General features: G+C 45.1%; 3 protein-coding genes across 10 annotated transcripts in view; all 3 read right to left on the bottom strand.

The window, feature by feature from the left end:
• Window positions 1-2511: 2511 nt before the first annotated feature.
• Window positions 2512-13593, bottom strand: gpr63 (G protein-coupled receptor 63). Its single transcript, XM_061704850.1, has 2 exons — window positions 13314-13593; window positions 2512-9190 (listed from the first exon to the last, which is right to left on the bottom strand). The coding sequence occupies exon 2, from the start codon at window positions 9033-9035 to the stop codon at window positions 7899-7901; it is 1137 nt and encodes a 378-aa protein (XP_061560834.1). The 5' UTR covers window positions 9036-9190; window positions 13314-13593; the 3' UTR covers window positions 2512-7898.
• Window positions 13594-18838: 5245 nt separating this feature from the next.
• Window positions 18839-65555, bottom strand: LOC133416901 (dermatan-sulfate epimerase-like). Of its 8 annotated transcripts, none has more exons than XM_061704221.1 (9): window positions 65535-65555; window positions 63121-63577; window positions 45140-45393; window positions 37440-37679; window positions 28625-28832; window positions 24993-26508; window positions 20299-20515; window positions 20106-20224; window positions 18839-19347 (listed from the first exon to the last, which is right to left on the bottom strand). In XM_061704221.1, the coding sequence occupies exons 2-9, from the start codon at window positions 63531-63533 to the stop codon at window positions 19033-19035; spliced, it is 3282 nt and encodes a 1093-aa protein (XP_061560205.1). In that variant the 5' UTR covers window positions 63534-63577; window positions 65535-65555; the 3' UTR covers window positions 18839-19032. The 8 variants fall into 8 exon arrangements, with proteins under 8 accessions (XP_061560205.1, XP_061560204.1, XP_061560206.1 ...); XM_061704220.1 differs by lacking the exon at window positions 65535-65555 and adding an exon at window positions 64547-64705; XM_061704222.1 differs by lacking the exon at window positions 65535-65555 and adding an exon at window positions 64547-64705 and having other exon boundaries at window positions 20106-20206.
• Window positions 65556-68412: 2857 nt separating this feature from the next.
• The window catches only part of nt5dc1 (5'-nucleotidase domain containing 1), a 33441-nt gene continuing 29764 nt past the window's right edge, over window positions 68413-72089 (bottom strand). The window contains exon 12 of the mRNA XM_061704090.1: window positions 68413-70051. Coding sequence (XP_061560074.1) covers window positions 69939-70051 — 113 coding nt within the window. The 3' untranslated portion in view covers window positions 68413-69938. The remainder of the gene's footprint in view (window positions 70052-72089) is intronic.

Here is a 72089-nt window from a genome sequence, read left to right as displayed (position 1 = left end):
CTCAAAAGGCTGCTTCTACTAAATACCGAGCAAAGGGTCTGAATACTTAGGGCTGTGTGATGTTTTCTTTTTTCTTTTTTAATAAGTCTGCAAAAATTTCAACAATTCCGTTTTTTGTTTTTTTTCCAGTCAATATGGGGTGCGGTGTGTACATTAAAGAGGAGGGGGGGAAAAGAACTGAAATGATTTTAGCAAATGGCTGCAATATAACAAACAGTGAAACATTTAAGGGGTCTGAATACTTTCCGTACCCACTGCATGTCTGGATTGCTATGGCCAGTGTTTGTATTCCTGGTTTGAGTCAAATTTGGGAAACATTTTATAAAAGTTACAATTTCCCCAAGACAAGTTTGTTCCAACTGTCCCTGAGTGCTTTTGCGATGAGCTTGCTTGGCTTACAATGAAAATATTACCACAATCCGAATAAAATATAGCTCAACACGATATAGGATGAGTTCAACTACAAAACAGTCTATGTAATCTCCAAAATAATTTGGGGCCGCCGCCCCCCCCCCCAAAAAAAGCTACTTTATCTCTAAAGTGTTTTCCCTCACATGTTTTTTGCTGTGGCTGCTTTAGGACACGTCGTCTTCACATGTGAACTAAGGACTAAACTCGGCGGACTCAGGTGATTCCTAACGGTTCCCGGTCTCCCTGCATTTGTTCTCGACGTTCACTTCTGGCTCTTGAGCTTGTTGCCGATGTCACTTGCGTCTTTAAGGCTTTTGGTTTTCCGAATGTTTCTGTCGTCAAAGGCTGTTGTTGGTCTTGGTCTATCCAGTAAGGTGACATTGCTCAGTCCACGAGTGATTGACTTGTTCTTCAGGACACTGAAAACGGTTTTAAAAACGGTATGGCCAACGTTTGTCATTCACTTTTTCACCCACAGAGAAGTCTCTGGTTTTCCCATTGGTGATGCCTGTAACTCGTAGAAATGTAGTACTCCCAAACAAAACCCAAACCTGAAAGAAGGGGTCGATGTCCACTGCTTTGGACGGACCTGTCATGTCACAGTTTCATTCCATTAGTTTTGCTCACATGCAAAATGGGTGGATCATGATACATTCAGCTACAGCTCCTTGTCAGATGTGTCAGTAACCGCGTGTGGGTCATTTTCATGTAATTAATGTCGAATTCAGTGATTCTTTTATGCCGCCTTGGTCGTATGGAGTTAAAGGTTTCCCATGCTGAAACAGCCACACTTCAAAGTCCGACTTTCAAAACATTGTTGATGACTTCACAGGAAAGGCAATCCTGACACACAGCAAACGGCGGCGGCCTACTGAAATACACTTCTCTTTATAACGGCAAAGACATGATCAAATAAATCGTCTGAGTCGCACAATTTACGTGCCGCCCTCCGAACTCTGCGCATACAAGTGCATAAACGATCCGAACCGCTCGTGAAACCCTTGAAACTCATCCTGATACAATCATAATAACGATATAGACACGCCAAAGGTCCGACACTCACATATTCATTCAAATCTCAGAAATAATACTCTTGATTTTGCCGTCTGCTAGTGTGCGAATGCAAGCTGGCTGCTTCGGCTTGCAGATCCTTGTGGTGTATTGTAAGAACATATTGAAGCGCTCCCCAGTGCCCCTCAAATACTCATTTCAGTCAAATGAATTGATTTTCAAAAGGAAATTCAGTGGGCCATGCCTTTCCAGTTCGGAATCAAATGATATGGAAATGACCCTTGATTTTTTGGGGGGTAGTTTGATTCTTTCCTCCTCCTGGTTCCTGTAATCCACCAGTTAACAGCCAACAAGCTGCTCTTGAACGGTACGGAACACTTTGGCAGGATTTATTTGCAGTATACTGATTTATCGACTCCTGATTCGTCACAATAGCAAAACACAAACCATTAGTGAAGCGACGGGCAGATTTCCGGCACCTTCGCGCACAATTCTGCTTCCGAAGCCTACTACTCCCCTTTCCGAACCCGGTACAGTTATTAATGCCAATATCCACATCTGAACACGTATTTATGCGTGTATCAACATCATCAGTGTGTTAAACCTCCTTTGTTTTTCTTTTTGAAACTGCAAACAAAAAAAAACAAAAAAATGATAATGAGCATCTTCAGATGCACTAAAAGACAGTTTGCCATTAAAAGTGAAAAACATTTCACAAACAACAACCTCATTTAGGATTCAGACTTTCATCAGCAAGGAGCGTGGTCCGACATTGCTTCAAATGGATCGAGCCTTGAGGATATTGTTACTGGGATTTGTATGAAGAAAACTGAACTTCTGGGAAACTATTGCGGCCTTGTATAATTGGCAAACACAACAGCACAGCTGCACTTTCACTTGGCCTGTTACCTTCTTTTTCTGCCTTTGTAGATGGTATTGATAGAAATGTTTACTCAACTATTGTAGTAACACTATCAATCGTTTAATTTAACATTTAACTACAAGTTAATATTGAATACCTTGAAATGTCGACATCTGAGCTCACAGAAGTGAACAAAAGATCCTTTCAAGACAACTTACCAAGGTAAGAAATGTCAATTTCTTTATTACATTCAAGAGTACACTAATGTACAGTACAGGATAATTGCACAGTCTCACCATGAGATACAGCGGCTGAAGTAAGTATTTACGTCACCATTTTTGTCTCATTCAAAATACTTCCCAAGGTGCTATTGACCTGAAAATTTCACCAGATGTTGGGAACAACCCGAGTAAATACAAATACATACAAAGAAAGTAGAACAAGTAAGATCAGAAATTAAGTTGTGTGTAATAGTGTGAAATGACACAGGGAAAAAGTCTTGAACACGCCAACTGGTGTTCATTTAACACTTTGAACAAAAGCCTTTGACAGCTTCGAGACGCCTCCTGTATGGAGAAACTAGTCGCGTGCATTGCTCTGGCCCATTCCTCCACACAAGCAGTCTTCCAATCTTGAAGGTTCCGTGGGCTTCTTTTTTTAGACTATATTCTCCTACTATTTAACTGGCTTGTCCAAATGTTGTTCAGCAAACTTTAAACGAGCCTTTTTTTAGCAATGGGGTCCGGCGTGGTGAGCGTGCCTACAGGCCATGGCGGCAGAGTGCATTACTCACCGCTTTCCTTGTGACAACAGTACCTGCTAATTCCAGGTCTTTTTGAAAGCTCTCCACAGGTGGTCCCTGGCTCTCGGACAACTCTTATGATTATTCTTTGCACTCCTCTGTCTGAAATCTTGCGAGGAGCACCTGCTCGAGGCACATTTACGGTGCTATGTTTGGCTTTCCACTTGCGCGTTATGGCCCCAACCGTGCTCACTGGAACATTTTAGATCTGCGCCTGTAACCAATGCCACCATTATGTTTTGCAACAATTTGTTTGCGATGGGCTCTTTGCGCTTCCCCATCGTGAGATGTGTCTTGACTCACACATTGGCAACGAGACCCTTTTGTAGGCCATCAATTAGTGCGGAACCAGCTGACATTCCTTTGCACTGACAAGGGGCTGGATCGCTGTTTGATTCTAGATGGATTTTAGGTGTTGTCTTAGCTTTCCATGCCTTTTGGCACCTCCCTTTCTTCATGTGTTCAATACTTTTCCCTGTCATTTCACATTCTTACACACAACTTAATTTCTGAGTTTATTTGTTCTACTTTCTTTTTATGTGTGGATTACTTGGGTTGTTCCCAGCATCCGGTGAGATTTTCAGGTCAACAGCACCCTTGGAAGTATATTTGGTGAGAAAAAGGGTGACGTGATAAATACTTATTTCAGCCGCTGTATAGCAGCATTCTGACTAAACACGCACATCTAAAGACAGTTAAAAAAAACAACACACACGCTTCAAATGTGTTCTGGCCACATTAGGGGGAAAAAAAGACAATATTCACTCTGATCTATGCAGTTAAACACATTGCCATTTTTCTTATGAGACCTAACTTCAAAAAATGAGGTCAGTTTAAACCTAATACCTGGCTTCATGACACAATATCAAAACAAAATAAAACACTCATTCAGTGCGTCCCAGAATTAGTCTCAGTATTTTATGTTATCGTCAGTAAAAAAACTGTTGAACTTGTTGCACTAGTGATCCACCTGTTCATCTTCTAGTTTTTCAAAAAGCAAAAGATGATGACTGAGTTATGCACTACCTTCTTAGGATAAGGGTTATTGGATAACCGTAATGAGGATAAAAACTTGGCATCCTCCTGTTAGTGGTCATTCAAAAACAAGCCAAAATGTTATTGTTCAAGGGATACTCATTGGAACAGTCAAGTAGAGCGATGGCCATCAAAAAGCTCAGCCTTGATTTCACGATAATTTTGCGAAGGCATCTGTGTGTAAATTACAAAGAATCATTTCGAATCCTAAAAGATCATCTAATTTCAGCACAATAGTCACATGTTGTTTTGGCACTGCAGTAGGCTGATTTCACAACTTTAACATTGTCACACTGCATTTTAAAGTAGCACTAAGAAAGTTTTCTCATGAGCTAGAAAATTGTTGGACGTGTAGAAATTGTACATGTAAACCACTGCAGTTATTTCACTTTAATAACTCCTGTCTCATTTTTCATCCGTTGCACATTTTGTACAAATATTTCACAGGACTGAAGAGATACCACAGACAGCCACCCTTCTACAATAAAAGGGTGGGTGAATCCTCAATGGCCACGACAGTGTTCGCTGTGAGTTTAAGGTAATAGGAGTATATCTCATTGCTTTAAGGGCAATGTTGAATTGATGATGCATATATTAATTCCATAGCAATCTAAAATACAGTGGCTGAAATAAGTATTTAACACGTCACCATTTTTCTCATTAAATATATTTCCAAAGGTGCTATTGACATGAAAATTTCACCAGATGTTGGGAACAACCCAAGTAAATACAAATACATACAAAGTAAGTAGAACAAATAAGCTCAGAAATTAAGTTGTGTGTAATAATGTGAAATGACACGGGGGGGGGGCGACTACTGAACACGCCAATTGGTATTTAATACATTGTACAAAAGCTTTTGTTTACAATGACGGGTTCAAGGCACCTCGTGTAAGGAGAAACTCGTCCCATGCATTGCTCTGGTGTGATTTTGGCCCATTCCTCCACACAAGCAGTCTTCAAATCTTGAAGGTTCTGTGGGCTTCTTTTATGGACCTTGAGTTTCAGTTCTATCCACAGATTTTCAGTTGGATTCAAGTCAAGTGATTGGCTGGGCCATTCTAGCAGCTTTATTTTTCTCTCTTTGAAACCAATTGAGAGTTTCCTTGGCAGTATGTTTTGGATCATTTTCCTGCTGAAATGTCCACCCTTGTTTCATTATCCTCATAGATGGCAGCAGATTTTTGTCAAAAATGTCTCCGTACATTTGCCCATTAATCCTTCCTTCAATAATGTGGTTTACCAGTACCATTTGCTGAAAAGCACCCCCACACGCTCCTGTTCCCACCGCTGAACTTGACTCTTGCTATGGTGTTTTTAGGGTGATGTGCAGTGCGATTTCTCCTCCAAGCGTGGTGTTCATTTTGGCATCCAAACAGTTCAAATTTGCTCTCATCAGCCCAGACGATATTCTCTCAGTATTTGACTGGCTTGTCCAAATGTTGTTCAGCAAACTTTAAACGAGTTTTGACATGCTTTTTTTTTTTTTTTTTCTCCAATAATGGGGTCTTGCGTGGTGAGCGTGCATACAGGCCATGGCGGCAGAGTACATTACTTACTGTTTTCCTTGTGAAAACAGTACCTGCTAATTCCAGGTCTTTTTGAAGTTCTCCACAAGTGATAATCTTCTGATTATTCTTTGCACTCCTCTGTCAGAAATCTTGTGAGGACCACCTGATGGAGAAACAATTATGGTGGTATGATTGGCTTTCCACTTATTTACGTATTATGGTCCCAACCGTGCTCACTGGAACATTCAGAAGCTTAAATGTGCGCCTGTAACCAATGCCATCGTTATGTTCGGCAACAATTAGTTTGCGATGGTCTTGAAACAGCTCTCTGCTCTTACCCGTCGTGAGATGTGTCTTGGCTCACACATCGGCAATGAGACCTTTTTGTAGGCCATCCATTTGGACTAACCAGCTGATATTCATTTGCACGGACAAGGGGCTGGATCGCCGTTTGATTATTGATAGATTTTAGGTGTTGTCTTGGCTTTCCGAACCTTTCTGCACCTCCCTTTCTTCGTGTGTTCAAAACTTTTCCCCTGTGTCATTTCACATTACTACACACGACATAATTTCTGATCTTAGTTGTTCTACTTTCTTGGACCAACATCTGGTGACGTTTTCAGGTCAATAGCACCCTCGGAAGTATATTTCGTGAGAAAAATGGTGAAGTGTTAAATACTTATTTCAGCCGCTGTATATCAGCCACAGCATGACAGAAAACACAATACACTGATGGCTTGGATCACATGTGGAAATGTGATTTCCAGATAAAGGAACTGACCTGCGCTGAGGACAGCTTTACATGACATTCAATTTTAGAGAATTATTTCAATTTGACAAAACTTACCGCCAGCCCTGGAAAAAAAAACATTCCAACTGATAGTACAGCAAAATGATAAATTGATACACAGTAACCCACACAATAAATGAAATCCACAAAGTATGACCAATTACTACATTATCATATCAATTTCATACATGCTATTTAATGCCAACATGTGATACTTTAAAGAGGCGCACGTATTTTATTTGTCCACTTGACGTCAGCATCCAGACACTGCACAAGTACATGCCTGTTAAACGCGCCGCTTGAGCAAAGCGAACAACAGCCTATGTGGACATGGTTTGAACAGGCGATTTCCTGCCTTACGCATTGGTACTGTTCCTCACACTGATGGTGCTGGAAATGTAGTCAGCGGAAAACATGGGAACCTAGAATTCATCGCGGTGATGTTTTTAACTCCAGTATTGTAGCTGTATAAAATCAAGCTAAACGTTGCTCTTCACTTGCATTTGTTCCTGTCATTGTTATAAGTGTGTGCATTAGCTATTTGTCAGGCTAAGGTTGGTATTTGTGAATTTATTGCGGCTTGTGTTTTAAACAGTGGGTTTCATAAATTTGACTGTCGTGTTGTTTGTATCCTCAAGCAATTTGGTGACTTATCAAATCAATGAGTTCAGATTACTCGGTAAGCTTTCTTTTTCTGCTAAGAATAAGACCCCATTTAACCTTTTGTGAGTCATCGCTGCCACATTAAAATCATAGAGCTACGTGTATCAGATATGTGCAGGTGAATAACTGCACGACACTGACCTTCAAAAAATTCTGCAATGTACTGAATCCGCAATAAATGAACCGCGATATCGTGAGAATCACTGTATTGGCATTTGGTGCAAACTGTTGCTCAGCCCTGAAAGGTGTTGTTTCAATAAAATGACAAATTGTGTGTCAGAATACTGGAATGAATGAAATCAAATCCAAATGAACAGATTTTGGTGTATAGCTCACCTTCCCCTATTTGTCCAGCAAATATCTTGAGTTAAAGTATGGGGGACCGTTATCACAGTTATCTGTGAACAGTCTCACCTGTCCTCTAATAGCCAGCAAATAACTGCCAGAACTTTAACTTACAAGGAAACATGCATATCTATTGCAAATGTAAAGGTACCACTGCATTCTACTGTACTTTGTACTGTTTTGTACAATTTCTGTTGGTACAGTATCTAAATGGAGACAACACTTTGATGGGCTCCACTGTTTTTGTTTTTCTTATGCAGTGTTGAATTCATTTGCGGGTTACCCTGTGTTGGAATGATACAATGCACCCTATTTCCAGGAAGCAGCTACCGCCATCCATGTGGCATAACAACCTCGATCAGGATTTGCTGTCTAAATCAGAAAGCGGCGAGCTGGACTGGAGAGTGCCGTTTGGTGCAGATGTGGCTCAAATAAGATCGATCGAATTTTGCGCAGCGGAATTCTTCCTTAAACCACAGACCGATGCCCTTCGCAAACATAAACAGCGCTTGGTTGTATGCGTCTTTTTGTGTTGCCTGGCAGCTGAGGAAGAAACTTAAAGTACTTTGGTTTCAGATCAAGACAAGCGTCACGGAACTTTTTGATGCGCCAGTAGTAAATGATAGGGTTGAGGGCTGACTTTAGGTAGCATAACCACAACACCCACGTGCTGACTTGAAAAAAACTGTCTTTGCAGTAGAAGTCATCATTGAACGTTGTTACGAGACTGTAGGCAGTGAAGGGTGCCCAGCACACTGTAAACACACAGAAGAGGATGAGGATGGTGGCAAAGGCACGCGTCTTAAAACTCACGTCGACGTGCATCTGGAAGGGCTTCCGGGGGCTTAACAAGCCGAGTTTGCTGGCTTGGCTCGGGTGGCTGTGGATGCGGGCTGTGTTGTGGCGGATGGTGTTTAGAATTCCCATGAATATGTACAACATGACCATGAAGGGTATAAAGAAGAAGACCAACATTAATATCAATACATAAGCGTGGTAATCAGGTTCAGCGCTATAGCCAAAAACGCACTGAGGGGCCCTGGGGGGGATCTGCAGGCGAGGGGAACCGACAGCTAATGGAAAGGAGAAAAAGAATGCAAGTCCCCATGTGAGCAGTATGAGCACTTTAGCCCTCTGTGGACTTAGCTTATCTTGCTTCTGGACGATAATAAGAAAGCGATCGATGCTTATTATAAGCAGAACAGCCACTCCCGCAATCACAAAGAACCAAAACAGCATGGCCGAAACCCGACAGAAAACCTCCCCGAAAATCCAGTCGGTGGTCATGACAGTAACTAGCGTAAATGGCATGTTGACAATGGCGAGCATCATATCGGCAAACGCAAGACTCGATAAAAGGAGGTTGATAGCCGAGCGCATGGCTGACCTCTGGTAGACCATCAGGCACACCACCATGTTCCCGAGCAGGGCAAACAGCAGAATGCCGACCATAACGAAGCACAAGAACACCAGCAGCGATAGGCTAATGCCGTTAAGGATCTCTGGGGACACGGCTGTTGGCTTAGGATTTGGAGGCACCTGGGAGCCAAGGGAACTGTTGGCCATGTTGTCTCTCAGCGTTGTGGAAAGCTTCAGGTGGCCCATAACGAGGCAGTCTTTGTCTCCTGCCAGTGGCGGAGCAGCAGGTGTGAGAACCCTTCCCGAGGGGGAGCGGGCATCGTCGGCGGTGAGCACATTACGCTGTAGCGGCAAGCACTCCCAGCTTAGGACAGCGTGATGCGGTCTTCGTTGTTGCCGACCTGCGACGTACACAGAAATATATACTTAATCAACATCAACGCACAATCTCGTAAAAACTAGGGCCCGACCAATATGGATTTTTTTTAGGCCCGTGCTGATTCTGATATTTGGTGGAATCAAATTCCGATAACCAATTCATTAACAAAATGTATCATCAACAAAATAACTTAAACATAAAGACAGGAATTACAGGCACATAACTGTTTTACAATACTTTCTCCTTTAGCATTTGTTTACTTTAGAACAGAGAGAAAAGGCAGCAAACATTTTTGGCTGATTTTTGCGGGGGAATGTTTATTTGAATATCATTATCTTTGTCTCATGTTGTAATGTGTTAATGTAGCCATTTTTTTAATCAGATCAGCTGGTCAAGTAATCGGTCGGGCCCTTGTAAAGTACCTATTAGATATGAATATGTGACTAAAAAGTCATGTTTACCAAGCATGAGTAATCACATTTAAAGAGTCTTTTGAGTCAAGCATATAGGATGGCATTTTGTTTTGAAAATCCCCCAATGTCATGCAATGGTTGTATCGCTCATTTTCATAGAATTATAATATTATTAGATAATAATCAGTACTCCTCCAAAAAATTACTTGAGTAAAAGAGTAAAAAGTACACAGTGAAATAATTACTCCAGTACTGAGGAAATAGTATCTTCGGATTGTTTTACCCACAGCATGAACAATAAAATAAAAATAACGGAATAAAATGTGAACGTGCAAATTCCGATATTGCTGTCTGCGTGCGTGTGTGGGTGTGTATGGACAGCCAAAACGAAATCATCTGCAATTTACTGCAAGGCGTTTTCTCAAGTTAAAAGTGGGCTGAAATGGCCACGTTTGGGCAGATAGTGCCAGACGTATACTACAATACATGCAATCTGTTGTTTTTGTTCGTCTAAACGTAAACGAGAGTAGCGCGCCGCTGCCTTCGTAGTAACGACGACCTTCCCAACATGGTGGCCACGCAGGCACGACGATCAGCCGGGCTGGCTTATCTCGTGTGAATACCTATACCTGGGAAGCCCAACAGAAGAGGTGAGGTCACGTGACTTTCTTGTGTCATTTGATTGGTGAGCTAGACTTAAACGTCTCTAGTGCTTAAATTGGATTGGAGCAAACGGCGCCCAATGCGGAAGTCGAAGTCGTAGTCTCGCGCACGAAATAGTTGATAAAGAAGCAATAACTGATAAATAAAAGTAGCGAGCGACATTTAGACCATTCCAACGGAGTAAAAGTACCGTTACTTCTTTTACCGTTACTTCGTCTTTTTTCTGGTCTCGTCTACTCCTGTGACTTATCCGAAGCAGGTCCCGAGCACACAGGCGGAACCGCAGGCCGATGCGCTCGCATATTAAGCTTTACACGATCAGGATTTTTGGGGCCGATCGGCGAGTTTAAAAAACCGATAACCAATCACCGATCTGATCACAAGATGGAGCAATGTGTCTATTTGAATGACTTGTTCATTTACTGCATGTACTTGTGTACTTAATTGCTCAAAAAATTACATTTACAATAAATAATGTATCTTTGTTCCTCTATTTATGCCAGTGAGGTATAGTGACGGACAGAACAAATGAATGGTCTTCTATTAGATGGCAGGAAGTACATACAGTAATTAATCCACTTTTTGTGACATTTTTGTTTGTTGGTGTGCCGTGAGATTTTTCAATTGTAAAAGATGTTCCTTGGCTCCATAAAGGTTGGAAATCACTGCTCTCGTCAGATCGTGTCTTCTCAACAGTCAGGTCAAACCAACGCTACGTGACGGAAATAATGGGTGCTAACTTACTGTAATTAAATTACTTTATTTTTAAATAAGTTACTTCACCCACTCCGAAACATTAGAGCATGATTCGACAGAACGCCTGCATGTTCGCTTACAACTGTTAGTGCTAGCACTAGCTTGCTAGGCTACATAACGTTTTGTTACCTGCTTGCAAGTCGTATCGTATTAAAAGTACGTGAACATGCCTCAAGCAAGCCTTGAATGAACGTCGTCTCCCGAGCGCCGGTGACCACCAACACACGCTTTCCCCCCATTTTGTTGTTACAAACCCACGGTGCGATCCATTATTGTAGTCGTCGCCATGGTAACGAGTGTATTCGGTCGCATTTGAGTTGACAAGATGAAGCCCAGTGATGGTAAAAGATAGGATGCGCTGGTATCCGAATACAAGATTTTATCGCTGTAGTCTGACAGACCAAATTTGTCTTGTCGTCTAAGGCCGATCAGCATAAAATGCGAATTATCGGCCAATACCGATGTAAAGTCTAATATGAGTCTGCCGTGGAGAAATGTTCAGAAATGACATCTGTATGCGGATGGTGGATGTGTGGAACGGATCTAGCGGCCAGCGTTCAAGGAGTACGAAACAGCCTACGGCGACAGCGACGGCGATACTGGACCAACCTCCGTACCCCCCAGGAAAAACTCATCGGGTCAAAATGATTCACAGTATTTGAATTACTGGCAGTTGTTATCCATCAAAAGGTCAATTGTTTATAAGAAAAAGAAAAAGCATTTAAAAGTAATATTTTTCAAACTTTTAATGCCAAAATGAGGTGTCCCAAATCAAGTTCCGTAGGCCTTTTTCATGAGAACTAACACAAACGCATCTTAGTGTCTTCAGCGTCACGGTGCCAAGTCGGATGTGAGTTGGATTGGACTCAAAAGCAGACTGAGGCGGAGGGAGAACATTTCGGATGGATTATTGCAGACCGGCTGAGGGTAACGACATCCAAGGCGTGGCGGTGGACCGTCGGGACAAGGAGCGGGAACGTAAGCGGGCGGGGTAGCTCGGCAGGACGGGGGAGGCACGGAAGGAACAATGGAGACGGAGAAGGACGCAATGGGGCGAGTACAGATGCGTGCCGTGGGGTAGCCCCTTTCAAAGTACGACAGTCGGCCGGGGAGTCACAAACGAGTGTCGATACTCAGGCGAAGTATCGACAGGCTTAAACGCAGGCTGTGATCATTGCTGCTTGAAGACAGGTGCACGGCACAGGTGATGCTCATTGCTGGGGAGAAAGGGGGGGGGGGGGGCGCACGGCGCCACCCAAGCTCCAAAAGAGGAACTGCAGGGCATGGATCATCCTTTTTTTTCCTCACATGGTGGTCCTTCTTTGGCACCCAAGCTGTCTTTAATGTTAATGACAGCGGAGAGGGCGACCGGTTAGCGCGTCAGCCTCACAGTTCCGAGGACCGAGGTTCGATCCCCGGCCCCGCCTGTGTGGAGTTTGCACGTTCTCCCCGTGCCTGCGTGGCTTTTCTCCGGGCGCTCCGCTTTCCTCCCGCATCCCCAAAACATGCGTGAATTGGCGAGCATAACGAGGCCTTTATGCTGCCGCAATACACCAGAGGGATCTGTGAGCTGAATTGCTTTGGGGCGTGGCTATTTACCCACATAAAACGAAGGTAGCATTAAAACGTGTCTTTACTGTCATCGATCCCATTTTGGGGAAATTAGCCAAATGTTTTACAGTGGTCGTGTCTGGGTTTAGTGTATCGGACCACAATAAACGCTCAAAAAAATGGACTAAAATATTTACGGTTGTAGCAGTTGGACAAATCTTTTACACGGCTTGGTCAAAAGTGAAAAATGGGTGTTTCCTATTTAGCGGCTAAAGGAAGAGAAGGCAGTCCGGTTCAAGCCCATAGCTAGTTTCCCAAATGTAACTCGGACCTCCTCCGACACTTGGAACGTCTGCGTGGGGTTCCAAACAATTTTCAAGACTTTTCACAAACGGAGGCTTGAGAATTTTCCCACTCTTGCTGCAAATCTGTCAAGACTCTTTCATTGGGTTGAGGTCTGTGCTCCGGCTCTCGGGTTGAAGTCGCGATTGGGTTTGTTGTCACGCTATTTTTGGTGTGTTTGTGTTTTCCAGGTCACGGACGACTCGTTCGAGCTTTCAAGTGGGTATTTGCAAATGCAACGTGATGCGCAGCGCAGAACGTCGATTTAGCTTTCCTCCCATGTCCTTCCAAACATGTGAAAAATGGAAGAACTTCGATGAGGCACCACCGGTTGACGATCTTTGTCAACAAGCAGCACAACAAAGAAAGAGACTCCGAGAAACATTGAAGTCGGACTGTGCCAAATGATCTCCCGCTTACCGGATTTTGTTCCTCCCAAAGCGAAAGCAAAGCGTCGCGGTTGAGCAGCACATCATCATCATCATCATCATCCTCCTCCTCCTCCTCAGTGAGCAGATGTTAAGGCGAAGAAGAACAAGCGACCCAAGGAGGCGTCGCTCAAGTGAGAGTCGCCAATTGAGCCGAGACTGAACAGAAAACGTGGGGGAGCTTTTCTTCTCTTGTCCTTTTGGCTCCTTTTTTCCAGGCCTCCGCGATCGCCGTCGTCCATCTTCTTCGCGCGCCGGCGGGGCTGCGACGCGCGGAGTTGGCGTCTTCTTCTACGGCGCGTACACGTCATCTCTGTCGCCCTCCTGCCTGCTCCAAGATTACTACACTGCTTTCAAAAATCCACTCAACGTTCCGCGAAACGATCGAACTCGACACCATGTTAGAGAAGGCTCGACGGCACAGAAAGGCAGCAAAAACAACAGAGAAGGAAAAAAAGGCAATGACGAACTCATGAAAGCAAAGCAAAGCACATGTATTTATATGGCGCATATAATCATCCACAAGGTAACTCACTCAATGTGCTTTACATGATTTAAAAACATTTCAAAAGAAAGGAAAAAGCAAATCAATACAATTCAAACAGCATACAGTGCAAGAAATATCATTTCAAAGTGGAAATGCTTTTTAGTTTTGAACCTGGACTTCAAAACAGGCACACTCGGGGCTGACGTCACTTCTGTTGGCAACTTCTTCCATTTGTGTGCAGCATCATAGCCAAATGCTGCTTCACCAAGTTCGCTTTGGACTCTGTGCTCCACTATTTGACCTGTGTCTGTCGCTCTCAGCATTTCGTTCAGGAATTCAGGACTTACAAACTGTTTTGTGATTTTATATTTATAAAATTGGAAGCATTCGTAGCAAAGACAATCCTTATTGACAGAGCAAACATAACGGTAAAGACAGACGACGTCATAAAAATTGTATGAGTTGCCTAACTTACGTTGCCCTTCAAACTCTCCGGCTACAAGTGCATAAATGGCCCTAAGCACTCGTCTTTATACAATTGTAATAACGGGAAAGACATGCAATACAGCGCCGTGAAAAAGGATTTTATTTTATTTGTTATGATGATGATTCTTTTTTTTAAGCCATTCAGAAGTTGACTCGCTGGTGTGTTTTGAATCGTCATCCTGCTGCAGAACCCAAGTGCGCTTCATTCAGCTTGCGGTCACTCACTGATGGCTGGTCATTCTCCTTCAGGATTTTCGGTTCAATAGCAGAATTCACGGTTCCATCAGTCACAGCATGTTCTCCGGCTCCTGGAGGAGTAAGGAGCCCAAGACCATCACACGACCCCCACCATGTTTGCCTGTCGGTAGGCTGTATTTATGCCAGATGTAACGAGACACATAGCTTCCAAAAAGCTCAACTTTCATCTCGTCACTCCATATAATGTTCTCCCAAAAGTCTTGGGAATCATTCTGATGTTTTTTGGGGGTTCCCCCCCCCCCCCCCCAAAAGTAAGATGAGTCTTTGTTCTTTTTGGTCAGCAGTGGTTTTGGCCTTGGAACTCTACCACGGATGCCATTTTTGCCCCGTTTCTTCCTTATTGTTGTGTCATGCAGACTGACCTTAACTGAGGCAAGGTAGGCTCTTCTGCAGTTCTTTCGATGTTGTCCTGAGTTCCTTTCTGGCTTCCTGGATGAATCATTGCTGTCCTCTTGGGGTAATCGTTGTAGGCCGGCCACTCCTGGGAAGGTTCACCACTGTTCCATCAATTCTTCATTTGAGGTCACTGGAATCCCCAAAAATGATACAAATGTTTTTTTTTGTAACCCTTTACAGACTGATAGATGTCATTTACTTTATTTCTTGACTGTTCCTGAATTTGTTTGGATCGTGTCATTTTGTTGCAGCTTTTTTCGATCTTGATTTTGTCAGAAGTGGTTTCTTGATTGAACAGTTCTGGAGGTAATCTGGCTTTGGTGTGATCAGCGAAAATTAACCAAAACGTTGTGATTATCCATCCATCCATCCATCCATTTTCTGAACCGCTTCTCCTCACTGGGGTCGCGGGAGTGCCGGACCCCATCCCGGCTATCGTCGGGCAGGAGGCGGGGTACACCCCGAACCGGTCGCCAGCCAATCGCAGGGCACATCCAAACAAACAACCATTCGCACTCACATTCACACCTACGGGCAATTTACAGTCTTCGATGAACCTACCGTGCATGTTTTTGCCCAGAGTGCCCTGAGAAAAGCCACGCAAGCACGGGGAGTTAGTTTGATGATCTTAAACATTATAGTAGGGAAACTATGCAAAAATCTAAGAATTTGAGAAGAGGGCCAATACTTGATCACGGCACTGGAGTTCCAACAGTTCTACGTGTTCACCCGTAGCTCAGAAATAACACGGTTTTGGCGTCTCCTATTGTGCGACTGCCAAATGGCGGCCCTGCAGCTCACAGATCCCCGTGGTGTGTTGCCGCAACAAAATGAGGCTCTCTCCATGCCGCCCATTTCTAGGGGCAGCTTGAGCGACAAAGGAGGCCCGTTTGTAAATCAACTCCCCCACAATAGCAACTCTCAAGACACTAAGATGGATTTCGTGGAAAGGATGTAAGTAAAAACAATCATTACAATTAAAACTGGAATTCGCATCTTCAGAGAACGTTGTAAATCATGAACTTTAGTTTCGGACACAGTGAAGACGTTTTGGCATTAAGAGCTTTTGATGCATAACAACTGCCAATAATTCAAATACTCGTACCGGTAAGATTAGTTTATTTTCAAAAGGAAATTCAGTGGGTGCTGTCACTCATCAAATCATACGAAAATGACCCATAAGATTTTTTGGGGTGTTGTTTCATTCTTACCTCCTTCTGGTTCCTGTAGACTCTTGCTCTTAAACAGAACTTAGAAGACTTGACCAGTATTTGTATTAGTTTAGCATATTGAACTATGAACTCATTTTCATTGTTAATAATTGAAGTTCAGTTTTTGTATTACCATTAGTGAAGCAATGGGCAGATTTCCAGCACCTTCATACACTATCCTTTTAAGACCCCGTATAGTTATTAATTCCAATATCCTTATCTGAACATATTTAGACATATGTAAATCAAAATCATCGACGTATGTAAAACCGTGAGTTTTAAATTTTGGGAGATCTATATCCCTTTTATGCAGCAACAGTTTTACTGTGTCACAGTGGAGTTTTTAAGCTTCCGTTCTGGTTTCTTTGTTTTATAATTGAAGTTCAGTTGAACAGAACAAAGTTTCTAGAAGGGGGGAGAGAAACGAAGACAAAAGACAAAGCACTAAATGTAAACAGGATGAGAAAAGTAAGTCATTACATTCTCTACAACAATGAAGCATTAAATAGGAGTGTTACATGGGGCTTTAGTGCTCCACCCTGTGAAGGAAGGACAGGACAAGCTGGAATAGGACAAGGACAGGAGAAGAAGCATGCAGGACAAAGGTCGTGAACCCGGCTGTACAACTCAAGCGTGGTGAGATTGACTATATAAATGATAAAAGTCTATAGGACGAGTGTATGAGTGAGGGGATACACAAGCAATTTGCATAATCATGAGTTATTTGTCGCAATGAGTGAGTGGCCCCACACCCAGTGAAAGAGTCCCAGGGGTGTGTGCCAGCGGACACCTGCAAGTGAATTGACAGCGTTTTACATGCACAAAGACTTGACAGAAGTGTCCTGTAATTGCTGTGGCCGCACCGCGGCGGCTGAGGACCCCTCCCAATCAATCGAGGGGCGGGATCAGGCCCAGGGGCCCATCCGAGAGCAGCCCGGTGGAGGCTGCAGGGATCCAATTGCAGACCCCCAGCAAATCCCACCCCCAGGAGAGCCAGACGACCCCCCCCCCCCACAAACACACATCTTGCAGGGCCCGCAATGCAGGCAGTCCCCCCCAGCCCGAGGGCGGGTGTGTCCCTTGTTTGTTGGAAAGGAGGGAGGATAGGGGCACCCGACAAGGGAACAATAAGGGGGTGGAACCCAGGGAGCAGCCGCGGGCTCAGGAGCACCGCCATGCAGCTAAGTGTGAACCCACCTCCCCCCCTGTTACTATGATTACCAGGTCCCCGACTGGCAGTCATTGGCCCCCCTGAGTGGTGTGGTCCATTAAAAGAGGCCAGTGAGCAGAGGGGGGGGGGGGGGGGGGGGGGGGGCATGGCTGTCAGGCACTGCTGCCAATAAGCAAACCCCCTGGCTGGCTGATGCAGGTCGGGCTCATCAAGGCCGGACAACCACCGGCGAAGAGGGTTGCCCCACCCAGATCTGCAGCACCGACCCCAGGATCCCCCCCACACACACATACATTCCCGCCAGCACCCACTAAATGCCCCCAAGTGTGGGAGGTGGACCCCCGCCCCAAACCAGGGAGGGAAAAAAATCCCACAGAAGGCCCCACCCGGCTCCCCCAGGGGAAGAGGAAGAGGCGACCGCAACGGGGCGCGAGGAACGGAGAGAAGAGAAGGAAGCAGGCCAGAGGAGCGACACAGGGGCCCCACCAGCAGCCAGAGCGGGGGACCCAGGTGGGCTGCAGCACCCACAGAACATGGGGGGGGGGGGGTCACCATCACACCACCAATACGCCACGGGAGGTCACCCCAGTGGTTCCCCTCCACCCCCGAGATCGGGAAGGAGTGAAGAAAGTCCCGCCCCCACAGACACCGGAACCACAAACACAGGGACGAGAGAAGAAGAGCCCCACTCCATGCATGTGTCCTCTCACCATGCAAACCAATCTAAAATGTGTGGGAAAATTAAAATAAATACATTCATAAAATAATAATAAAACAACAATAACCTCGACAACAACGAATACAACATTCAAAAGCTTACTTCCACACGAACGAAGATGGTCTCGCTATTGTCAAAAGGCACCCTACCCAGGCAAAGGAATCAAGTCTTGATTTAGCATGTTGAGGAAAGTTGACCAGCTAGCTACGTAGACGTGTATTTGATTTTTTCGTTCTATTTTTTCTATTCCATGATGAGATTTAGCCACTGATTGATGTCAATAGCTTGTTTGTTTTTCCAGTTTAATAGAATTATTTTCTTAGAGGTAGCTAACGCGACAAGTAATGATTGTGAATATTTATTAGGGAGGTCGATTATACTTAAGTCGCCAAGTATGCACAATCTTGGGGAAAGGGGAATCCTGAAATTCAAAATGTGAGAGTTTTTGTGTAAACGAAGACCAAAAGCATTGAATTGGTGTACATCCCCGTATAGCATGAAAATAGGCGTCTGGGGTAGTTTTGGTGCATTGCGCGCATATATTAGATGGAGAGAAGAATTGTATCCACCTTACAAATTCCGCCTGGGTAATAAACACGAGCACAACTGTGTTTTCTCATTTACTAAATAAGGGTAGGGCTGTGAATTTCAGTTTGGGAACATTTGAAGTCCCGGAACGAATGAACGAACCAAGGTTCCAATGTACGTTGATATACTACAGAAAAATAATTCAGCTTTCTGATGATTAATTTATCTCTTGAATGTCAATATTGTAATATTTTCTTGTACACCAGTTCCACTCCATTTTATTTTGTTGAATTGATACATTTGTGTCTGAAAAGACATAACTATGTGGAGGTGCCTGACAGAAAAAGAAAAGAATCAATAAGAAAAATAATTCAAATCATTTTTTGGATTTCTATGTACTGGTCAAACAAACTTGTCTCAAACCAATGTACGATATTCTATATATCATGTATTTTGTCATTTGCCATGCGTTCCTATGAATTGTTTAACATTTGTAATCTGGGGTGGGATAATCTGAATTTGAAAGGGGATGAAAAACTCAAGAAAAGAGTTTGCTTCATTCAAATTCAGAGAATATTCTTCTGAAATCCTCTGTGATGTCCATGTTTGAGGCTGATCGTGGTGGCTGCTGAGGGCCTTGAGAGCCTCGGCGATGGTCAGTTTGCCGTGAGGGATGCTTGTTGGAGTTGCGAGGCCACGCGAGTCGCCTGGAAGAGTGAACTTCATCGGACGGGTCTTTGCCTCTTTGTCCACACAGGCCTCCTTTAGTGACTGTGGAAACGGAGAGAGAAAGTATGAAGACAAAAGCAAACAATGTATTCGCAAGTACAGTAAATTCCTATGACCTAAAGCAGGGGTGTCCAAACTTCTCCCTCTGAGGGCCATATACAGAAAAATCTATGCATACAATTGCATAGCTAATTACCATTGAGGACACTGAGATCATGACCTTGATATTTCTTCCTCAGTGGGAAAAAGAATTTGTTGGGGGGGGGGGGGGGGGGGGGGGGGGCTCAAGTGGTTTCCGCACAAAGTTATTCGTCATCGGTGAGCAAGTGGGAAAACAAATTTCCAGCCAAAGATCTACAGTTTACAGCCACATTACGGCTAAGGTAACACACACAAAAGAATATCAGTTTTGCATTTTGCATCTCACTCTGGACATTGACATTAGTACGAAGCATGCTAACAAGCTAATGTCAGCGATACGAAGCAACAATTATTACCCATGGTGGTCACGGGGGGCTAACTAAGTGCTTGGCTCCAACTGTGGGGCCCGCTATAAATGAATTCATGTTGCTGTAGCAACCAATTGGTTTTGTGACTGGACTATAATTATAATTATTACAATTATGATCTCAGTAGTTCTAAAATCCAGCTCCAACACGCACAGTCGCAGTGACATTGAGGCAAAAAAAAGGAACATTTCTCGCTCAAATGAAATGCCTGGAAGCACGGTGGAAAGTTGATCTGGATAATGAACATGTAGAAAAGAGTGTACATGGAACTCAACTCGGAATAATACCGACCTCAACGCTCGCTGCCGCTCGATCTTTCGAGTCCACAAACACCGTCTTCAAATGGAACAATAGAGGCTCGTTCTTCTGGTGGACCGCGTCCGACATCGCTTCTGGCGAAAAGGGAATTGCTGTGAAGAAAGGAAACCATTGGCCGTTTTTCTCCTCCGACTACCAACCGTGACGGAAGCCTCCATTGGCTCACCTTCATCGTGAGCAGCGTTCGTCGGGTGAGTCAACTTGTGCCTCGGTGCACACCGAGGCTTGTCTTTGGAGATTTCTCGCCGAACCCTGTTATCGAGGTTGACGTTTCTCACCAAGCGTACGAGCCGCGCACCCATCTTACTCAACACGCCGCTCTGCGTCTTCCTCGCGCGTCGTTCGTGGCTCCCAACCGATATTGATGGGTGTAACGCCGCCATCTAGCGGATTGGAGTTGTCAGTTTGCTCATCGGCAAGCGGCCCAGGATGTCACTTAAACGACACCTGGATCTTCACTTAGCGACGTGGACTTCGAAACATGGGGATTAGGATTTATGACGAAATATTCATCCATCCATCCATTTTCTGAGCTGCTTCTCCTCACGGGGGTCGCGGGCGTGCTGGAGGCTATGCCAGCTATCATCGGGCAGGAGGCGGGGTACACCCCCCTGAACTGGTCGCCGGCCAATCGCAGGGCACATAGAAACAAACAACCATTTGCACTCACAGTCAATTAACCTCGCACGCATGTTTTTGGGATGTGGGAGAAAAGCCACGCAGGCACGGGGAGAACATGCAAACTCCACACAGGCGGGGCCGGGGATTGATCCCCGGTCCTCAGAACCGTGAGGCAGACGCTCTAACCGGTCGGCCGCCGTGCCGCCATTACAAAATATTATGAAGTTATATTTATTATTTCATTCAATGTTTAGTTTTTTTTTTTTTTTTATCTGGGTGTGGTGGTGCAGACTTTATTTAGCTCAGGAACCGTATCCAATTGTCTATACTTTATGTGTAAACACACATTGGCGGCGCGGCGAACAATGATCGGTTAGCACATGTGCCTCACAGTTCGGAGGACGGGGGTTCAAATCCGGGCCTCGCCTGTGTGGAGGTTGCATGTTCTCCCTGTGCCTGCGTGGTAGGTTGACTGAAGACTCTAAATTGCCCGTAGGTGTGAATGTGCCCTGCGATTGGCTGGGGACCGGTTGAGGGCGTACCCCGCCTCTCGCTCGAAGATGGCTGGGATAGGCTCCGGCAGCCCGCGACCCGTGTGAGGAAAATGGATGGATAGTTTCCACATCGGGAAACCAAATTCAACAAAATGCATGGTCTGGCAATATTTTATTTGCAAATGGTAAAGAGTAACTTAAAAATTTACAATTGCTTATTGATGACATCACGTATTGCATATGTGTTCTGCGCACAAGCAGTGTGTCGTCGGGCAACGTGTGTAATGACCCGAAAAAGAGGGAACTGAGATGTTATGGTTTTTTTTTTATGTTTTTACTGTTGTGCAAAAAGTGTATTTCAGTGTGCCATTTGCTCTGTCAAGGATTGGCTTTATGATCTAAAATTTTAAATCACCAATAACTTTTTGAAAACAGGACTTTGACCGGGGCTGTTTCAGCATGGGAGACATTTACCCATATAAAACCAAGGTGGCGTAAAACATTTCCTATACACACACACACACACACACACACATATATATATATATATATATATATATATATATTTTTTTTTGTCTACCATTATTGATCAAATGTTAGGAAAATTATCCATAAATATACCAGGGGCCTCATGTAAAGACTTGCGTGGATTTCCTCCTGAAACATGGCGCACGCACAAAAATATTCCGATGTATGAAACTCTGCGTACTCGTGAATCCAAGCACCTTTCCTTCGTACGTCCCGATCGACGTGGACATGAGCGCACGTGTTGGAGTCGCCGACCCCTCCCTGTCCACGCCCACGTTTGAATATGCAAATCATATTTCAATCAACCCTGCACCTGAGATGCCGATCTCTGCGTGATCAGAAAAACAGGAAAATGAGCAAAATGATTGTTCTGAATGTGAAGTTGCGCAATGAAGTGGAGGCGCGCAAGAAAATCCTCTTCGGCACGCTGTCCTCCGGCGTTAACAACACGCGAAAGAGCGAATGGGACAGCGCGTGTACGGCTGTCGATGCTGCGGAGACGGAACACGCTGAACTAAAAAAGAAGGGCTCGGACATTAAGGTGGACGTGAAGCGGAGGACGGCTGCCCACCGCCACAGTGTGTCCAAAAAAAAGGCAGAAGAACCGGCGCGGAGGGCCTCACCCGTGCGTGGAGAGAATCGCTGCGATGGTTTGTGACGCTGCTCTCTCAGGGCTGGTGGGAGCACGTGTGGCTGACTGATGACCCCACGAGGTGAACACCATGTATTTTTTAGAACTAACAAATGTGTTCATACAGTCACCTACTCTCAGCCTTGTGAGATAAAAGTTCACGCGTCAATGTTGTGGTATTTGTAATGCATCTTTGGAATTCAAGTAGAAGCACATCGGCATATCAAAGAGGATATCAAAAACTTGAACTCCTTTTTGATGACTCCATTTATTATTTGAATACACAGGAGAGAACACGCCAAAAAAAGAAAACACCTTTTTTTTTTTTTTTTAGCAGAAGAGGTTAAATGATGTCAATTGAAACACATTTGAATCATGTGCAACCGATGCACGTGTTCAAATGAAGTCAATTCAAAGGACATTTTTTCAGTGCATGTGCTGCAGTCACCAAGCGATTGTGAGGGCAGGAGGCGCCGTAAATGCTCGCCTCCATCAATTCATAGGTGTCCTCACAAATATCAGCGGTTCATTAAATACTCTGAGTCCTTGCCTCAATTGCATTGTTGAAATCAAATGTTGTCAGGCATGAATTGTTCATCAGTGCTAATTATTCATGCGTCTCTGGTGTGCAGATTTATGAGAACACTTTGCCAGCATCACCTCGACGTGAAAAGCTGCAGAAACGTGCGTACGCCAGCCACGCAGTCGGCGCGAGGCACCGCGCATTTCCACGCTCGTGTCACTCTCGATACATCTGAACTTTGCCCTGAAAAAGAACGGACGCCACGTTTTTGTGCGTACGCACCTTTCGTACATGAGGCCCCTGGATTTTCTGACCAACAGACCGTCAGGATCCACAACACAGTGTGTCCTCCTCCATCATCCTCAGCGCTGACTCCCCACAGGGCTACGTGCGGAGCCACCTCCTGTTCACACTACTGACCTATGACTGCTCAGCAAAATTGCAGAGCTGTCATATAGTGAAGTTTGTGGTGGGACACATCGCCAACAGCCACGAGTCTGAGTACAGAGAGGAGGTTGAACATGTGGTGGACCTTTATAGGTGGTGGCAGACTTCACCAGGGACAGACGCCCCCTCTTCCCCCTGTACATTGGAGGAGCAGTCGTGGAAGTGGTCTCCAGCTACAAGTACCAAAGTCCATCTTTCCGAGGACCTCACCTGGTGCCGAATCACTTCCTGTCTGCTCACTAACGTCTCTACTTCCTCTGAAAGCTGCGACGTGCCGGACTGGGGAGCTGTGACTTGAGGAGCTTCAACAGATGTGCGGCGGTGAACGTCCTCAGCATCAGTATCACCGCGTGGCACAGCAGCTGCTCGGAAGGCAAAGGCTGCTAAGAAGATAGTAGAGGGCGGCCTTCCCACCTCCGCAGACATCTTTACCAGCAGGTGCGGAAAAAGGGCTCTCTGCATCATCAATGACTCAACCCACCCTGCACACCCTCTCTTGCATCCTCCTCACTGCACCGCAGGGGGCTACGGAGCATCCGGTGCAGGACTACCAGGCTGAGGAACAGCTTCTTTCTGGAAGCTGTAAGACTGTTAAACTTGCACAATGCTCTGTCGCCTGACTTCAGCCCAATTTGCCCCTGCACGATCAACACTCAACATTCCCTTCGCGTACAAGGACCATGGAAATATCATGTAAACATTTTGTGGAATTCAAGCCTACGGTGTTTGTATTCCACTGCATCCAAGTCCTTTCTGCATTTGCACCTTTGCACACATTGACAACTGCAAATACCGGAACTGTATTTTTTAAAAATCTTTCTTTATCTTGTTTTATTTGATCTAATTTCATGATTCCATTTATAGTTCACAAGTCTTGAGACTTATTGGGCTAATGTGTATCAAATGTCATGCCGTATCATGTGTAAACGTGTGTTGGTATGACAATTAAAGTCTTCAAATTCATAGTAAAGGCAATCCTGATTGACAGAGCAAAAATACATTTCTTGCACAACGGTAAAGACAAACGGCTTCATAAAAAAATCGTGAGTTGCAAAATGTACATACTGTATGTAGCCCTCTGGATTGATAAATGATCATAACTACTCATTAAACCCATTACACTCATCTGTGTACAATTGTAATAATGGTAAAGCCATAAACAGTTCCCACACATTCACAAATGCATACATATTCATTCATATCTCATAATACCATTTATTCTGCGGTCTACTATTGTGTGAATGCAAAATGGTTGCCTCAACCTGACAGTTCCGCGCAAAGGTCCCTCCGGTGTATTGCAATTCAGTGGGCCATGTCTTTACCGTTATTGATCAAATGATCTCAAAATGACCCGTATTTGCATCTGAACAATTCCACTCATGATGCTAACACTGCCCGTGAGAGCAGGACGAGTAGAGATAAAGTAAGATCAAGCAGTCAATCATAAGGACGGTATAAAAACATCTCTGCGTTTGTACGCTTCGGCCCCTGTGGAAGCGAGTCAATAAGACAGCCAGTAGTAAGAAGAAGGTGGCAGTATTCAAGAGGAGAAAGAGTCTTATGGAAGAGGCCGTGCTGGAAATGCGCTCCCTCCCAGTCGTTACCAACATATTTACCTCTTTGAATCTTTGCCCTTTCGCAAAGCCGCCATTTCTGTTTTTACGGCTGTCGGCATATTCTAGAAAGGCTAGAGAGTCTGTGTCTCCCTCCTCCGGACTGTCCTCGTAGACACGCTTAGATGTCCTCTGTCTCACTTTATTTTCACTGATCTCAATCTGTGTAAAAATGTCAGGCAAATTCTCAGAGAGTTTCTCCCCAAGGTTTATTTTCTTTCCCACCTTGTACTTTCCCTGTTTCTTGGACAATGCAAACATCTTTTCAATGGCCTCTTCTGTTTTCTTTTTATCAGAGATCTGGAGCAGGCGTTCTGCAGTCTTATGGAAGCTGTCACTATTTAGAACCTTTCCAAGTATATGTCGCTCCATCTGCTGGAAGACTGGTTTGACAAGCTGGAGGTTGTCCTCCACCATGTTGACATATTCCTCTACTTCCACAGGCGAGCTGTCCACCGGAGCTAGCATTTTCTCGAACACAATCTTCTTTTGGTCCTTCATCACCATGGCAAAAAGAGGCTTGCTGATAACGTCTCCAGTCAGCAGATAGACTGTGTAGGCGTGCTCCTTGGTAGTCAGGTAAATATCCACTCTTTGGTCATCACCACGCAGGCTGAAGCTGGTGAGAGTCACACCTGGTCCAAAGAAAATGTAAGCTACTCGGGTGTGAGGGTATCTTAATGGCATTGTGACATTCACATAATTGGAGCCATTATATGGATACCCCCGTGGATAACCCCAGTAACCTACCACCCCTCTATTACTGTGACCTGTGTCATCCATCCAGAACATTTTATACTTGTCTGCATTGTGAGATACAAATGCTCCATGAACGCCGTCTACTTTTAGAACTTTGAATGGCAGGTCTGTATTGTGAAAGAAAGTGCTCATGGCCCTGGATGGACTCTCAGGATGCAAATGAATATGGTCCACCACAAGTAAGAGCTGTGGGTGAAGGAGGAGGATGTTTCTCTGGAAGTTTCGGATTTTCAGGTCGGCACTATAAGCAGAATGTCCTTCCCCGCGAATGAAGACCATCCCTTGTCTCTCCATGGCAGCCTCAACTTTGCCCTGAGCATCAGCAGCAGGCCCCACCTTGTATTTCAACCACTTTGAGTCACATGCTTCTGTTACCTGGCCAGCCCATGGCTTAAAGCAACTACCTGAGAGGGCTGGACCAAACAATACTGCATTATTCAACAAAGTGTATTTGGGTCCATATAGTGCCTCAGTGATGAATGGAATCCCATTGGGCGCAAAGGTGAAAGTGTTTTGATCAGGGTGTTCGTGGCCAGCATTGAAGTTCCTCCACCCTTTAATCCATTCTTTGTATTTGTTCTTGTGAACAATATCAAAAATTGCACGCCCCCCCAGCTTCCCTGATTTGAAGGAAAGAAAGGAGCGGTTTGTGTCGGCAGGTAAAGCGCTGCCGTAGGTCACCACGCCCCAGTCCTCAAAGTAATGGAGCTGAGATGTCCCAAAATCCGACGGGGGCTTCGGAATAAGGCCCGGGTCATACCTAAAGCACAGTAAAATTGAAGAACATGGGAAAATTAGGAGGTTAAAAAAGTTTCAAGAAAGTTTGATATTGCCTCTTTCTTCAAATGTATTATTCTACTACAGGGTTTCGCCGTATGAGTAGAATACATATGGTGTTGTTGACTGCTAATATTAGCTGCCAGCACTAGCCACCGTTGACCTGGTTGGTCACTATACAATTATATAAACGGTAAAAATATAAACAGTATAACATACAATAAAACCATATATATACACATATACAGCGGCTGAATGACGTATTTAACAGGTCACCATTTTTCTCACTAAATATATTTCCAAAGGTGCTATTGACATGAGATTTTCACCAGCTGTTGGGAACAGAAATTAAGTTGTGTGCAATAATGTGAAATGACACTGGGAAAAAGTATTGAACACATGAAGAAAGAGCGGTGCAAAAATGCATGCAATTTCTTCTAGGCTGTAACGATTCTATATCGAAACCAAAAACCGTGCGGTCTTCAAATCCATGATACTGTGTCGTCTTAGAAATGGCACGCCCTTTTAACTGTGTGCCTCAGTTCTACATACAACCACATAGGCTCAAAGTGCTACCAAACTTACATGTTGTGTATATATATATATATATATATATATATATATATATATATGTACACACACACATACATTTAAGCTAATTTACTAAAACGTAAGCCTAGATTGACGATACATTCCTTCATCGAGCCTCATCGAGCCCCCTTCAACTGCCTTTCATGGGACAACATTTTCCGGTTCACCCGTGTTGCCGTCGCTGGCGGAAAGTAATCTGTCTATAGTCAGGTGGATTAGTTTCACTTTCACTTTTCACTACTTACACTAGTCTGCGGATCAGCCAAGTGCCCGGCCAACAAGGCGACACTGTCCGTGTATGTCGGTGAGGGGCCGGAAAATGCGCTGGCGCTGAGGGGGGAGTGGTGCAAAGTGCAAGTCCATCTTCATCGCCAATGCTTGTGTGCCAACAGTACTTTATTCCAACTCACAACTATTGCGTGCATTACATAACATTCCTTTTGCAACACCGCCAAAACAGCTGCAGTGTAGTGTGTACTTCGTGTGCACAATGTTGTTAACCGGGCTGCACAGAGAGCACTGGGCTTTTGCGACTTTGCGTTACCTGTGAGACAGTAAGACTTTTTTTTTTGTTTTTTTACATTTTTACTTATTTTGGTATTTAATTTCTGGTTTTCAGCACAGACAGGAAGTGTGTTACGGGGTTACCTCAATGTTTACGTTGTTGCAGTTTGCGGCACAGACAGCAAGTTTTTCTTTCCTAAACGCCACAGTGTCGTTTAGTTCTTACTATATTTTAAAAGTGCCGTATTTTACCAAACCAACGTTTTCTAGTATTAGGGATGGAATATTGGCTCTATGGTGCCTCAGTAAACATGTTAAAATCTGAATTAAAATCGTCATTCCTGAGTTCCAGACGTTTTTCTGCCCAGACGCCTGAAATCAAGTCATTTGGATTTCTCGAGCTTATCTACATCACCAGCGAAGATCGCCCATCTCTCCACTCCCGAGCCAGCGCTGTCAACATAACAAACACGTGCTCTCACAAGTGTGTCTTCTACACGGTGGCAACCAATCAGAGGAAAGGGGGCGGTCTCAACCAAATATGGACAAAGCAGATACAAAACTAGGTCAAACAGAAGTAGCTGTCAGAGGGGCCTTTTCTAGACACTCGTCGGATAAAACCGAGGTGTTTTTTTCCCCAATGAAATTAACACTTTTATACAAAGTCCTTGTTAGAGAGTCACTCTATGGAGGTCTAAATAGCCAAAAATACTGGATCTTTAAACAGTAGCTATTTTGTTAGAGAAAAGTGTTTTGTTATTTAATTTCCGGTTTACAGCAGAGACCGGAGACTATTAGTTTTTTTTTTTTTTTTTTACAATCGTGTACAACTAAGTGTCCTAAATAAATGGTCCAGTTTTTGCAATCCTAATCATAAATCTTTTTTTAACCCCTCCCCCACAAAAAAAACCGAATCATGTATCTAACCACGGGTCAGAAATCGTGACCAGCACTAACGTGTGCGTGTGTGTGTATATATTTGTGGAAACCCCCCCGATGCTCACCAGATGAATTCTGTGTGAAGAGTACACCATCGCTGGCCTTTGCCAGCCTGTCCTACTCCATCCGTCACTCTCTTTTGATGAATCAGATCGGCCAGCCAGTTCCCACTACCATTACGCATTACAAAACGGTCCAAGAAGACCAGCTGACTTTCTGGTCCATAAAACCAGTTGTAGTTGGAATCAGCAATGGCGACAGTTCTCTGAAATCCTAATAATAAAAACAAATCAAACAGAAAGAAAGAAATTCAGCGTTGGCCATTTACTTAAAACTCCCCTCCAAAAGTGTTTGAACAGTGTGGGCAATTTCTTATTGACTTACTTTCTTGTTTTTGCTGGAGACTGGTTTTGACGTCAAAAGCTTTCATTTCCAGGTACCGTGGAATATTCAAGATTCACCTAGTCGCAGATTTGTTGATTTTATGTTTATTTGTTGAATAAAAATGTATTTTATTTCAATCCCAGAAACACTGATTGGCGGTTTATCCCCGCTTATTCTAGAATTGGTGGGGTTTAAAAAAGAAAAAAATCCAATTACAATTATAATGGGCACGGATATTCGCTATTGGTGGTTTTGCTCACAGACAAAAACTTGAAAACCTGGAATTCACATCTGAGCAATAAAAAACACTTGTCTGACACACGTTTTTGCTCATATGAAAAATGGATGGGTTGAGTTTAATAAATCTATCTTCTAAGCTTGTATATCAGATCCTGCTGGAAACATAAATAAAAGCTGACGTTTATTTTCTGTCGCATATTCATTATTAATGTCAAACATCAAATGTTTTCAGTCTACAGGACAAATAAATGAAATGCCCTCAGTTCCAAAACCTTTGGACGGGAGTGGACACAGGTGCAGAACAGAGAGGTGTGGTACACAGATCAAACACAAACACAAACACAGGGGACTATAATACAGGTGCACGAGAGAGAGGTGTGGTACACAGATACAGTGCTGTGAAAAAGTATTGGCCCCCTTCTAAAATTCTTATATTATTGCAGCTTGTCTGTGTTTGTGCGGCGGGAGTATCTTGGCCTTTTTCGCCCTCCTTTGGTCACACTCTCAGCAGTAATGGTAAGTACAGCATCTTAATTTTTTACTTTAATGTATTTTAGGTTCTTTATACGAAGTGTTAACCTTTCCCGCTACGGTCACCTGACTCCCTTCACTCGTCGCACAGCTGAGCTGGGTGGCGGCAACAATAAAGGCGCGAAGCACCGATTTGCTGCTTGAACGGCTTTATGAGCTCCTCTGCGCATTCGACGTCGACGGGTCCTCCGCTAATCGCTAGTCTTCCCCGGTCGCCGTCGCTACACTTGCCACTGTGCACACTCACACTCGTTCCTCCTTCGGACTCACACATCGACGCCCACGCCCACGCACACTGAGCTTGCTGTCACAATCACGTGGGACAATACCCGCAACAGAAGTATTTCGAAGTCAATTTGGACTTTAACAGTGAAATCTGACTTATGCGGAAAATCGTGTTACGTCGCCAGCGTAGGAATGTAACTCGTTCGTAAATCGAGGACTTCCTGTGTATATATATATATATATATATATATATATATATACACACACGTATATAGTATATGTATGTATGTATATATTTTATATATATATATATATATATATATATATATATATATATATATATATATATATACGGTGGGTACGGAAAGACCCCCTTAAATTTTTCACTCTTCTTTATATTGCAGCCATTTGCTAAAATCATTTAAGTACATTTTTTCCTCATTAATGTAAACACAGCACCCCATATTGACAGAAAAAAACCTAATTGTTCAAACCTTTGCAGATTTATTAAAAACCAAAAACTGAAACATCACACAGCCATAAATATTAACACCCTTTGCTCGGTATTTAGTAGACGCCCCCTTTTGAGCTAATACAGCCATGAGTCTTTTTGGGAATGATGCAAAAGGTTTTTCACACCTGGAATTGGGGATCATCTGCCATTCCTCCTTGCAGATCCTCTCCTGTTCTGTCAGGTTGGATGGTGAACGTTGGTGGGAAACCATTTTCAGGTCTTTCCAGAGATGCTCAATTGGGTTTAAGTCAGGGCTCTGACTGGGCCATTCAAAAACAGTCACGGAGTTGTTCTGAAGCCCCACTCCTTGGGTATTTTAGCTGTGTGCTTAGGGTGATTGTCTTTTTTTAAGGTGAACCTTCGGCCCAGTCTGAGGTTCTGAGCACACTGGAGAAGGTTTTCGTCCAGGATATCCCTCTACTGGGGCGCATTCATCTTTTCTTCCATTGCAACCAGTCTCCCTGTCCCTGCGGCTGAAAAACACCCCCACAGCATGATGCTGCCACCACCATGCTGAACTGTTGGGACAGTACTGGACAGGTGATGAACAGTGCCTGGTTTTCTCCACACATACCGCTGAGAATTAAGGCCAACAATTTATATCTCGGTCTCAACAGACCAGATAATCTTATTTCTCACCCTCTTGGAATCGTGCCGGTGTTTTATTTTGCAAACTCCATGCGGACTTTCATGTGTCTTGCACTGAGGAGAGACTTCCGTCGGGCCACTCTGCCACAAAGCCCAGACTAGTGGAGGGCTGCAGTGATGGTTGACTTTTTAGAACTTTCTCCCATCTCCCAACTGCATCTCTGGAACTCAGACAAAGTGATCTTTGGGTTTTTCTTTACCTCTCTCACCAAGGCTCTCCTCCCCCAATTGTTCAGTTTGGCCGGACGGCCAGTTCTTGGAAGGGTTCTGATCATCCCAAACGTCTTCCATTTCAGGATTATGGAGGCCACTGTGCTCTTAAGTGCAGCAGACATTTTTTTGTAACTTTGGCCAGATCTGTGCCTTGCCACAATTCTGTCTCTGAGCTCTTCAGGCAGTTCCTTTGACCTCATGATTCTCATTTGCTCAGACATGCACTGTGAGCTGTAAGGTCTTACATAGACAGGTGTTTGGCTTTCCGAAATCCAAGTCCAATCAGTATAATCCAACACAGCTGGACTCCAGTGAAGGTGTAGAACCATCTCAAGTATGACCAATAAAACAGCAACCGAGTTAAATATATGAGCGTCACAGCAAAGGGTCTGAATATTTATGGCTGTGTGATATTTAAGTTTTTCTTCTTTCATAAATAAGTAGAAATTTCAACAATCAAGTTTTTTTTCTGTCACTATGGGGTACTGTGTGAACATTAATGAGCAAAAAATGAACTTAAATGATTTTAACAAATGGCTGCAATATAACAAAGAGTGAAAAATTTAACGGGGTCTGAAAACTTTCCGTACCCACTGTATATATATATATATATATATATATATGTGTATGTATATATATATATATATATATATATATATATATACATACACACAAACACACACACACACACCCTTGCCCGGACGCGGGTCACTGGGGCCCCCCTCTGGAGCTCGAAGGCGAGCGCCTGGTGGCCGCGCCTGCACCCATGGGGCCCGGCCCGGCACAGCCCGAAAGGGTAACGTGGGTCCCCCTTCCCATGGGCTCACCACCTGTGGGAGGGGCCATAGGGGTCGGGTGCAGTGCAAGCTGGGCTGTGGCCGAAGGCGGGGACCTTGGCGATCAGATCCCCGGCTACAGAAGCTGGCTCTAGCGACGTGGAATGTCACCTCTCTGGCAGGGAAGGAGCCCGAGCTGGTGTATGAGGTCGAGAAGTTCAGACGAGATATTGTCGGACTCGCCTCCACGCACAGCTTGGGCTCTGGTACCAGTCCTCTCGAGAGGGACGAGACTCTCTTCCACTCTAGAGTTGCCCACGGTGAAAGGCGCCGAGCAGGTGTGGGTATACTTATTGCTCCTCGGCTCGGCGCCTGTACGTTAGGGTTCACCCCTGTGGACGGGAGGGTAGCCTCCCTCCGCCTTCGGGTGGGGGGACGGGTCCTGACTGTTGTTTGTGCCTATGCACCAAACAGCAGTTCAGAGTAACCACCCTTTTTGGAGTCCTTGGAGGGGGTGCTGGAGAGCGCTCCCGCTGGGGACTCCATCGTTCTGCTGGGGGACTTCAATGTTCACGTGGGCAATGACAGTGAGACCTGGAAGGGCGTGATTGGGAGGAGCGGCCCCCCACCCCCGATCAGGACCCGAGTGGTGTTCTGTTATTGGACTTCTGTGCTCATCATGGATTGTCCATAACGAACACCATGTTCAAGCATCAGGGTGTCCACACGTGCACTTGGCACCAGGACACCCGAGGTTGCAGTTCGATGATCGACTTTGTGGTCGTGTCATCGGACTTGCGGCCGCATGTCTTGGACACTCGGGTGAAGAGAGGGGCGGAACTGTCAACCGATCACCACCTGGTGGTGAGTTGGCTCCGATGGTGGGGGAAGATGCCGGTCCGACGTGGCAGGCCCAAACGTATTGTGAGGGTCTGCTGGAAACGTCTGGCGGAATTCCCTGTCAGAAGGAGTTTCAACTCCCACCTCCGACAGAACTGCTCATGTTCTGGGGGAGGCGGGGGACATCGAGTCCGAGGGACCATGTTCCGGGCCCCCATTGCTGAGGCGGCCGACCGGAGCTGTGGCCATAAGGTGGTTGGTGCCTGTCGTGGCCGCAATCCCCGAACCCGTTGGTGGACACCAACGGTGAGGGATGCCGTCAAGCTGAAGAAGAAGTCCTATTGGGCCTTTTTGGCATGTGGGACTCCTGAGGCAGCTGATGGGTACCGGCTGGCCAAGCGGAATGCAGCTTTGGTGGTTGCTGAAGCAAAAAGGGAGGAGTTCGGTGAGGCCACGGAGAAAGACTTCCGGACGGCTTCGAGGAAATTCTGGTCCACCATCAGGCGTCTCAGGAGGGGGAAGCAGTGCACCATCAACACTGTGTATAGTGGCGATGGGGCGCTGCTGACCTCGACTCGGGACGTTGTGAGCCGGTGGGGAGAATACTTCGAAGACCTCCTCCATTCAATCGACACGCCTTCCCATGAGGGAGCAGAGTCTGGGTTCTCTGAGGCGAGCTCTCCTATCTCTGGGGTTGAGGTCACCGAGGTGGTTAAAAAGCTCCTCGGTGGCAAGGCCCCCGGGGGGGGGGGGGGGGGGGGGGTGGATGAGATTCGCCCGGAGTTCCTCAAGGCTCTGGATGTTGTGAGGCTGTCCTGGTTGACACGCCTCTGCAACATCGCGTGGACATTGGGGACAGTGCCTCTGGATTGGCAGACTGGGGTGGTGGTCCCCCTTTTTAAGAAGGGGGACCGGATGGTGTGTTCCAACTACAGGGGGATCACACTCCTCAGCCTCCCTGGTAAGGTCTATTCAGGGGTGCTGGAGAGGAGGGTCCGTCGGGAAGTTGAACCTCAGATTCAGGAGGAGCAGTTGGTTTCGTCTTGGCCGTGGAACAGTGGACCAGCTCTACACCCTCGGCAGGGTCCTCGAGGGTGTATGGGAGTTCGCCCAACCAGTCTACATGTGTTTTTTGTGGACTTGGAGAAGGCGTTCGACCGTGTCCCTCGGGGGGTCCTGTGGGGGGTGCTTTGGGAGTATGGGGTACAGAACCCCCTGATACGGGCTGTTCGGTCCCTGAATGACCGGAGTCGGAGTTTGGTCCGCATATCCGGCAGTAAGTCGGACTCGTTTCCGGTGAGGGTTGGACTCGGCCAAGGCTGCCCTTTGTAACCGATTCTGTTCATAACTTTTATGGACAGAATTTCTAGGTGCAGCCGAGGCGTAGAGGGGGTCCGGTTTGGTGGCCTCAGTATTGCATTTCTGCTGTTTGCAGATGATGTGGTTCTGTTGGCTTCATCAAGCTGTGATCTCCAACTCTCACTGGAGTGGTTTGAAGCCGAGTGTGAAGTGCCTGGGATGAGAATGGAACGGGAGATCGACAGGCGGATCGGTGCAGCGTCTGCAGTTATGCAGACTTTGTATCGGCCCGTTGTGGTGAAGGAGCTAAACTGAAAGGAAAAAGCTCTCTATTTACCAGTCGATCTATGTTCCTACCCTCACCTATGGACACGAGCTGTGGGCCGTGACTGAAAGAACAAGATCAAGCGGCCGAAATGAGTTTCCTCTGCAAGGCTCTCCCTTAGAGATAGGGTCCGAAGCTCGGTTACCCGGGAGAGGTTCAGAGTAGAGCCGCTCCTCCTCCGCATTGAGAGGAGCCAGATTAGGCGGCTCGGGCATCTGTTTAGGATGCCTCCTGAACGCCTCCCTGGTGAGGTGTTCCGGGCACGTCTCACCGGGAGGAGACCTCAGGGACGTCCCAGGACATGCTGGATTGCCTGGGAACACCTCGGGATCCCCTCGGAAGAGCTGGAGGAATTGGCTGGGGAGAGGGAAGTCTGGGCTTCCCTGCTAAAGCTACAGCCCCCGCGACCCGACCTCGTTTAAGCAGAAGAAAATGGTTGGATATATATATATATATATATATATATGTGTGTGTGTATAAACACACGCGCACATACACAGTGGCAAAAAAGTATTTAGTCAGCCATCAATTGTGCAAGTTCTCCCACTTAAAAAGATGAGAAAGGCCTGTAATTTTCATCATATGTATACCTCACCAATGAGAGACAAAGTAAGAAAAAAAAAAACCCAGAAAATCACAATGTCTTATTTTTAAAGCATTTATTAAGCAATTATGGTGGAAAATAAGTATTTGGTCAATAAAAATTCATCTCATTCTTTGTTATATATCCTTTGTTGGCAATGACAGAGGTCTAACGTTTTCTGTAAGTCTTCACAAGGTTGTCACACACTGTTGCTGGTATTTTGGCTCATTCCGCAATGCAGATCTCCTCAAGAGATGATGTTGAGATGATGTGATGTTTTGGGGCAACACAGACAAACTCCCTCCAAAGATTTTCTATGGGGTTGAGATCTGGAGACTGGCTGGGCCACCCCAGGACATTGAAATGCTTCTTATGAAGCCACTACTTCGTTACCCGGGCGGTGTGTTTGGGATCATTGTCATGCTGAAAGACCCAGCCACGTTTCATAGTCAATGCCCTTTCTTGTAGAAAAACAGCCACAAAGAATGATGTTTCAACCCCCATGCTTCACAGTCGGTATGGTGTTCTTTGGGTGCAACTTCGCATTCTTTCTCCTCCAGACTCGTGTTATACTAGCCATATAAAAGAATACACGTTATGAACTGTTGTTTTCACCATACAATAGAATTCTTCTGTCATCAATTCTTATAGTATTCACAGATTTAGTATTTAGTATGAGATTGCTTAAACTACTGGCCCCACAGTAACCTTGAAACATTTTAGCTTGTGCAATATGCTTGCAGTGTGTGTTTGGACACGTTGTTTACAGGATCTTGCAAAAGAAGGCGGCTGCCGAATGTACTCGTTGACCGCTACAGGAAAACAAGTCATCCAACAGACAAAGGGGGGAAGACAGCAGGTCAGGATGTCCGGGAGCCAACTGAGACAAGCCAGCTGTGAGGAGGAACACTGCCCTCCCTGCACTTGTGTTGTAATCTACAAATTGTGTCGGATGACCATGGAAAGATGCGCCATTTTCTCTCCGCCTGCGACGCAGACGCGAGGCTCGGCTCAAGGGAAGAGAGAAAACACCCAGAATTCTCTCAACATATTTTGCTGAGCTCTTGAGAATGATAAAAGGCTCAAAATTCTATCTGTGTGAGTTTCTTGATTGGTTTTAGCATTCCTGAGAGAAAACGAACATGCAAAAATTGGTGAGTGTAGTGGTCGTTTATTAATTTGTAATTTGGGGCCTTGGGCCCTGCATAGGATATAATGTAGACACCTAACACACGACAAGTTGAGTTTTTACCAAAAAGTTCTATTTTGCTTTCATCTGACCACATGACATTCTCCCAACCCTCTTCTGGATCGTCCAAGTGCTCTCCAGCAAACTTCAGACGGGCCTGGACATGTACTGGCTTAAGCACGTCTGGCGCTGCAGGATTTTGAGTCCCTGGCGGCGTAGTGTGTTACTGATGGTATCCTTTCTTACTTTGGTCCCAGCTCTCTGCAGGTCATTCACTCGGTCCCCCCCCCCCCACCCGTGTGGTTCTGGGATTTTTGCTCACCATTCTTGTGATCATTTTGATCCCACGAGATGAGATCTTGCATGGAGCCCCAGGTCGAGGGAGATTATCAGTGGTCTTGTATGTCTTCCATTTTCTAATAATTGCTCCCACATTTGAGTTCTTCACACCAAGCTGCTTACCTATTGCAGATTCAGTCTTCCCAGCCTGCGGGTCAACAATTTTGTTTCTGGTGTCCTTTGACAGCTCTTTGGTCTTGGCCATATTAGAGTTTGGAGTGTGACTGTTTTAGGTTGTGGACAGGTGTCTTTTATACTGATAACGAGTTCAAACAGTTGCCATTAATACAGGTAACGAGTGGAGGACAGAGGAGCCTCTTAAAGAAGTTACAGGTCTGTGAGAGCCAGAAATCTTGCTCGTTTGTAGGTGACCAAATACTCATTTTCCACCATAATTTGCTCATAAATTCTTTCAAAATCAGACAATGTGATTTATCTCTCATCTTTTTAAGTGGGAGAACTGTAGCCAAGAGTGGCTCCAATTTACAACAGAAAAATACAAAAGGCAACTGTCACACGTTAACTGCAGTTCAGTTTTCACACAAAATATGAACTCTCATCTACTCTGTGAATTCTTTTCTGGTTTAGATCATTGTTAAAATTTAAGAACCTACTAATCACTGTAAATATACAATAGGGCCTATATGTTTATTGTTGGACAGCACTCATGGCTTTCTGGTATTACTTTAACCGCTTTACAGTAAAAGAAGTGCATTATACGACACAGATTGAAAATAAAGGGAAAAACAATGGGTATGAGGATGTTCCGTTTACCAGGAAGGATGGTCCTGTATAGGAAATTGAAGTGTTTTTGGAGCCAGGGGTGGTCGAAGTGGCTAATGGAAAAGTGGCGCTGCACCAGAAACATATATTGGAACAGCGAGCGTGTTGTGTAAGTCCCGTACGCCACTCCTTCATACAGGGATCCGTCTGTGACATCCTGAAGAAGAACCATAGATTTCTCCATGATGGACAGGACCTGCTTGGTCCAAAGGTAGGCTTCCTGTAGATAACCTTGAAAACATGTTGACATGCGTATCTTAGACACAGGCTAACATTCTGTTAATTTGAATTAAAGCACTATAACATGGGTGTCAAACACATTTTGAGTCCGGGTCTCGAGAGGAATAGTAGAAAACTTCTCATCATATTATTTTACATTATATTAAAAAACAAAACCAAAAAAAACTCAAGAATATGAAGTTTGGGGAAAAAAAATAATGGAAGGCAGGTAGTCAAGGACAGATGCACAGTATTGAAGCCTGACCTTTTTTGTGTCGATGTACCATTACCTTTCCATGATCCCAACCAGTTCATATAATTTCTAACACCCAGTGTTGGTGGTAACAGATACTCAAAAAACACAGCTTTGAGAGGTAACAAGCAATGCGGCGCGTTAATATTTATAAAATATTCCTCAGCTCATCATTATTTTGATCATATCATTGCGCATTATTGTACTAAATTAGTGAACATAGAACACACTTTCAAATTGCTGAAGTAAGACCTTAATTCAACTACCTAACTAAAAGGCACACAACCAACAACTGTACATTATGAAACATCCATCCATCCATTTTCCGAACCGCTTATCCTCAGTAGGATCGTGGGCGCGCTGGAGCCTATCTCAGCTATTGTTGGGCAAGAGGCGGGGAACCAGAACCGGTCGCCAGCCAATCGCAGGGTACATATAAACAAACAACCATTTGCACACACATTCACACCTACGGGCAATTTAGTCTTCAATTAACCTACCATGCATGTTTTTGGGACGTGGGACGAAACCGTAGGAACTGGAGAAAAGCCACGCAGCCACGCAGAGAACACGCAAACTCCACACAGGCGAGGCTGGATTTGAAGCCGAGTCCCCAGAACTGTGAGGCAGATGTGCTTACCGGTCGTCCACCGTGCCACCCATTATGAAGTTGCAGCCTGAATCAAAGTATATGATATTTCGAAGTGCCGTCGTCAAAAATATCTGTCTCTATGGATTAATTCGCCTTTACCAATTCTGTTTTCAACCTTAGTTTAAAAAACAAACAAAAAAGTATATTAAATCAGATGACTCAGATCTCAAAAGTCAATTCTCTCGCATGCTATTTATATTTCCTATATCCACTATTGCTACTGAAATGATGGAAATGTACCCATTGTGGGACTAATAAAGGTTATCTAATATTATATTACACATATCTATTATCATAATAGTATACTTTTAACCTGACCCCATTCTCAGATGACTTCTCGAGTGATGTATTCATTCATTTCCGGTACAGAGGACATCTTGTGTGAATTATTTTACATTTATTGTACTACTCCCGTCGCGTATAAATTGGCTTATTTTTGGTGTTCAAACTTGGTTACTCTCTGTTTTTGCGTGGTTCCAGCCAGATCTGTGACAAGTGTACTGTATCACCGAATCACCTGTTTTGGTGTTTTGAGATTTCATGACACGATAGCTTAGCAATTAGCATCATGCTTTTCTGTCTTTGCCTACCCACTCCACACCCTCCGTGATAACGATAAATGCAGGGGCGGGGTGGCAATTGGGAATTTAAGGAAAACTCCCGAACGCCCGGTCTATTCCAAGCCGACCAGGCCAAGCATTTATTTATTTTTTTGGGCGTTCGCGAATATTTATTTGTTTATATGTGCCCTGCGATTGGCTGGCGACCTGTTCAGGGTGTATACCCCCAGGGCACATACAAACAAACAACCATTCGCACTCACATTCACACCGACGGGCAATTTAGAGTTGATGGATGGATGGATAATTTCTAAATAATTTCCAATAAACACAGCCATCTTAACAACACATAATTACAGACTACAATTCAACAAATAGTAGACAAAGCATGGCTTATGATGGCGACAAAAAATTGACTCAGGTTTCCGCAGGTCACCGGGGCCCCCCTCTGGAGCCAGACCTGGAGGTGGGGCTCGAAGGCGAGCGCTTGCACCCATGGGGCACAGCCCGAAAGGGTAACGTGGGTCCCCCTTCCCATGGGCTCACCACCTGCGGGAGGGGCCTTAGGGGTCGGGTGCAGTGCGAGCTGTGCGGTGGCCAAAGGCGGGAACCTTGGCGATCCGATCCCCAGCTACAGAAGCTGGATCTTGGGACGTGGAATGTTACCTCTCAGGCAGGGAAGGAGCCCGAGCTGGTGTGTGAGGTAGAGAAGTTCCGACTAGATATAGTCGGAGTCGCCTCCACGCACGGCTTGGGCTCTGGTACCACTCCTCTCGAGAGGGGTTGGACTCTCTTCTACGCTGGAGTTGCCCACGGCGAGAGGCGCCGAGCAGGTGTGGGTATACTTATTGCTTCCCGGCTCGGCGCCTGTACGTTGAGGATAGACTCCCTCCGCCTTCGGGTGGGGGGATCCTGACACTTGTTTGTGCCTATGCACCAAACAGAAGTTCAGAGTACCCAGCCTTTTTGGAGTCCTTGGAGGGGGTGCTGGAGAGCGCTCCCGCTGGGGACTCCATTGTTCTGCTGGGGGACTTCAATGCTCACATGGGCAATAACAGTGAGACCTGGAAGGGCGTGATTGGGTGTAACGCCCCCCCCCCCCCCCCCCCCCCCCCCCCGATCAGAACCCGAGCGGTGTTCTGTTATTGGACTTCGGTGCTCATCACGGATTGTCCATAACGAACACCACGTTCAAGCATAAGGGTGTCTACACGTGCACTTGGCAGCAGGACACCCTAGGTCGTAGTTCAATGATCGACTTTGTGGTCGTGTCATCGGCCTTGCGGCCGCATGTCTTGGACGGGTGAAGAGAGGGGCGGAGCTGTCAACTGATCACCACTTGGTGGTGAGTTGGCTCCCCACCAAGTGGGTGGGGATGCCGGTCCGACCTATTGTGAGGGTCCGTTGGGAACGTCTGGCAGAATCTCCTGTCAGAAGGAGTTTCAACTCACACCTCCGGCAGAACTTCAACCACGTCTCGGGGGAAGGCGGGGGACATTGAGTTCGAGTGGACCATGTTCCGCGCCTCTATTGCCGAGGTGGCCGACCGGAGCTGTGGCCGTAAGGTGGTCGGTTCCTATCGTGGTGGCAATCCCCGAACCCGTTGGTGTCCACCAACGGGTTCGGGGATTGCCATCAAGCTGAAGGAGTTATTAAAAAATAGTTTAGTTGATATCTCCATACATGACTGCAAGTATATCTTTTTTCAAAAAATCATACAAAATAAATGGTAACTGGGCCGCACTTATGTAGCGCTTCATCTTCACTATCACAGTGCCTGAAGCGCTTTACAAAGCCTCACATTCACACACCAATGGCTAATCGGCATCTCAGGTGCAAGGTTCATTTAAATGTGATTTGCATATTCAAATGTGGGCGTGGACAGGGAGGAGTCGGCTACTCCAACGTGTGTGCTCATTTCCAAGTTGATGGGAATGTACGAAGGAAATGTGCTTGGATTCATGAGTACGCAGTTGCATACATCTCTATATTTTTGTGCGTACGACGTTTTCTGGATTTGAGCGTACGTCATGTTTTAGTAGGAAATCCACGCAAGTCTTTGTACATGAGGCCCCAGGTCTCCAACAAAAGAGGTTCCATTCAAATCTGATGTGGCATTTCAAAATAAGTCCCCAACAAGCTAACCCACCAGGAACAGGTCCTCCCATGTCAAACTGGGCGAGTTTTACTTTGCAAGACTACCTGATGTGTTTTTTCTTTATTGGCATATCAATGTTATTATGGTTTGTTAACGCCAAAGAAATGGGATTTGGTTCGATTTTGAAGAAAAACATTTCTAAATAATAGCATTTTAATAACAATAATCAGCAAGTTTCGTTGTTAAACGTTTCCACATGCAAAATATTGCTTTACGTTGTTTTGTGTTTGAATGTTTACTTTGAGGCGGCACGGTGTACAACTGGTTCGAGCGTCTGCCTCACAGTTCTGAGGACCAGGGTTCAATGCCCGGCCCCGCCTGTGCGGAGTTGGCATGTTCTCCCTGTGCCTGCGTGGGTTTTCTCCGGGTACTCCGGTTTCCTCCCACATCCCAAAAACATGCATGGTAGGTTCATTGACAACTCTAAATTGCCCGTAGGTGTGAATGTGAGTGCGAATGGTTGTTTGTTTGTATGTGCCCTGCGATTGGCTGGCAACCAGGTCAGGTTGTACCCCGCCTCCTGCCCGGCCGGTGATAGCTGGGATAGGCTTCGGCACGGCCGCGACCCTCGTGAGGAGAAGCGGCTCAGAAAATGGATGGATGGAGGGACGTTTACTTTGAAGAGTTCCAGTGATGAATGCGAAAGGTGGTACCATGAGCAAGGCCCGAACAGAGAAATAGTGTTGCATGATATGTGAATAATGTCATAAATAATGTAATCATAATGAATGAAACAATGAATAATGTAAATGTAAAAAAAAACAAAAATTAAATGTATATTTTCTCCAAAACCATAAACAGGATTAGCGTTGTATTTACCTCAGTAAAGAAACCAACCGTTTCACAGATGCCTGGTAGCGCTTTATTGCTATTTAGATAAGGAACACCATGAAAACTAGAAAAAGAAAAATATTAAAGCAATGACATGAATCAATTTGTACCTGATTTGTTTTACACAAACCTCAATAAAATAAGGAAATGATTCATCTAACGTGCGCTTTAAAAAGCGGCAGCAGATAAATGACAGATAATAGAAGAAATCCACAAGATCATACTCTCTTCATCGATCTCCAAGTTTCTCACTGCCTCGCGGCATCAGGCAGATTTGACCTAAACACGAAATTGTTCTTAAAATATTTTCCATGAAAACATTCAAACAGATTTAACAGACAAATGTGACCACAAAGGTAAATATGTATGTATATAAATACATAAACATTAAACAGTTAGTCTTCTGTTGTCATGGAAACCCACAGACTCTCAGCTAAAATAAATGTTCAGACCAATCTTTTTTTCTGTGTTGCAGAAACGGAAAACAATTTTATCATTGACTGTTTTTGTGAAATATTGTAATACATATGAATAAGAACAGTGTGGTATGTATGAGTGATTTATGTGTTAATTTTGAAGGCAAAAAAAAAAAAATCATATTTAATGATAAAACAATCTGGAGTTTTGAAAGACTTCAGATATACTACATCAAATGGCGATGACAGTAAAATTGAAATTGTCTCCTACATGTATGAAGGGGAAAGATTTTGTGAAACGAACAAACTAATCATTTCTTAAAAGAAGTGGGAGTGAGAGTGAAATATGCAGAGTTGAGGGGACTTTTGAAATGCCACATCAGATTTGGATTGGACCTCTGCTGTTGGATAGCTGGGGTGGTCTAGTGTCCCGCAGAACTGGACTGGTGATGCGATACCTCATAGATTTTGTTTGGAATGAATTATTTAATTCAGTGGGAGTGACAGTGAAATATGCATATTTCAGGGGATTTTTATTTTGAAATGCTGCATCACATTTGGATGGGACCACTTATGTTGGAAACCTGGGGTGGTGTATTGTCCCCCAGAACTGGACTGGTGTTACGATACCTCCTAGATTTTTTAGATTGAATTTTTGTAATCAGTGGTAATGACAGTGACATATGGACATTTCAGAGGACTTTTATTTTGAAATGCCACGTCAGATTTGGATGGGACCACTTTTGTTGGACACCTGGGGTGGTGTAGTGTCCCCCAGAACTGGAGTGGTGTTGCGATACCTCCTAGATTTTTTTAATGAATGTTTTAAATCAGTGGTAGTCACAGTAAAATATGCACATTTCAGGGGACTTTTATTTTGAAATGCCACATCAGATTTGGATGGAACCTCTTTTGTTGGAGTCCCACAGAGGTTCATCCCACTCCCTTCCAAACTCAAGTTTGTGTTTAAAAAAAATCCCGCTCCCTCCCACTCCCGGGTGTTTTTGAAAAAAAAAAAAAAAAACATCCCGTCCAACCACGAGTTAAAAAAAAATTAAAATAAATAAATCCCACCCAATAACGAGTTCTTGAAAATAAATCTCACTCCAACAGAGATTGGTAAATGGTAAATGGACTGAATTTATGTAGCGCTTTATCAACACCATCACAGTGCCCAAAGCGCTTTACACAGCCTCACATTCACCCACTCACACATGCATACACCAATGGGCGACTGCTGCCAGGGCCAATGGGAGCAAATTAGAGTTCAGTGACTTGCCCAAGAACACTTCGACATGTGGACAGGCACAGCCGGTTACCCTTCGGTCACTGGACGACCTCCACTACCTACTGATCCACAGCCACCACAGAGTGCTAGCAATCCCAAACCAAAATTTTCCAGAATCCCATTCCCCCCCCCGCCCCTTTTTTTTTTTTTTTTTTTTAACTCTCAGTCAATCCTGCACCATTTTTCTTCAACATAAATTTATTAACAAAAGCCCAATGAGTCCGTCAGTTAAGCAAAGTTTAGCTCAATGCTGATGAGAAACGTTCAAATATCGATTTGATTAAAAATAACACGAAATACAACTGCATCATGGTTTCACTCCCGTCATCACGGTTTCCACTCCGTTCCATTCCCGGCGACTAAGTTTTCATAGTTCCCGCTAATGCCCGCTCCCGATGACCTTCGCTCCCGCTCCTGCCCAATCCCGTGATTGATGGTGTAAAATTCACTCCCATCCCACGGGAGCCCATGGGGAAACCCGAAAAACGTCGTCTTCTGATAAATGTGGCAAAAGTGGTCAGAGAGGACTCATGGTTGTAAAATCGTTCATTTACTCAAACAGAGGAAGATTTTGGTGAAGGAAGTCAAATAAAGGAAATGTTTGCTTCCTCTCGAGGTCTCTTCATTTTAGTTTGAACACTTCCAAAACGTCTATTTGTTTAAAGAAGGTTTTATTCCTAGTCAGCCGGTCTAAGCTCATAAACGAACAGCCATGTACCTACTGTATTATGTCGCATGCTAAAATGGTAGTTGCTTAACTGAAGTTGCTCAAAAGCAGTTAATGACTTTTTAAAATTGCATTATGTTTTTGATCCAAGAAATGCTAAGTTTAAACTGGAATTTATTTATATTTGCATTTGAAAGTGCCCCCACTGAAAATGTTTCTCGACAAGATAATGCAGTTTGCTGCTATCCACAATGTGAATTTAAGAAATAAAAACTGTTGTTTATCTAAAAAAGCAAACCAATTGGTCATTTGTTATTAACAGAAATGTCTTGCTTCAGGTGCCTTTGGGATTAACCTGCAACTATTCGCTCCTCAAACGAAGTCATTGATTTGCAAAACTGCCCCTCAAAGAAAGTTATTTCGAGTTTTGGATATTGGCAAATTCAGCCCAATACTTACTGTATCACCACCAAACTAAACTCGCTACATCCGTGTAAACGCCAACCAAGCTGTGCCTCAGTGGAAAATATGAACTATATGCAACATGATGAGCAATAAGGTCAATTCTTCTACTACCCAACAATCTTAGTCATTGCGACCATGGAATCCTGCAGGCTAAGAAGACACTTTATAAAATTCGTACTGACCTTGAGTCATATAAACCAGGCTTCCTGTGAGCAAAGCCACACAATTAGTTGGCTGATGGTTGTGTAGGTATTGAAATCCCCAGCCACGACTATAGGATTTCTCATACATGAGATGAGATGTCTTGCCGATCACCTGGAGAAATCGCTCCTGTTGGTCCTTGTTCAAGTATTCAAAAAGAAAGTCATAAGCAGTGGCAAACCCAACCAAAGAGTGTGCCACAGGAACTTCATCCCAGGGGGCATCTTTCACCAACCTGCAGGACAAAACAGAGGATTTTAATCAGCAGAGCCGTGAGACAATTTGTTCAGTAGTATTTGTGACGATGGGCTCCTCCCAACAGGCATCGCCACAGCAAGTCACTCGCGTGATTTCTTTGGAACAGTTTTCACATAGGATGCTCTCCTGATGCAAGCCTCACATTAACTCCAGTTGCACACTGAAAAAAGGCCTTCATTTTTGCTTGCGCGTGATTAAGATGTGGTAAACTGAAAGCCTCTTGATAACGACTTTGAAGTCGATTTTAGTGCCATCTTAACGTCAAGAACGCGTGTGAATTATAGCTTGGACGAACTATATCAATTTAGTGAGAGTTCAAGGACAACTATTACGTTGACAAGTCTACGTTGACAAGTACTCTCAGCAGACTGCAATTAAACGGTGCACAAGACACGGAGATGCCGGCAAGAGGAAGCCGGCGAGAGGACGGCTGGCTAGCTCAGCTGATGGCTAACAAACTGCCAATACCATCACTCTTCCTTGCCTCCCTTTGTTAACTGGCTAATAAAATAGGCATACCTCGCCTGAGGATGGGTGACGTCAGAATTGTTCCGTGCTCTGCCTCACGGAAACATGCCTGACTCAGCCTTAGAGATCAACGGACTAGAGCTCCCCGGGACTCCCGATTGTGGAAAAGAAATTCCATGGTGGACTCTGTATTTATGGCAACAAAGGCTGGTGCACAAACAGTGGAATTATAGTGAGCCACTAGAAGGAACTAGAGCATTTGTCAAGCTCCGTAAGAGAGGATTCCGAATCGATTCACCTCGCAAATCTGTGCTCCCTTCTCAACAAAATGGACGAGCGTCATCTTCTCACAAAGACCAGTAAAGACTTCGAACGTTCCCCCGCCCCGTGCTTTACAGAGACATGGCTTTCTGAACGTGTCTCCAACGGTGCCGCAATGCTTCCGGGCTTCCAAATACGGCGGGCTGACCGCGTCACGGAGTTAAAAAACAAAAGGATATGCTTCTACATGAACCAAAAATGGTGTACCGACATCAGGGAGCCCAGACTTGGAGTCGCTGTTTTTTAACTATAAGTCCTTCTACTCGCTTCATACTCGCTGGTGTCGACATTCCTCCTCAAGCTAACATGAATGCCACCCTGCTAATGCTCGCTGAACAGGTAAACGAAGTTGAAAAAACCCCACTCAGATTCACCCCTCATTATTCTTGGGGACTTTAACACCCTTGACGACTTGCACGCCGCCAGAACTAAGACAAGGGCGTGCAAAATGCTCTCGGACCCTCCACATGCCGGTCACCGGCTCTTCCGGCTCCTTCCCTCAGGTAGGCGCTACCGATCAATGCAAACTAGAACGAGTAGACATTCCAACAGCTTCTTCCCTCTTGCCATCAACTTCTTAAACAGCTAACCTACAATTCCATTGCAACATGCTGCCAATTTTTTGTTTTGAGTTTGTTGTCACATTTCTGTCGGGCCAATTATGTATTACTCGTGCACTCACTGTAGTCGTCTCGCCACGCTGCACTATTTGCATATCTGTTGTTGACCAATACTGGCCACTCATGCCAGAGTAGCCTCTGCTCCACTTGCACACTGACTGAGGAGTCTCTGCATCATTTGCACAATTGACATTGTCCCAGATGATCGCGCTACTCGTCACTTTAAACCGCATCCACTCCTTGAAGTCTCGGCGCCCTTTGCACAATGGTCATTGCACCGGACTATTGCAATATTAGTCCTTCCAACTGCTCTAAGTCCTAGAGGACTCTGCCTCTTTTTGCTCAATTGTCAAAAATAAATAAATAAATACCATTGTACCGGCATTACCAGATAACGTGCAACCCTTTATTGCTCAGTGACTTTTTTTTTGTCAATGTCTTTAAGTGTTCTCTGTCAATTCACTGTCTGTTGTCGTACTCGAGCGGCACCAACTACCGGAGACAAATTCCTCGTGTGTTTTTTCTACATACTTGGCAAAATAAAGATGATTCTGATTCTGATGAGACTTGGGAGAGCACTGGAGAAGGAACAGAACACAAGAGGATCTCATCTTTTTTCACAAGCAAGAGTTGAATCAAAAAGAGTCGGCCGGTGTACCACGGAGGTCCCAGGGAAAACAACATTCTAGACCACTGCTACAATACGCTAAATGACACATACCGCGCTATCCCCCATGCTGCGCTGGGCTCGTCTGATCACTGCTTAATTCACTTAATACCGACATCCAGAAGAAAACTTAAATGTGCGAAGCCTAAGGTGAAAACAGTGAAGTGGACCAATGAAGCAAGGTTAGAACTTCAAAGCTGTTCAGACTGCACAGACAGGAGTGTCTTTGAAACTTCCCCCGAGCCCCCGCACATAAAATTAAGCAATCTGGAAGGACTCTAAAGAGTACAATAACAATTCTTCTTCACGCAGAAAAACGTATTTACACTACATGTTGATGTACAAATTGAAGATTAAACTAAAATTTGCCTCATTTCTTTGCTTTTTTTGTTCTGGCCTCCAACTTGAGCCAGGCCCATCTGATGCCTGAACAAGCTGTGCCACATGAATAGCATCCTCCTCTTTAAGCACTTTTAAGTTCAAGAATTGACTAAAATCATTGTCTGTTGTTTCACTAATATTTCACTATTGCCAACTTCAAAGGATAATCCCAAAGGCAAAGAACTTCAGGCAAATAGGAAGTACAATATATATATTTTTTTTATTGGCCATTTCTGAATTTGAAGTTAGTTCATTCTGTGTTATGACATAATCCTTAACAGCGCTCCGTCGCTTAATACATTTCATCAATAAACTAATCAGATAATTGTAGCCGCGTTTCCCAATTAATACAAAATGTACTAGCGGATCAGCTCTGGTCACCGATGTTACGTGTGCTTCGCGGTTCCACTTGGGACCGTAACCCGCTGCAACTCAACGCGAAAATACAAAAGACCAGCGCAGCAAGCAAGAGAGGATGTCCGCTCCAGGGGTGGGTAGAGTAGCCAAACATTCAGTCTAGTGTTGTTTCGTTCAAAAGAACAAATCTTTTCGGTGATCGGAATGAACTGAATCAGTTTATGAAACGATTGGTTCCTTGAGCACGGCCGCCACTGTTGGCGAGTAGGCTTGGGGCGCCAATCGAAGCGTTTTGTGCAGTCTCGATTTGTCAATTGAGACGCGCAGCTGTTGCGGCGGAGAAGATCCGGTCAATTTTCAAAATGAAACACATTTCATATGCGAAACGCAATCCAACGGAAATGACACAAATTGGTCATTCTTTCGATGCGGCCCGGTAACAAATGCGTCACGGACCGGGGGTTGGCGACCACTCGTCTAATCTGTCCGAGTTGGCCAAGAGCCCCCTACACTGCGTGAACTTACGGAATGCTCTCAACGACAACTAATGGACAGCAAAGCATCGCTGAACTACATTTGAGGAGGTCGAGGCTGGACGCTGAACGGGGGAGGGTGTAGAACCTCGGGGTCAAACTCAAGGCCCGGGGGCCAGATGCGGCCCGCCACATCATTTTCTGTGGACCGCGAAAGCAAATCATGTCGTCAACTTCAGTGATTTTTGCTCAAATCTGTACCCAAATTCCAAATCGTCATAGCAAGAAACAATCATGTTGAGATATTGCATTTTTCTCTTACCAAACCCTTCTTCTTCAGTAACTTCAACAATACTTGAACAAACTATTATCCTTGTCTTCTGATTTCAAAACTAGTTATCCCTCAATTTGTTGTGTAATGGTAATAATATGATTTGGTGATGAAACATTTCACTGTTCTAACGGACCTCTGAGGGAAATCATAACTACGATGCGGCCCGAGACAAGAATGAGTTTGACACCCCTGGTGTAGAAGATGCTTCCATTGTGAAAACGAGGGTCATTGGATGGGCATTGGATCGGAGACTGTCCGAGGAAGATAAATAAAAGGACGAGACATTTGCACTCATGGTGGCGATCGATGGCGGGGGACCCAGTTCGTCCGTCCTCTGGCTGATTCCCGGCGGGCCCAAAGACAGAGCAACGCTTGACTGGTGATACACAGACGCACGTATTGCATTCAACGTTGCTGTTTCTTTGGTTATTTTTTGCAATGAAGACACGCTTGGCACTGAGAGCACTGCTCCGCTTAGGCTCGTTGTTTAATTTACAGTCACCGCCAGACATTCGTTTACACACTTATGGCGTTAATGTATGCCACTGTGAAGTATAATTGAGAGATCCCTTTGAATTAGAAAGATGTCCTTCCGTCACAACAACCATGACTAATGCAGATTGGAAAATGGAACTACCTGAAATGTAGAATCATTGTCTGAGGATCTATTCCCCGTGTAGATGTTTGGTGTCCCAGTTTGGAACTGCCTGAACAAATCGACAGTAGGCCGGGGACGGTGCTACTCGGCCTGAGGGCTAAGGGACGGTGATCGAGGAATCGCCCGAAATATAGGACAGTTGTTTGTCATTTTCTAAGGTTTCGAGAAACTACTCACGAGCGGACATTTGGTCTTGGAAAATGCAATCAACTGCATTAATTGACGATAGAGAAATTGAAATAATTATTATATTGATTATTTTGGGGGGATCTGATGTGTCAAAATTCTGCTCAAACGCATGGTTAATTCCGTTGATATGAATAAATGAGCCCTGCGATTGGCTGGCGACCAGTTCAGTGTGTATCCCGTATCTCGCCCGAAGATAGCTGGCATAGGCTCCAGCACACCCGTGACCCCAGTGAGGAGAAGCGGTACAGATAATGGATGGATAAATAAACGATGAACACAAATGTGAAATTAAAATGTTAACTACTTACTGTGAGGGGTGCGCAATTCGCAACACTGAATTCAAAACCCCGATTTGCTTGCACTCACAGTGTTAACAGTTTTGTTTGAAACAATGTTTGTTTCAAATGCTGTCAAATGTATTTCTATAGCACCTTCTTATACGTAACACCAAGTGATTTACAGACACGAAAAGGACGAGACGAGCTTTAAAGGCATTTGAGACTGAAGACATAAGACGATCTGACTGACAAGACCTGTGTTCAACTTATGGGCTACAAACGACTTGCTGTGAGTGACTGCGCAGTCTGCTGATGACCGATGACTGATGTGTGGACGTGTGTGTGTGCGGGGCGTTTGAGTGTGACTCCTGACTTGGGCGCCCTCTGGCGCCATCGCATCTTTTTCAACTCTGACTGTAAACCTATTCTTCACCACCACGAGGTTGTCACTCTCCTCCCGTCTGTAAATGCGCAGCACGCACCGACGTGTCTGACCCCGTCTCTCGGGGAATGCGCGTGCGGATGCAGCGGCCAAGGGTGCGTCACCCCTACCTCCTCCCTCCTTCGATCTACCCTCTCCCCGCTCACCTCCTCCCTCGCATGCTGCCCCTCCTCTTCTCACTGTCTCCCACTCCCACTGAATGCACTCTGTGGCGACAGTGCTGGGCGCCATTTGTGGATGTGTTTGCATGGGCCCGAATGGTAGGCCTGGTCTCCCTCGTCCGATTTTCTGTTATGCGAAATGGACACACGGGTGAGGCCACGTGTCGAAAGGGTGGATGATTGCTGTCGTTCAGAATCAGTGGTTTGCAAAGTTTGCGCTTTTGCAACTGACTTCTCCACAAACTGTCTCACGTGCCCAACACAACCCCGGCACTCAACCTACAAGACCATTTCAACGTGTAATGAAGGATTTCGTAGAATTGACGACCTGTGAAGGCAACAAATAGTGTTTTCAAAATGGATTGAAGTATGTTATAAGCATTTGCATCCACGGTGGCAAGAGAACGATTGACTGAAATGATTCCCAGGTGGGGAATTCCTGAAAAACCTTCCTCTGATATTGGCACTGCATGAAGTGATGACCCAGCTTTCAGAAAAAGGCGAAGCTCTCAATTTACCGCTCGATCTACATTCCTACCCTCGCCTATGGTCACGAGCTGTGGGTCACACGCTGGAAAGATTCCCTGCTGGCCTCGGAGCTCCTCCTCCGGAAGAGCTGGAGGAAGTGGCCGGGGGGAGCGAAGCCTGGGCGTCCCCGCGACCCGGCCTCGGATAAGCGGACGAAGATGGATGTATGGTTGGATTATTATTTTACACAACATTTGAGGCTAACGCACTTATTGTTCAAGCTTTTATTACTGAAGAAAACACCTTAATGAGGGCCTCCTGTATGCCTATGTTGTTTAAAGTTCAATAGTGAATAAAGTACTGTCGATGCTATTCTTCCCTACGTACCTGACCCGTGAAATCCCTTTTTACATGTGTGAAGGTTTTTCAAAACAAAGTCATGCAATAATTCCTCTCCCTGCTAACTAATTCGAGTTACTCAAGAGTAATTCAGTAACTAGCTCAACAACTATAATATACTTTTTCAAAGGTCCCCATCCATCAGAATCTATTTTTTTCTCCTGTATTATGCATAACATTGGTCAAAATAAGTCTGACATGGCTTAAGTTGGACATTTATGTGGTTTGTCGATTGAATGCAAAAGTCAAAAGGCTTGCAAAACAGGTGGATTTGAAATTGCTGACATTGTGATGGCGTTTTGTCAATTAATATCCAAGTACCTGCCCACTTTGTGTTTGGTCGCCACCCACCTAACTCAGCTTAATGGCAGCGCGCTATTTCCGGGTTGATCAAAGCTCATTTACATGTCGCATAATAATGAGAAATCCGACCCTTTCAAAAGGCCAGGCGGAAAAGACAAACTTGAAAATTGAAAAACAGCGATGGAGGGGGACCTTTAAAGTCATTTGCACAACACTGCACGTACGTCACAAATGTCAATTATCTCGAGTCAAATAAACAAACCAATCTTAAACAGTAACTAAATACTAAACAGTAGCTCTTGCTTTGGTGCTTTCACCCTTGTCACAGTAAAATCCAATGGTGGCATAAAAAAAAAAAAAGCATTTTATTTTTGAAAGTTTGCTTTGTGGAGGTCAGCTTCAGAATGATTAAGATCTGCATGTTTACAGTCAAAGAGGAGTCCCTATCCTAGTCTCCCATCATACTGCAATGGACTATTCATAATAAATAATTCACATCTTTCAGTGGAGGAAACAGGGTTGTGGAAACAGCTGTGAAACATATTTCCTCTATCAAAGCCTCATCAATGAGCAACGCTTTGTTATTCGAGCTCATGCGACAATGTGTTAGTGGCGAAAAATATGGCAGCCAAACTGGACACTGTTATCGTACATATAAATCTCTCGAAGAAAAAGGGATTAAAAAGAATGAGAATCCAGTGGAAACTCCAAAGTAGAATGTTCCTAAAAAGAACATTTTGGGGGGGAAATATGGCTAAAACTATTTTTAAACCGTGTGAGACGTCAGCTCAATAAGTGTTTTGCTTTTTCTTTTGCTTTTTGTGCCACAACAGAAGGGTACCGGTGACAGCAAAGAGGTGTTAAGTGTGATGACCATCATGCTGAAAAGGAAACTAATTAAAAGCCGTACACTGCAATTCTAAAAGCAATTAGCAACATTTTGTTTTAATGTGAAGAGACTCGCCACCCAGGCAGATATAATCGTCCTATTTTTGTACCGTACACATTCTTCATGTGTCATCATTTTGTTTGTTTGGGAGGGGTGTGGGGCTGTAAGCATTTGGGTTGACATCAAAAGATGAAGATGAAACAAGAGCTTTTAGTTCTCTCACATTCATTTTAATCTAATACAGCTTGGATGCTTAGGAGGATGTCCCAATCACATTTTTTTGCACCGAGTCCCAGTCTTCGAATTTAAGGATCTGCCGATAGAGTCCGATCCGATACCTCCACAATGCATTAACAAAAGAGCATGCATCCAAATTTTCTCAAGTTAACATATGTACATATGTGTATGTATATAGTTACGCATACAGATAGTAGAGATATTGAACTACTCGAAATATGTATTGGCCCGACTCAGACAACTTCCATCCATCCATTTTCCATACCGCTTATCCTCACTCGGGACACAGGCTCCATCGCAGCTATCTTTGGGCGAGAGGCGGGGTACACCCTGAACCGGTCGCCAGCCAATCGCAGGGCACATATAAACAAACAACCATTCGCACTCACATTCACACCTACGGGCAATTTCAAGTCATCAATCAACCTAGCACGCATGTTTTTGCGATGGGGGAGGAAACCGGAGTGCCCGGAGAAAAGCCACGCAGGCACGGGGAGAACATGCTAACTCCACACGGGCGAGCCCGGATTTGAACCCGGGTCCTCAGAACTGTGAGGGAGATGTGCTAACCAGTCGCCCACTGTGCCGTCCTCAGACAACTTCATTCTAATAAATAATTTTAAGAAAACAGGAGTGGGTTTTTAACATACTATTAGCATATACATGAAATATAGCCAAATCAGATTTATGCTAATATAATGTTAACACGAATGAAATTTCAGTTCAGTGTGCAGGATGCTTCATAATATTTCCCTGGTGCATTTCTACATTTTGTTTCCAGGGATGCAAAGAGCACCAGTTTGGTGGAATGGCATATAACCTTGAACATAGTATGGGGGGAATGCTCTGACCACATGGTAAACAATACATTGACATCGTTATTTGGGTCATTCCAGAGTTGGAGAACATTTTACGTCCCACCCACCCATCAAATTTTGAAAAACCCACATAGAAAATACAAACACATGCAGTTTCTGAGTAAATTTACTTGTGCTGAGACCAAATCTAAAAAAAAAAAAAAAAACTAAGAGAAAAAAATGCTTGAAAATAGTTTTAAAAATACCCAATAAGTCTGCATTACCCCCTAAAATGCAATTTTTCTCTTGTCCCACCTCCCTAATGACCAAATTGCATCTCAAATAAATCAGTTATACTTAAATTTAAATGTCATTTTTTGGGTATTATTTGTTTCATTGTTCTCTCTTGTAACTGTTGGAACATTGGTTTTAATAAACATAATAAAATATTAATTATTAATGCAGCCCTCTGGGGGGCACAAGTCAGTGCAAACTGTAGGCCGGTCCCAAGCCCGGATAAATGCAGAGGGTTGCGTCAGGAAGGGCGCCCGCCTTAAAACTTTGCCAAACAAATATGAGGGTTCGTCCAAAGAATTCCATACCGGGTCGGTCGTGGCCCGGGTTAACAACGTCCGCCACCGGCGCCGTCGGAAATTCAGCTACTGTGGGTCGAAGTCGAAGAAGAAGAAGAGGTGGAAAGCGAGTTCTTCGGCAGAAAGAGAAGAGGAAAGCACGGAGGCTATAACTGAATGTGGGGAGTTTGAATGTTGGGACTATGAGAGGAAAATCTCGGGTGTCGGTTGACATGATGATGAGGAGAAAGGTTGATATATTGTGTGTCCAGGAGACCAGGTGGAAAGGCAGTAAGGTGAGAAGTTTAGGGGCAGGGTTTCAATTATTGTACCATGGTGTAGATGGGAAGAGAAATGGAGTCGGGGTTATTTTAAAAGAAGAGTTGGCTAAGAATGTCTTGGAGGTGAAAAGAGTATCAGATCGAGTGATGAGGCTGAAACTTGAAATTGAGGGTGTTGTGTGTAATGTGATTAATGGCTAGAGAGAGAGTCGTAATTGGTGCAGATCGTAATGGACATGTTGGTGAAGGTAATAGGGGTGATGAAGAAGTGACGGGTAAGTACGGCATCCAGGAAAGGAACTTGGGAGGGACAGATGGTGGTCGACTTTGCAACAAGGATGCAAATGGCCGTAGTGAACACTTTTTTCCAGAGGAGGCAGAAACATAGGGTGACCTACAAGAGCGGAGGTCGAAGCACGCAGGTGGATTACATCTTGTGCAGATGATGTCATCTGAAGGAGGTTACCGACTGTAAGGTAGTGGTAGGGGAGAGTGTGGCGAGACAGCGTAGGACGGTGGTGTGTAAGATGACTCTGGTGGTGGGGAGGAAGATGAGGAAGACAAAGGCAGAGCAGAGAACCGTGTGGTGGAAGCTGAGACGGGACGAGTGTTGTGCAGCTTTTCGGGAAGAGCTGAGACAGGTTCTCGGTGGACAAAAGGAGCTTCCAGAAGACTGGACCACTGCAGCCAAGGTGATCGGAGAGGCAGGCAAGAGAGTACTTGGTGTATCTTCTGGCAGGAAAGGAGAGAAGGAGACTTGCTGGTGGAACCTCACAGTACAGGAAATCATACAAGGAAAAAGGTTAGCTAAGATAAAGTGGGACACTGAGAGGACCGAGGAGAGGCGAAAGGAATACACTGAGATGCGACACAGGGCAAAGGTAGAGGTGGCAAAGGCCAAACAAGAGGCATAGGATGACATGTATGGCAGGTTGGACGCTAAAGAAGGAGAAAAGGATCTATACAGGCTGGCCAGACAGAGGGATAGAGATGGGAAGGATGTGCAGCAGGTTAGGGTGATTAAGGATAGAGATGGAAATATGTTGACTGGTGCCAGCAGTGTGCTAGCTAGATGGAAAGAATACTTCGAGGAGTTGATGAATGAGGAAAATGAGAGTAGAGCTAGGCAAGTGTGGTGGACCAGGAAGTGGCAATGATTAGTAAGGGGGAAGTTAGAAAGGCATTAAAGAGGATGAAAAATGGAAAGGCAGTCGGTCCTGATAACATTCCTGTGGAGGTATGGAAGCATCTAGGAGAGGTGGCTGTGGAGTTTTTGACCAGCTTGTTCAATAGAATTCTAGTGCGTGAGAAGATGCCTGAGGAATGGAGGAAAGGTGTTCTGGTGCCCATTTTTAAGAACAAGGGTGATGTGCAGAGCTGTGGGAAATATAGAGGAATAAAGTGGATGAGCCACACAATGAAGTTATGGGAAAGAGTAGTGGAGCCTACGATCAGGACAGAAGTGAGTATTTGCGAGCAACAGTATGGGTTCATGCATAGAAAGAGTACCACAGATGCATTATTTGCCTTGAGGATGTTGATGGAAAAGTACAGAGAAGCTCAGAAGGAGCTCCATTTTTTCTTTGTAGATCTAGAGAAAGCCTATGACAGAGTACCCAGAGAGGAACTGTGGGACTGCTTGCGGAAGTCTGGAGTGGCAGAGAAGTTCCTCTGAACGAGAAGAAAACTTGAGAAGAGCAGAACATCCATCCATAATTTTCTGTACAGCTTATTCTCACTTGAGTCGTGGGCGTGCTGGAGCCTATCCCGGCTATCTTCGAGCGAGAGGCAGTACACCCTGAACTGGTCGCCAGGCAATCGCAGAAGAGAAAACAGAGAAATACAGGAAACGGCTTCAACGATTGAAAATGGCTTCTCCATCTCCATGAGCCGAAGTCAACAAAATACTCAGGGAAGCTTTGCACACATCCCTAAGAAGAACCCTGTTGTTCCATACAGCAGTAGCTGAGGAAGTGCGTACAAAGTACAAAACAAAAAAAATCAAAGAGAGAGAGTCACAGACAACTCATTGCAGCAGTAATCACCAGCAAAATCCTGAAGAAGTACAGGCCGGAGGTACTTGGATTTTCAAGGAGAAGATGGAAGAACCTGGAAAATGAAAATGTCTGCTTCGACAAGAGGAAGTAATTGACTGGAATTGAAGGGACCACCTGCAATATGGAAACACATAGAGCAAGGAAATCAGAGAAAAATTCCCAGGTGTGACAAATATGCATTTTTATTTTTATTTTTTTTAGCGATGGGCCCAGCACACAATACAAACAGCGTAGAAACATTTACCTTTTTTGCGCTGAAATTTTTAAGAAGGGATTTACAAGCGGAACCTGGAATTACTTTGAAGCCAGTCATGGCAAAGGAGCCCCAGATGGCATCGGTGGCATCGGTCAGCTGGCAGAGGAGGGCTGACAGGCTTGTCAGCCAGAGAGTCGATATTCCCACAGCAATGTCCCTTTACCAAGTTCTGAACGATGGTCAATCAAAGGGGAAATTGTTTTCCACGCAGGAGCAAGATGTAGATGATGCAGTGAAGGAAATGCCAGCTGACCTTCCAGCGGTACAATCCAAAATGAGGCTTCACCAGGTATTCACTTCACGGAGATTCTTATTGAGTTGCTAACTTGTTTATGACTGACCTCGCCTTGCCGGGTGATTACTCGTTCACCTGGAAAAATGCTCTACCGCGACATCGGCTGCATGTGTTCTGCAAATGGGAATCTGGAATGTAATTGCCAGAAAACCAAAAGCTTCAGCTTTAATTCCGGAGATGACCACGCAGAAGACTTAACACACAGCACACCAGAAGGAGAGCAAGTGGCATACTCCAGAGGTCGTGCCTAAAGGGTGTGCCTTGCCGTATGAGGGACACATCTACCCAGGGATCATCCAAGAGGTGAAGGAGACCCACTGCCAGGTGAAATATAGGCACAAACTGCTTTTTCTGGCGGTTGAAGGAGGATGTCCATTGGTATTCCTTTGAAGATAGGCTCGCCACAAAATGTTACCTTACCTCACGCGACCTGGCCATTTCAGAAGACCAGTGGAACACTCTGGTCAGCCACGAAAAGCGGAATACTAGAAGACCGCCGTTCGAAAGCAGGTGGCCCGTTTTCAGTGTGAGAGTGAAATGTTTTTAGCTGTGTTAGAGTGAATACGTTGATTGGCTCGGGCAGCAATGTTCCGAACCAAAGGGCAAGTTTCAGCAAAGTTTCTTTCAGTATTATTATTTCTTCTATTTTTTGAGGTTATTTGGGGAAAAGTGCGACAGAAGGTGTTATTCAAATTTATTTCTCACTGGATGATCTATAATCAAAAATAATGTAGCTCGTCATCCGTATTACTTGATGCAACCCCGCTACCCTAATGTCAACCCTGTTACCAGATCATTTTATTCGAAAAGAATCCTAAATTACTTTCTCAGCTCAAAAGAGTTTGACCCATTTTCCTTTCAAGAGTTAGAGCAAATATTGGACAGTAAATACTGAAATTGGTCAAGTGAAAAAGGCCATTATTGAAAAGCTGGGCAGACATCGTTCGAAAGTTGTTCAAATTAATTGAAATCAAGTCATATGTGAATTCAAATGGTTACTCAGAGAGAATGTTACTTTATTTACTTGATGGAAAAGCAATTCTATTTCAGATATCAGTGTACTTTTTTCAGGTTGCTCAGGGTTGCGCCAAGTATTGGAAACACCCAAATAAACCACGCGATACAAATTGGACCGTTGATCTGTAAGATGAGCTCATGAAGCCTTTGATAGTTTATTACCTATTATCGATGAATATGTTGCAGAAAATCAGCAAAGCGAAGGTTTACTTTTGAAGCCCAAATGTCCTCCAATTCTGGAATGACCATTTATTCGTTTCGCGCAGGTCTCAAGGCTACGATGACCTCCACGCAGCCACAGAGGTTGCGGGATACGTCACGCGCGTGACTCCGCTCATCGAACAAACGACACCGTTGACCGACGACCACAAGCTTGCTTGTCACAAAATAATTCGCTCTCGTTGAACCTCCATTTAAAGTTAAGCCGTCGGAATATGTCACAATTGCAAACCTGTCTGACGTTCTCACTGCTCGTTGACGACGAGTAGACTTGTCGACAGAGATTTGATATCGTGTCTTTCAACTTGCGCTGAGGGTGGGTGGTCGGTGTGGTGCAACGGGACTGTGTCTGTGCGTCACACGCACGCGCGCACGGAGCATGAAACGTTACAAAGTATCATATGAAATGAAGCTATTAATGTTCCATTCGGCAAGTTCTCTCCAGAATTATTTTGTCACTTTGTGACACTTAAAATGACAGAAAATGAATAGAAACAATCTTTTTCACCCGATCTCGATCTGCTGAAATCACGTGATCGATCCTGATTTTCTCTCTCTTTTTCTCTCTTTTTTTTGGTCCTGTTCGGCAGAAAGGAGGATCTGTATCCATTTTATGCCGGAACACTTTTACTGTGTCATGGTGGAGTTTTTAAGCTGCCGCTGTGGTTTCTTTGTATCATAATGGATAATGATTGAGAATCAGAATCGATCAGTCGAAAAGAACAAGGTTTCGAGAGGGGAGTGAGAACAGATGACGACAAAAGACAAAGCACTGACTGTCAACAAGATGAGGAAAGTACATCATGACATACAGTATCTCGAACAATGGCACATGAGATGCGAGTGTTGTATGGGGCAGTGGTGCCACACCCTGCGAAGGACGGACAGGACAAGATCCCCGATCGACCCCGATTTGCGATCACGTGATCAGGTCGGGACATCCCTCGTGCGTGGACCATTTTTATTGTATTATTTGTAACAAAACAACAGTTTTGGGAGGGAACAGATAGACCTAAGATAGATCGAAGTCAATAAGACTTAAAGGAGACAGACGTATTACGCTTTTTTTTTTTTTGGTGACAATTAAAACAATTCACATCTGTCCTATCTGTTCCATGCTTTAATCCAAATATCCGGAGGATCTAGAATCGGAGCAGATTTGACACTTTTTTTTTTCTAACGCCTTTTCTTTGGCCTTGATAGAACGGAATCGAGTATGAATGTAATTTGTGTAACGGATCCAACCACACATGGCCACTTGATGGATGGACATGCACCCCAGAGTCCCAACTATTGGTATCCAAGCCGTTTCAAAGTCAATTTTCCACAATGTCCCCTTCAACATTTCATTCCAAATCCTTTGTTTGCAATAGCTGACCCTTTGACATAACTGAACATTTGGATTCTTCTTTTGTGATGCCTTTTCCATAGCTTTTTCAGTTTTTGTTTGGTTTGGTGGGTTACTCCCTTTAGTCTCTTTTTTAGCAAGTTCTTTTGGGTTTAAGTCTCATCGAACTTTCTACTTTTTTCCCCGAATGAACTTCTGAAATGTGTGGTTTTGGCAGTAGCCCTTGATGGTGTAGTTGTACATTTGCCTGACTTTTGGTGCAGGCATCCCCCTCAATGACAGAGTGAATGGTTGTCCGTCTATGTGTGCCCTGTGACTGTGATGACAACTGTAACCCCATAAACCTTTTGCAACCTTTTGAAAATGTTTTGTTGCGGTTTCCCTTCCAAATGCGAGAAATGCAATCACAGCTCTCTGGTTTGATGGGCATCCAACAATGATGTCATTTCCAAAATGAAAAAACTTTATATAAATGAAGCTTCAAACAAGTATTTCACCTAAAGAGAATTTCTGAAAAAAAACAATGATTAGTAAGTTAAGTTAAATTGGTCTCATTGTTTTTGACTGTGCCTCGTATATAATTCTTGTAGTTTTAGCGTCACTCCATGAATTCAACAGTCACGAATGTTAATTAAAACATGCTATAGCGGTTTGAATGTCCGCCTCACAGTCGAGGTACTGCGTTCGTACTTCCGTTGCGGAGTTTGCATTTTCTCCCTGTGCCACGCCTGGGTTTTCTCTAAGTCCACCGGCTTTGCCACAGTCCAAAAGATGCATGTGAGGTTAATTGAAGTAAACTGCCGATAGGTGGTCACTGACGGTGTCGCGGTACACTCGCCTGACTTTGGGGCAGGCGGCGTGGGTTCAGTTCCCACTCAGTGACGGTACGAATGTGAGTGCGAATGGTTGTCCGTGTCTATAGGTGCCGTGCGACTGACTGGCGACCAGTTCAGGGTGTACTCTGCCTTTCGCCCGAAGTCAGCTGGGATAGGCTCCAGCGCCCCGCGACCCTAACCAGGATAAGCGGTGTTGAAAATGGATGGATGTCTATAGGTGCGAATGTGAATGTACCCGTCTTTCGCCCAAAGTCTGCTGGGATAGTCTCGAGTTCACCCGGAACCCTAATGAGGACATATATCAAAATGGATGGATGCCTGTACAGTGACTTTTTCGATGGCGAATGTCTTACCCTGTAACTTTTTATTTGAATGTACATTGCAAAAACTCAAAATCTTACCAGAATATTTGTCTTATTTCTCCAACCCCAATTCCAATGAAGTTGGGACGTTGTGTTAAACATCAATAAAAACAGACTACAATGATTTACAAATCATGTTCAACCTAGATTTAATTGAAGACACTACAAAGACAGGATATTTAATGTTCAAACAGATCAACTTCATTAATTTTAGCAAATAATCATGAACTTAGAATTTGATGGCTGCAACAGGTTCCAAAAAAGCTGGGACAGGCTCACGTTTCCCGCTGTGTTTACATCCCCTTTTCTTTGAACAACATTCGATAAACGTTTGGGAACCGAGGACACCGATTGTTGAAGCTTTGGAGGCGGAATTCTTTCCCATTCTTGCTCGATGTACAGCTTCGGCCGTTCAACAGTCCGGGGTCTCCGTTGTCGCATTTTACGCTTCATAATGCGCCACACATTTACAATGGGAGACGGGTCTGGACTGCAGGCGGGCCAGTCTAGTACCCGCACTCTTTTACTACGAAGCCACCCTGTTGTAACACGTGCAGAATGTGGTTTGGCATTTTTTTGCTGAAATAAGCAGGGGCGTCCGTGAAAAAGACGTCGCTTGGATGGCAGCCTATGTTTCTCCAAGACTTGTATGTACCTTTCAGCTTTAATGGTGCCTTCACAGATGTGTAAGTGACCCATGCCATTGGCACGAACACAGCCCCATGCCATCACCTTCACAGATGCTGGCCTTTGAACTCTCCGTCCATAACAGTCCGGAGGGTTCTTTTCCTCTTTGGCCCGGAGGCCACGACGTCCACAATTTCCAAAAACGATTTGAAATGTGGACTCGTCGGAGCACAGAACACTTTTGCACTTTGCGTCGGTCTATCTTAGACGAGCTCGGGCCCAGAGAAGCCGGCGGCGTTTCTGGGTGTTGTTGATCAATGGCTTTTGCTTTTGCTTTGCATAGTCGAGTTTCAAGTTGCACTTCCGGATGTAGCGCCCAACTGTATTTACTGACATTGGTTTTCTGAAGTGTTCCTGAGCCCATGCGGTGACATTGTCGGTTTTCGATGCAGCGCCGCCCGAGGGATCGAAGGTCACGGGCATTCAATGTCGGTTTTTGGCCTCGCCGCTTCCACGCAGCGATTTCTCCAGATTCTCGGAACCTTTTGATGAAATTATGGACCGTAGAGGATGAAATCCCTCAATTCCTCGCAAATGTACGTTGAGGAACCTTGTCCTTCAACTGTTGGATTATTTTCTCACGCACTTGTTCACAAAGAGGCGAACCTCGCCCCATCTTTGCTCGTCAATGACCGAGCAATTGAGGGAAGGTCCTTTTCTACCCAATAACGGCACCCCCCCCTGTTCCCAATGAGCCCGTTCACCTGCGGGATGTTCCGAACACGTGTTTGATGAGCTTTCCTCCACTTTCTCCGTCTTCTTTGCCACCTGTCCCAGCTTTATTGGAACGCGTTGCAGCCATCAAATTCTAAGTTAACGATTATTTGCTAAAAACAATCAAGTTCATCAGTTTGAACATGAAATAGCTTGTCTTTGTCGTGTCTTCAATGAAATACAGGTCGAACGTGATTTGCAAATCATTGTATTGTGTTTTTATTTATTTTTAACACAACATCCCAACTTCATTGGAATTGGGGTTGTCGTAAAAACTAATCTGAATACATGTAAATAGTAACTTATTTTTACACAATTTGTACTTGTTTCAAGTTATTTTTTAACTTCAAATAGGTACGGGGAAAAAAACAAGTAGAACCTGTTTTTGCACCGCAGTAAGAAAAAAGAAAGAAAAAAAAAAAAAAAGTACTCCACTCAAGCGTAATCAGATTAGTTTTGACTGTAAGTAAGAAATATTCTGGGTAAGATTTGCGGTTTTTGTTGTGTACGTAACACGTTATTGGAATAGTATTCCGACACAAACGTTTTTTCGAGAGACCTCGCCGGTGTGAGGTATTCTACTCAGAAATGAGATGATGAAAGATGATGAAAATGTACCAACTAGGCTGAGCTGCCATCCTCTCCATGTAGTCCTTGGCCAATTCAAGTGCTCCGGCTCTGTGCGGGTACAGCAGGCAGAACATGGACAGCACACCCAGATTGTTTCCGTAAACCTCGTTCCATCGGGCACCGAACTCCGCGGGGCTCCAGGGAGGCAGGTACTCTTCTGGGCGTCCGAGCATGGTTTCGCCGGCCTCGCGGATCCGTCTCGCCGTCTCCCCGTGAGTGCTTCCGGCCGCTCGCTGAAGCTCTACTACGTCTGCCCGATCGAAATACAGCATCGGGTGGCCCTTGTAGTCGCCTCCCACGAAGGGGATTCCTCCTCTCGGGTCTGCTGCGGTCGGAGCCAGCGGGAGCAGCAGCCAACCTAAGAGGAAGACTGTAGGGGCCCCGCGTGTGTGGGTTCTCATTGTCTCATCGGAGAGGGGGCTGCGACATTGCCAAAAGAGTTCAGCTGAGGGAGGAAAAGGATTGGAAGGAGTCAGCTAATACTCGGCCCAAAAGCCCCACATTCTGAGAATAATCAGACGCAGCTGTCGAGCCTCTGCAAAAGAAAGAGCCCAAAACGGAAAGCGCTTGCCGGCCGAACTTGAATATGGCAACTGCGGAGGTTGAATTCCCATTTGCGGATCGCTTTATCCTATTCGCCTGAAGATAAACCTTTGTCAATCAGACCAAGAGGACGAGACTGAGCGGTCCGTTCCCGAAGTGGCGTCACTCCGCTCGGCTGAAAGTCTTCAAACCAAACCGCTGCGCTTTACACAATCGTTAGTGGCGGCCTTCTGTTTTCAAGGGAGTAAATTCCACCAGCTTAGCGGAGTTCTCGGCAAGAGCCACCTGGAAAACGACAATACAGAAAAGCTATTTGCGAACGCCGAGTTGCATTCCGTCGCGACGCTCGCCGGTCCAGATGCGATCGGCCGGCAACCGGTTCGGGGCGTACGCCGCCGACACAAATCAAAACGGAGCTTTTGGAGCTGACACCGTTTTTCATGTGGGGCCTAAGAAGCAACATCCAGATATTCTTTTTTCGGCAGGAGATTTGTCTTGGAAGGCGACCGCGGTTGAGAGTCCTCAACCCACCGAGCGCGCGTGTTTTGGGGATCGGAACCCGGGTCCTCGGAAGTGCGAGGCAGACGCGCTAACCGGTCGGCCACCGTGTTTGGTCGGAAAGCGGTGGGTGGGCAGCTACGGAACGCGGGCCCTGCGAAACTGAAACGCAGCGACGACTGTCAAAATAGTTGGCGGTGGAAAAGCGCACGCGACTCGTCCTAATGCCAACCGCTGGAGTCCGTGGAAAATCCGGAAGGGAAATTCTTTTCTATCGCGCCAATCATAGCAAATGGTCCTACAAAAGCAGCCTTGTTCTTCTCGACTCCAGATGAAAAGGGCGAAGGGAGGCGCTGACGTTCGTTCGCCTTACCTGGCAAAGGAAGAGCGCGCGCGGTTGGCTCTCGTCATTTCCAATGTCGGCAGCGTTGTCAGGTGAAGAGCAAAAAAACCAGAAGCTTGGATGAACCAAGCGAGAGCAGCGGAAAGGAATGTTGGGGCGAGGAGGGAGCAGCGTGCTAGTCAGTGTGGATGGGTGAGGAAAAGGGGGCGGGGGGCCGGGGGGGCCGGGGGGGAGGGGGGGTTTAAAGGAGACCTTCACTTCTGCAGCCGCTCGGACTGATTCCCTGACACTTTTGTTTTTACCTGAGTGTTCCACGGTGGGCGTCTGCCTCCCAGTTCCGAGGTCGCGGGTTCGATCCCCGGCCCCCGCCTGTGTGGAGTTTGCGCGTTCTCCCCGTGCCTGCGTGGCTTTTCTCCGGGCGCTCCGCTTTCCTCCCACGTCCCCAAAAACATGCGGGCTAGGTTCATTGACGACTCTCAATTGCCCGTAGGCGCGACTGTGAGTGCGAATGGTTGTTTGTCTGTATGTGCCCTGCGATGGGCTGGCGACCGGTTCGGGGCGGACCCCGCCTCCAGCCCGATGACGGCCGGGACGGGCTCCGGCACGCCCGCGACCCGCGTGAGGAGAAGCGGCTCAGAAAATGGAGGGATATTCCAATGCATGATATGAATTTAATTAAGAACTTGGGGATCAAGAGATTGAGTGAGGTCTGTTCAAACCCGCTGCGGAATTAAGAGCTCAGACTCGTGTCAGTCTGCTTCCCTGTTGTTGAACAAGGCCCCTGCAACCACACAATTGCAGACATTCATTCATTCATTCATTCCCCATACTGCTTATCCTCACGAGGGTCACGGGTGTGCTGGAGCCCAACCCAGCTGACTCTGGGCGAGAGGCGGCGTACACCCTGAACTGGTATATACGTATTTAAATATATATATATCCGTTTTCTCGACTGCTTATCTTCACGAGAATCAGAATCAGAATCCTCTTTATTTGCCAAGTATGTCCAAAAACACACCAGGACTTTGTCTCCGGGAGTCGGAGCCGCTCGAGTACGACGACAGACGGTCGCTTGACAGAGAACCCTTTGGAGACACAAAGAGAAAAAAAAAAAAACAGTCACTGAGCAAGAAAGGGGCTAATAGTTACCTGGTAATGCCGGTACATTTTTTTTGTTTTTGACAATTGTGCAAAGAGATCCGGAGTCCTCGAGCACTTAGAGCAGTTCGAACGACTCATATTGCAATAGTCCGCTGCAATGAGCGTCGTGCAAAGGGCGCCGAGACTTCAAGGAGCGGATGCGGTTTAAAGTGACGAGAAGTGCGATCATCTTGGACAATGTCGGTTGTGCCAATGTTGCAGATACTCCTCAATCGGTGAGCAAATGGAGCAGATGCTCCTCTGGCACGAGTGGCCAGTACATCCTCCGCCGGGCCTTTTTGAGGACGGAGTTGATGTCGGTCGCCCGCTTTTCAGGTCTTGAGAGACTGTAATTCCCAGGAACTTGAAGGTCTCGACGTTTGACACGAGGCAGCCGGAGAACGTGAGGGGCAGCCGTGGCGAAGGATGCCTCCTGAAGTCCACGAACATCTCGACAGTCTTGAGCGCGTTCAGCTCCGCACCGCCGCTCCGGCCGCTCCTCTTCCTGTCGATACGCAGACTCGTCATTGATGAGGCCGATGACAGCGGTGCCATCTGCAAACTTCAGGTGTTTGACAGCCGGGTGCGTTGAGGTGCACTCGTTCGTGTAGAGAGAGAAGAGCAGCGGAGAGAGGACACAACCTTGGGGCGCGCCGGTGCTGATGCTGCGTGTGGATGAGTTGAGACGCTGAGATGGAGAAGCTTGGATGAAAGGAGTTCAGGGATGATGGTATTGAACGCTGAGCTGAAGTCCACGAACAGGATCCTCGCGTAGGTCCCTGCACTGTCGAGGTGTTCTTGGATGAAGTGCAGTCCCGTGTTGACCGCATCGTCCGCAGACCTGTTCGCTCGGTAGGCAAACTGCAGGGGGTCCGGCAGGGGACCTGTGACACTCTCGAGGTGGTCCAGCACGAGACGTTCAAAGGACTTTGTGACCACAGATGTCAAGGCGACAGACCTGTTGTCATTTAGACGCGAGATTGTGGGTTTCTATACATATATATATAGAATCTAGAAAGATATATATAGAATATAGAGAGATTTACGTCCATAACAGTCCGGATGGTTCTTTTCCTCTTTGGCCCGGAGGACACAACGTCCAGTATTTCTAAAAACAAATTGAAATGTGGACTCGTCGGAGCACAGAACACTTTTGCACTTTGCGTCGGTCCATCTCAGACGAGCTCGGGCCCAGAGAAGCCGGCGGCGTTTCTGGGTGTTGTCGATAAATGGCTTTCGCTTTGCATAGTCGAGTTTCAAGTTGCACTTCCGGATGTAGCGCCCAACTGTATTTACTGACATTGGTTTTCTGAAGAGTTCCTGAGCCCATGCGGTGATATCCTTTACACGTCGATGTCGGTTTTCGATGCACTGCCGCCCGAGGGATCGAAGGTCACGGGCATTCAATGTCGGTTTTCGGCCTCGCCGCTTCCACGCAGTGATTTCTCCAGATTCTCTGAACCTTTTGATGATATTCTGGACCGTAGAGGATGAAATCCCTAAATTCCTCGCAAATGTACGTTGAGGAACATTGTCCTTAAACTGTTCGATTATTTTCTCACGCACTTGTTCACAAAGAGGTGAACCTCGCCCCATCTTTGCTTGTGAATGCTCCTTTTCTACCCAATCATGGCACCCACCTGTCCTAGCTTTTTTGGAACATGTTGCAGCCATAAAATCCAAGTCAAGACATCTCCTGAATGGAGAAACTCGCCACATGCATTGCTCTGGTTCCGTGGGCTTCTTTTATGGACCTCGAGTTTCAGTTCTTTCCATAGATTTTCGATTGGATCCAAGTCAGATGATTGGCAGGGCCATTTTAGCAGCATTATTATTTTTTTTTCAACCAATTGAGAGTGTCCTTGGCAGTATGTTTTGGATCACTATCCTGCTGAAATGCCCACCCTCGTTTCAATAAATGGTAGCAGATTTTGTCAAGAATGTCTCAGTACATTTGCTCATTTTTCTTTGTTTCAATAATGTGAAGTTCACCAGTACCATTTGCTGAAAAGCAGCCCCACACCATCATGTTCCCACCTCCGAAATTCCCTTTTGGTGTTTTTGGGATGATGTGATTTCTCCTCCAAACGTGGTGTGCATTAATGGCATCCAAAGAGTTCAATTTTGTTCTCATCCGACCAGACCATTGTCTCCCAGTGTTTAACTGACTTGTCCAAATGTTCAGCAAACTTTAAATGAGCTTTTTTTTTTTTTTCAGCAATGGGGTCTTGCGTGATGAGCGGAGTGCATTACTCACTGTTTTCCTTGGGACAACAGTACCTGCTAATTCCAGGTGTTTTTGAAGCTTTCCACAGGTGGTGCTTGGCTCTTGGACAACTCTTCCGATTATTCTTAACACTCCTCTGTCATACATCTTGAGGATCACCTGATCGAGGAAAATTTACGGTGGTATGATTGGCTTTCTACTTGCGCATTATGGCCCCTACCGTGCTCAGTGGAACGTTCAGAAGCTTCAATATGCGCCTGGTAAGAAAACAAAAACAAAAAAACTTCCACATTCTGCCAGAAGGCAGGACGTAAAAAGAAATGAGACTACCCTTAAGTTTTAAAATTGCAACAAGTTTATTTTATTTTTAGTTAATACAACACGACTTTGTGGAAACCGGGAGGAAGTGTGTATTATAGTGTATATATATATATCATTGTTGAAGAAAACCTTAATGTTGCACAATCTGATGCCATGTATAAAAAAAAGACAAACAAATATTTGGACCCCAAAGCAACACAACAGAAGATGCAGGTTTCCACACTTTATTCAACAAAGGGAGCACGCTAACGTGAAAAATGACTACTAACAGAAAGTGACGTGACAAAAGGTCAACGTGAAAACCGCCTAGCAAACAGGTTCTTAAACAAGGACAGTGGACGGGAAGCCATAGGAGGAAAACACTAAAAGTAACTGGGAGAACAAACTCTAACGTACACAAGGAAGAACAACAACAGTCGTACTTACTCCAAAAACAGCTGACGAAAATAGCTGCTGGCAGGACGGAATGAAAGTTGGAATGCACGAGTATAACAAAACTGGCAACGCAATGGCAACAAGCAACGTACAATTTCTCAGCATTTTCCTCCTGCGTCTGCCATGCTTAAATACACTGCTGATGACAAATCACAAGCAGCTGCATCACGGGAGACTCCGCCCACCGACCAGCACCCAGGGACTGCAACACAGAGGACAAATTCCGCACAGGAAACAAGCAAACAAAACAGGATATGACAGATGCCTTTCCGGTAATAATAATCGTAGTAGTAGTAGTAGTAATAATAAAAATAGTGGTGGGATACAGTAACCTAGCATGTTATTTCCACATTCATTGTCTTTTATTGAAACAACATCGTACATTCTTTTAATAACACTACGACCTCGAGATTGACATTTTCCACAAAACTGCCATAAGCAACGGACCTTACACCTTATTCTGAAAGGTACAAAAATACACCAAAACATTAATTATAAGCACACTTAAAAACAACAGCGATGGCACACATAACACCCGCAAACAGCCTGGGGGTTGTGTGTCAGCGAACACTTCATTGAGATAAATCACTTCTCGATGTATTTTCATTTTACATTTTAAATACATGACAACATTTTCCACAACTAATTACACTTTGTAAATAGACACACATACAGTGGTACCTCGACTTACAAGTGACCCAACGTACGGGCTTTTCGAGAAATGAGCCAATGCGTCGCCAATTATTTGCTTTGATACTAATGCACAGTGCAAAATGCCGTAGACGGGCTATCGAAACTAGCATCAATGTTGCAGCACCTATAAACCTTTAAATAACGGATATTTGAGCACAAATGGTGCAGCGTGCAGACAGAAAATTCATCAATACTCAGAGGCACATTATTCTTTATGCTCTGTTATTGTAGCTGCATCGCATTAATGGCATTTCCATTTATTTCAAAATGGAAAGATGATTTGAGCGTGTTTGAGTTACAATTGTTGTCAAGGAAATCAATTAAACTTGCAAGACAAGGTACAACTGTACTCAGACAGACACTCACACGATGTTGTATTCTCACATGTATACTAAACTGCAAAACAATGTCCAAAGACAGGCCTGATTACAGACACTGGAGACTGTATCTTACATCAAGTTCAACATGTTTTCTGAATGATTCAGTAATGGGGGAAATTTGTGCTCCACAAAAGCTTTTGGGTTAAACTACCGGTGCAAGTGGAGAAGCAGACAATTCACGAAGCAGAGGGATAACGAAAGGATGAGTCTTTAGTATATTTTCTCTTCAGGTCAGACTTTTGCCTCTGTTTAGCAAAGAATCTGGGGGCTTCGGGAAGTATCCGGCTGTGCAAGGTTTATCAGGAGAAAACCTGGGAAATTTATAATCCAGAGGGAGATCTATGAAGAAGAAGAAGTTTTAAAAGGTTATTCAGCACATATGCAGGCTACCTACAGCTTTAAAGCCACTGCTATCAAACAGCAACAGTAAATATTTCATAGAAACAATTTTGAATCACACCTGTTGACACAGCAAGCAGTAAACTCCTTCAGATGATTCTGTTGAGATTGCGGCTTAAGTACTGGACCTGATTTACTAAAACGGCCTCACACTGACCTGTTACCGTGCTATCCCAGACAAGCACCCTATTCGTAATGGAGTGTAACTATTTTCGTGACTGGCATAAATCTGGCGCGGCCTGTGGCGTAACTCTGCGCGGAGGTGGGTTAGCCCCGGGGTTTGTAATTTCGTGGATCAATGCACCCCAGCGCATCTAAAAGAGGGACATCTGCACTGCTGTGACCGTGAACACAGCAGACTTCAATCCTGTCCAATCAAAGCGGCTCTTCTCATTCCCTTGAGAAATGTGGCGATGACAGTCTGGCATGGAGACGTCTCTGTGCGGAAGGAGACCATGCATAATCGCAGTGATCCGTGCGTTTTCACTGCTCTTGGACGGCGTGGCAACAGACAACGTGAGCGCTTAGCCTTATTAAATACCGAACGAGCCAGTGATAACCGCTGGCAAGTTCAATATGTTTGCGGACCTCACGCATCTATCCCCACCCCCAATCGTTCGTGTGCCTCCCCACCTCGGTCGTTCGTGTTACACGTGGTCTCAGCAGGCAGGCGTGAGTGTAGACCAACTTTCTGCCACCAAATTATCACGCCGCCAGGCACATCTACTCGAGCAGAACCTCACGATGCCGAAACGCCCAGCTTGGCACAGGTTTGCCAAATTGACGAACGTTCAGCGAGCCTTGCGCTTGCACGAAAATGAGGAGTTTTGGCGCTCTCTTTTGTCTACGAAAATATAGCCCTAAATGTTATCAGTTTGAAGTTAGATTTTTTTTGAGAGGCAGCAGAAGTATGCTATAAGTTGGCCTATGAGTGCGCCACAAAATGATTGACAACTCTCAAGTCATCTCTTCTCTGTCTGATTGATTGGTTTTTCTTGGGCACGGTGATTTCTTTTATATCAAATCAGAGGCACTTCACAAGATCTCCACAACGAAAGGTGAGAAAGCTTCAACATCGCTTCACAATTAATTAAGACTTAACGAAGGCTCTGGCAAAGGAGACAAAAGAGGCACTCGACAAACCTCTTCCTCAAGATGAAGCACAAGATCAAAAATCCAAATTAACAGCACTTTGTCAAATGTCAAACAAGCTTATCATGATCGATGAAAACACGAGCCGGATGATGCAGAGAGATGCAGAGTGGACACTTGGAATGCTGTCTCCACACAAATTTTGCAATACCTCCGGAATTGGCCTGAAGGGAGAGACAAACAGTCCATCAAAGAAAACGCACACTGGGCTAATGCTGGTTCAGTTTTCTCATCTTCATTATTCCAGAGGTCCAGTAAAGGATCACGACATTCAAGTCTGTCTTCTACAAGGAAAAATTTGCAGCAACTGAAGCAGCCGTGGCCCAATGGTTAAGATCAGCACCTGCCACCGTGGGGGACCTAGGTTCAAGACCCCGACCGGACCATCCGCCAACATCCCCCGGACTCACGGCTGTGGTGTCCTTGAGCAAGACACTGATACCCCGAAATGCTCCCCGGGCGCTTCAGCTGCCCGGCTGCAACTTTCAAACAAGTTAACCCTAATGATGACATACCAGAGCTTCTGCATGATTGGAAGCCAATGCAGAAGAGAGCTGCACCCAACCTTGATGAAATTTCACAACATCACATGCCATTACCACAATATGCCACAAAACGTAGAACTGCATATGGCCCCAAGTTTTGATGCTACCAAAACTGAAGAGAACGGTGTTACAAGATTTACTTAGCCCATGTTGTGGCCGAAGACAGGACCTAACGAAAGGGTTGAATTGGGACAATTATTAAGAGTCTTGAATTTTTAAATGATTGTGGAGAAAATAAAAAATTGCTCTCCAAGCTTCCTGATTGATTCACCACCAGATGG

This window comes from Phycodurus eques, chromosome 18 (genome assembly GCF_024500275.1).
Source record: "Phycodurus eques isolate BA_2022a chromosome 18, UOR_Pequ_1.1, whole genome shotgun sequence".
NCBI classification, from domain to species: Eukaryota; Metazoa; Chordata; class Actinopteri; order Syngnathiformes; family Syngnathidae; genus Phycodurus; species Phycodurus eques.
Note: the sequence above shows the minus strand (reverse complement) of the source record. Positions and strands in the feature narration are given on the sequence as shown.

Excerpts from the sequence above, each read along its gene's own strand:
- LOC133416901 (XM_061704221.1), bottom strand. The coding sequence starts at position 63,533 with ATGAGAACCCACACACGCGGGGCCCCTACAGTCTTCCTCTTAGGTTGG. Across the intron at positions 28,833-37,439 it reads ATACAGGACCATCCTTCCTG|GATTTCAGAGAACTGTCGCC; the intron begins GTAAACGGAACA and ends TTTTATTATTAG. Across the intron at positions 19,348-20,105 it reads GAGCGGCAGCGAGCGTTGAG|TCACTAAAGGAGGCCTGTGT; the intron begins GTCGGTATTATT and ends CCGTTTCCACAG.
- gpr63 (XM_061704850.1), bottom strand. The coding sequence starts at position 9,035 with ATGGGCCACCTGAAGCTTTCCACAACGCTGAGAGACAACATGGCCAAC.